Consider the following 72,089-nt stretch of genomic DNA (forward strand, 5'->3'; position numbering starts at 1 on the left):
ACAGTATTTGGAGCTCCGCCGCCCTTTCTACGGCTTTTGGTGAAATTCCAGAAAGACGACGGGTCACGCTTCACATTAGATTCAATTCTATGAATATATTCACGGTAAGCTATATCACGTTGTGCTGCGTATTGTTGCTCGAGTTGACGGAGAAGCTGTTTGCTCTCATCAGATCTGTGTTTAAAATAACGTTTACGAGCTTTTCTTAAGCGATTACGAGCATTGTTTAATCCAGCATTCCACCACGGCTGACGATTGTGTGGCGTTTTACGTTTTATTTTCATTGGTACGTGCTCGACGATCACCTGCGAAATTGCGTCATAGAAACGTAAAACTGCATCATCAGTATCACACTGCGCGAGTAGGATGCTCCAGTTGATACGCAAAAAGGCGTTGTTGATAGCATTGTAGTCACAGTGAGAAAAATCGTAGCACCAAACATCAGCAAGTTCTTCTCTATTGGAATTCCAAACGTCAAATATTAAAATAAACGGTTTATGATGTGCGTCAATTCTTAAGAGCGGTGAAGAAGGTGAAATAATTTCAGAGTAATACACATTGTTTACGAATGCTAAATCGAGTAGTCTGCCGTGCTGGTTAGGAAAGTTGAAAACTTGCATGAGTCCATTGCTCAAGAGTGTGTTGGTCAAAATTGTTTCCTGCTCAGAAGACACATTGTTTGGTAGGTAGCTATTTAATTCCGAGTCGTAGTTCCAAATAAGGTTAGGTAAATTATAATCCCCCAGCAATACTACTAAATCTGTGCCTCTAACGGAATCATTAAGCTTTTGAACGCAGTCACAATGTTCTTGGTAGATAGAAGGGTCAGAGCCCGGCTTGATATACACGCAACATATGTACACACACTGTTTCGGCAACTCTATGCAAACCGTCGACTTTTGAGGTTATTCTTAGTTGCAATTAGTACACCACCACCACGCTGTGAGGTACTAGTTAAGCTATTTCGGTCACATCTAAAGAAGTTGTAGTCAGAAGATAGTTCAGTCGATGAAACGTCATTACGAAGCCAAGTTTCCGTGAAAACTATGACATCGTAGTCCGATGATGTAAGCGCGAGAGAGAGATCATTCGTTTTTGTTCATAGCCCTCGGACATTCTGATAGTAGATAGTAAGTGGAATTGTCCGAATTGAATTGCATGTATCGTTCTGGGTTACGGGTGGAGCTGGTTTATTTTGGCTTATGGATTGTCTTGAGGAGCCGTGTTCGTTATCACAAGGTCGACTGGCGCTGCAGTGGGTTTCCAAAAAATTCGTCTGTTGGTTGACTTATCCTCAAACGCGCGAAACACTATCCCGACTGGCCATGTACCAGGGTTCATAGCTTTATCTTTCAAGGCCTTCGGCATACCCACCTTGAATGAGACGTAGTTAAGCGATCTTGGATCTCTACCGCGAGGAATAAGTTTTCCAACCGTTATGTTGTTGGATCCGAGCCTTTCGGTAACCAAGTCTACCACGCTTGCATCAGGAGCATCAGGCGAAATACCTGATAGATAAAGCCAGAATTTATCATCAGCGTCATTGATCATCTCCGAAACAGTAGAGGAAGAGTGTGTATCCGTGCCGCGGGAAAGTTTGGAAGGTCTATTTGCCGAATCGTCAGTGTTGTCATCCCAGTCTCTTCGTCTTTTGGCGGAATTAAAGAATGCCGGGTTGGGAGAAAGTGTGAGAGGAGTCTTAGGAACCGAATCGATAAGGGTTTTAAAATTGGTACGAATCTCTTCTTTGATATCGTGCAAAATATCGTTGCGTATTTGGTCCTTCAGTTCAGCGATCAGCCGTGAATTCGCTGTTTCTACAGAAACAAGCGCATTACGGAAACGAGCTTTTTCCATAATGTTTTTGCACGTATTGCACATCCAAAAGAGATTAGATTTTTTGACAACAGCAGCAAATAATTCATCATTCAACCCGCAGTATTTAGTGCAAAATAAAGCGGAGCAAAAACCTCCACATCGTAGAGACTTTTGACCACTTTCGATATTGTTTGCGCAACTTTCGCAAATTAGAGTCATGATCGGGCAGAGTAGCGACGTCCTACTGTGTACTGTCAGTCGACGTTCTCTATCCAAATCACAGATGGCGCCACTAATATTAATTAATCGAAAACGTGCAGGCCTAGTACTGAACCTAACCAATTTTCTATCCTTATCTTTCTAAGAAGCTCAAACGTTACCTTAATGTGACTTGCTACTGATGATCGTCTGTTTGGATGTAAACAACGTAGGGTGTGTGCTGCTGCTGATAGTCGACTATCGTGGCGATGGGCGATCTGCGTATGAATGACGATGCTGAGGAATGACGATAAACGGCAAACAATGAGTGCGATGATACAATGCAGATGCGAAGCGTAAATGTGCTGGGGGTTGATCCGGATTTGTTCGGCGTTGAAGTAAGAACAGCAGCAGAGTGACTTATTTATTGTGGTCGATAACAATCGCAGGTACAAATTTTGACATGCAGCAATATCATGTAGAATTTTTTATAACCGGCGGCGACTGATGAGGGCGGCGTAGATTTTGTTGAGAGCTGATTTACCGGGGATGCAAACCAAGCGGGAGCCGGAATGATCGGCGAGGTGGGCAGGCGGAGGAGCTATACGCCTTTCAATCAACCACAACTCTAGCCGATAGAAATTTTTGTTCCGTTTTTGCTCAACCTACCTGGGATCCAGTAGTAAATTATCAGCTTTAATCGGTGTAGATGCTTCCAAATAACGGGATTCAAAGCGTGGACGGAATTTTAGATGATTATAACAATATCAAAAATCACTTGAAATTGAAACGGAGCGACGATGCACGGGTAAACAGAAAAAGCGCAGAGTTGCCAGAAAAAAATCAAACTCAAACTTATACTTTCTGAAGCGTAGCATAATTGAGAACAGGTCGTCCTGCACTACTGGTATTTTTTTGAAACGATGATTCTACAATTGATGAAGGGACGGTAAGGGAGAAGGATTTTTTTCCGGGAATGAAGGGGAAGGGTGGAAAGGAAGGGGGGTAATATGTAGCTATGCTTAACAAGTTGTCGTTGTGACTCCTATCTTTTGTCCAATGCTGGAAGGTGCATGGGTCAAACCAAGCTGTAATCAGAGATTATAACCGGATTTGAACCCACAACACCTGCCAGGGCGTGTCGCTCACTGGTACCCGTGTACCTTTGAACCACAGAGGCGCTGGACAAAAGAAGTCTGCACAACCCCCCTTATTAACCATAGCGACATGGGTTGGTCTATTTTTAGACACAAATTGTGCCTCTTCCTCCACCTATTGTAGAAACCACCGACCGAGAAGTTTTAATCTAACGTGTTTTTACTTTCAGGACGACGACACTATGCAGGCCCTTACGACTTGCAAGGTACTGCGTGTGACGCTGTTCGTCCGAAAGCGTGTTAGTCCGCGTTTCTCAGCGCGGTTCTTCGGAGAAAGGCTCCGTTCCTATAACAACTGACCAAACTCGTGACTTTAGTCATGACCTTGAAATGCGGTCAGGCATATATTAATATTTTTTTTGAAACGATGATTCTACAATTGATGAAGGGACGGTAAGGGAGAAGGATTTTTTTCCGGAAATGAAGCCCCCCCCCTTCCTTTCCACCCTTCCCTTTCATTCCCGGAAAAAAATCCTTCTCCCTTACCGTCCCTTTATCAATTGTAGAATCATCGTTTTAAAAAAATATTAATATATGCCTGACCGCATTTCAAGGTCATGACTAAAGTCACGAGTTTGGTCAATTGTTATAGGAACGGAGCCTTTCTCCGAAGAAACGCGGACTAACACGCTTTCGGACGAACAGCGTCACACGCAGTACCTTGCAAGTCGTAAGGGCCTGCATAGTGTCGTCGTCCTGAAAGTAAAAACACGTTAGATTAAAACTTCTCGGTCGGTGGTTTCTACAATAGGTGGAGGAAGAGGCACAATTTGTGTCTAAAAATAGACCAACCCATGTCGCTATGGTTAATAAGGGGGGTTGTGCAGACTTCTTTTGTCCAGCGCCTCTGTGGTTCAAAGGTACACGGGTACCAGTGAGCGACACGCCCTGGCAGGTGTTGTGGGTTCAAATCCGGTTATAATCTCTGATTACAGCTTGGTTTGACCCATGCACCTTCCAGCATTGGACAAAAGATAGGAGTCACAACGACAACTTGTTAAGCATAGCTACCTATTACCCCCCCCTTCCTTTCCACCCTTCCCCTTCATTCCCGGAAAAAAATCCTTCTCCCTTACCGTCCCTTCATCAATTGTAGAATCATCGTTTCAAAAAAATCAGAGGGGTTGTGTACAAGACACGACCGCATATATAAGTGACGCAGGACTACGTAAGACTCTTTGTAGTGATAGTAGCATGTATTCATGCTTGTAATCATTCGATTCTTCATGTATACATGCTATATGCAACATATATACATGCTACATGCGTTGTATGTAACATTTATCAAACGTAGTAACATTACATACGTTCAATTCTGAAAATATTGTGCGTTTGAAAACAATTTAACAAAATCAAGAACACAAACTATTGCTTTCCTGCTACCTTACTGAAATTAAAGATTGTTTTTATTACCCATTGTTCCCCACGCTGAAGGGATTTTACCAATTCAATCCTATTTTATCAACAGCACATCTTTTCACTACACTTCTATTGAAACGGCAAGCATGCGTACTCATACAGAGTCGTATTGTAACCGAACACTACAGATGTAGCACATTTTTCCAACACAGATATCAAATTCGCCGAGGTTTAATCGTCTCGCAGTAAATAATTTGCAATCTGTTGGGGCAACGAACTTGTGTCATTTTTTCTGGCATACTTCTCTAACACAGACATCAAATTGAACTAGGTTTAATCGCGTTCGTAAGAAATCTGTTGGCGCAAGGGGGCTTTAACACTCTTTCTGGCGTACTTCCCAAGCAATGACATCAAAATGGTCTAGGTTTAACCGCGGTGATAAGAATCTGTTGAAATGAGGAAACTTCGTCACTTGTTTTGGCTTACTTCCCAAGCACAGATATCAAATTGGTATAGGTTTAGATCATCGTAAAGAATCTTCCAACCAATCACGAAGCGAGAATTCTGGTAAAACATAGGTTCATTATTTTCAATTTTTCAATAGTTCAACATCAAGAATCCATACTTTTCTTCATTTGGGTCAATTCTTAGAAGATTTTCCGATCGATTGGTGTAAGAATATTAAAAATCGATCGGAAAACCGCTGAGCTATTAGCGCTCAACACCTTTCATTTTTCGTAACGCTCGCATTTTTCGATTTTTTGGAATGACACCCTATCTCAAAACTTGCCGTAAGACGCAGTCCTACGTCAAAATATTAATATATGCCTGACCGCATTTCAAGGTCATGACTAAAGTCACGAGTTTGGTCAACTGCACTACTGGGCCAACCATGAGTACATCGTTGAGAGATTTTGCTGAAGGTTTCGGCTTTGCACTAGCATCAAACACCACTCTGCATTTAGTGCTGCTGCTAGAAGGACGGATTATCGCGTGATGTGGCATATAATACATGCGCACGTCAGGAGGATCTTTATATTCATCGATCTCGTGGCAATGGCCGAGAGACTCGTATTCTCGGATGAAGTCCTGATATTGCACCTTCAAGTTTGGATCTCGTTGTAGTCGCTTCTCCAAAAAGGAAAATCGCTTGAGAGCGAGTGCACGGTTGTCAGTCAATTGGAAAAAATTCTCTTTAAACGGCAACCGAACAATAAATCTGCCACTCTCATTTCGACGGCAAGTATTCTTAAAATGTTCGCTTGTTTTGACTTACTTCCCAAGCACAGATATCAAATTGGTATAGGTTTAGATCATCGTAAAGAATTTTCCAACCAATCACGAAGCGAGAATTCCGGTAAAATATAGGTTCATTATTTTCAATTTTCCAATAGTTCAACATCAAGAACCCATACTTTTCTTCATTTTAGTCAATTCTTAGAAGATTTTCCAATCGATTGGTGTAAGAATATTGAAAATCGTTCGGGAAACCACTGAGCTATTAGCGCTCAAAACCTTTCATTTTTCGTGACGCACGCATTTTTTGATTTTTTGGAATGACGCCCTATCTCAAAACTTGCCGTAAGACGTAGTCCTACGTCAAAACAAAGTGAGATCCCAATGGAACTTAGTTCCTTCGAAGGGATTCACGTAAAACTGTAAAACAAAACAAAAGAAAAAAAAAAGCATATAGCGTTATAGTGAAGTCGTTTGTGGCACAGATAAGTTACTTAAACTACTATATAATCGAGATGCAGGGAAAAAAACTAACAGAAGCCAGAAAAAACCTACATGTATAAATGGTTGACACGTTAAATAATATACTCATTTACCTTCCTTATTATATACTGTTTTAGCTTGCTTTTCATAAGGACACTACTTCTTATTGTTTTTATTTCATTTGGAAGCAAATTGTACTTTGATGGACCATAATTAGTGATACGTTGTAGACCCAAGTTGGTAGATGCTCTGCTTCTTAATAACTCATTCGAATGTCTAGTATAGGGATAGTTTCGCCTGGTCGAAAATATAATATTACTACGGAAAGTTCGGTCATGTGAGGCATTATGTACAAACATGATAGTTTGAGAGTCGCGCAATCCTAAGATAGGTATAATTTTATGATCTAAGCTTGTATAAAGCGAATACGTCGAGAATAAATGCGGTAAATTGAAAATTATTTTCATACATCTATTTTGCAAGGTTTGAATCTTTTTAAGTTTTGATCTAGCAGCGTGACCCCAGACAATGACTAAATACTGAAATATAGAGTGGATACACGCATAATAAAATTTTAGTAATGATTTATGCGGCACGAAGCAGCGTACTCTTTTCATAAGCCCACATAGCGACGAAATTTTGCTGGATACATGCTTAATATGTGTGCCCCAGGAAAGACAAGAGTCTAAATGCAGTCCTAAATACTTAAAAGACACAACTTTTTCAATACTCAAATTGCCGACGAGCGGATCAGGATGTTGACAGATTTTTTTTCGCGACGAGTGAAAAAGCATGTATTTTGTTTTCGATAGGTTCAACGAGAGTTGATTACCATTAAAAAATTCAATAAGAGTTGATAAATCCGATTCTATGTCTTTTACTATGGACTGAACATTAGCGCGAGGGTAAAACAATGCCGTATCGTCCGCAAACAGTTTAGGTATGCCTTGAAGTTGTAAGTTTCCAATATCATTAATGAAGACCAAAAACAATAGAGGACCTATGTTACTACCTTGCGGAACCCCAATGTCAATCGATCGTAAAGTGCTATGAACACCGTTAATAGCAACAAATTGTTAAAAGCAACCTACCTGCTCTTCATAACGCATCTTCGCCGGTTATTCGTCAACCAACTCATCCAGTAACACTTGCTTCGAAAAGTGATCGAATGATGTGGCTAAAAGTAAAGCAAGATTCAACGAATGAATGCATGCAAGTAACCTATCGAAAGACAACCATTCGTTCAGTGCTTATTTACGAGCTTGACAGATTGCGTGCAATGAACATTATTGTGTGCAATCTTCCTGGCATAACTAATATCGTTCATATTCATGAATATATTCACCGATCTGCAACCTTGCTCACGACCAAAGTTTGCTACGTGGGGACTGACACCTGTCGCATCGTGCTTAGCGCTGTTTATTGCTGCTGATATTGCTGGGAGCTGCTCGTCCCATGCACGATGATCCTCATTCAGCAACGATTGTATGCACGTAATCAATACTCTATTGACTCTCTCCGCATTATTTACCATGGGACAATACTCACTCCACAATAGTATGCTGTTTTCATGTGTTCTATTTTGTGCTTTGCCAGCATGGATTTGAACACCGCCGAGACGAACTGCTTGCCATTGTCGGAGAGTACAATACGTGGACGAGAGAACTTTAAGAATACCTCTTCTTCCAGGAATCTCACCATTTCTACTGCATTCGCTGATCGCATTGGATACGCTAACCCGTACTTTGTCACCCAGTCGACTATAACTAGCAAGACCGTGTTGCCTTTTCGAGACCGAGTGAAGGGACCCACAAAATCGACGGATATTAATTCCCAGGGAATGCGTGCCGGCTTTGGCCCTCCCATGTTGGGCATCATCGTCGAGCTTGGAGCCTTGCTTGCCTTGCATGTGCTGCAATTCCTCACATAGTGCGCAACTTCCTGCATCATCTTCGGCCAATAGTAGTAAGTTTGAAGCTTTCGCCAGGTTTTATGAAAGCCTAGATGTGCAGCAGATTCAGCATCATGGAATTTCTTAATGCATTTCCGTCTTACATCCAATGGAACCTTTTTCCATTTATGTATCGTGGCTCCGACCTCATCTTTACACGTACAGTTTTTGTACAGTTCGTCATTGGCAAGGCGAAAGTCCGGAAAGTTGTCACCCTTCATTTTAACTTGCTCAACGAGCTTTCGATACCAAGGGTCCTTAGAGTTGTCTGGTGTGAAAACGGTTGATGCACCGATGCGCGACAAAGCGTCTGGAACGGTGTTGAAAGCTCCTTTTCAGTATTTAATGTCTAAATCGAACGAATTTAAACGCAAAAGCCATCTGCTCATAAGAGCTGTTGGATTTTTCATTGTTTTCAGATAACTGAGCGCGGCGTGGTCGCAGAAAATTGTAAACTTTGCTCCTTCCACGTAGCCCCTGAACTTCTCTATAGCCCGAATAACTGCCAGACACACTCTCTCTCTCTCTCTGTAACCCAGTATTTTCGTTCAGATGCCGACAATTTCTGAGAAAAGAAACTTATAGGGTGTTCTTCGCTATCAATTTCTTGCGTTAATACCGCCCCGATTGCAACGTCGCTTGCGTCACAAGCAATGCTGAATGGCTTCGCGTAATCAGGCATCGTCAGAACTGGCGTTGACACGAGTTCGGACTTCAATTTCAGAAAAGATTCCTCTGCTGCCACGGACCATCGAAATCTCAGCGTTGTCTTCGTTAATTCTGTCAATCGTGCTGCTAACTTGGAGAAGTCCGCTATGAAACGCCTATACCAGTTGCAGAGACCTAAAAACCTTTGTACGTCCTTTCGCGATGCAGGAGCAGGGAACTTGATATTGCACTCGATTTTCTCCGGATCAACGTTCCATCCTTGTTCGTTAAGCACATACCCTAGGTACTTCATTTCTGCTCGGCAAAATTTCGATTTTTCCGACGAGATAGTCAGATTGGCGTATCTTAGCCGTCTGGCAACCTCCTCGAGCAACACAAGATGTTCCTTGAATGTTTGAGAGCATATGATGATGTCATCGAGGTAGCAAAATATTTGCGGCTCCATATCCATGAATAATTGAGTCATGAGGCGTGCCAGTGCTTGACTTGCAGTACAGTGTCCAAACGGGACAACTTTGAACTGGTAATGGCCGCGTTGGGGTATTGTGAACGCTGTTAGTGGCCGGGAGGACTTGTCGAAAGGGTACTGCCAAAACACGTCTTTCAGGTCTATTGAAGAAATATACGAACAACCACTAAGGTTGTTTACGATAGCTGCAATTTGTGGTATCGGGTACCCTTCGTTGATGCTGATAGAATTCAGATATCGAGCGTTAAGACACACTCGGTATTGGCCCGTTTTCTTTTTGACTGCCACTAACGGATTGTTCCATGGTGAGTACATGGATTCTTCTATGACGTCCAATGCCAACATCCGATCCACTTCCCGATTAACTTCATCCAGCATATACTTGGACATCGCATAATACTGCTATTTTTTGGGCTCTGCATTTTTCATCTCTATTCGGTGAGTGTACTGGTCCGTCTTTCCCAGTTTTCCATCTTCCGCCTTGAAAAATTGCTCAATTACTTTTCCCAGTTGTTGTCTTTGCTCCGGAGAAAGCATTTTCATAGGTTCATTTTCCTGCAGCTCTTGGGTTTCTGTCATTTGTATTGTGCAGCATATCGGTTTCACCCCGAATTTCTCCCAGAAGTTCATGCCTAGAATGATGCAGTCTGGTATGGATGGTGCAAGTAGCAGTGGGAGGGTTTCGTTGCGTCGGTTATATGCAATCGGAAGCCGAACGAAGTGTGTGATGGCATGCTTTGTCCCATCAGCTGTTTTTATACCTCCTTCTACCGAGCCTTTTCTCAGTCCTAACTCCTCTGCGATGTTTACATTCTTTCCGCCTAGTATAGAGCAATTTGCTCCACTATCGAGTAGGGCTATCAACTCCTTTCCTAGCACTCCTATAATGGCGTGCGGCCTGTTGTCACGTCCAGGATTTACAATAATGGTGATTAAGTCTGCCAGTTCTATGATGTCTACAAGGGAGTCAGCTACATGCGGAGATTCTTTTCCCTCTACTGAAGATTCCCCGCGTTCATGTTTTCCAATTCTGAATAACACGCACGGCAATTGCGCAAAGTATATCCTCTTTTACCACATCTGTGACAGAATAGGTACGTTTGTGGCTCCTGCAATCGACATGGCGATGACCTTCTTGATCGCAATTCCAACACACTACAGACATGCGTCTAACTTCCTGAGTTTCTCGTTCTGCTCGTTGCGATATCTCTTGTTCCCGTTGTGTCGAAAGTTGTTGATGGGTCTGCGTCTCTAGTCGCCAAGCGCTCTAGTCGCCGGATACGATTTCACCGTGGTGGAATATGTTTGTTGGAACTTTAGCTGCACCGGTTGTTGCTCGGACTGTATATGCGAATAAGGGGAACGGTATGACTCTGTGTTTGGCTTTCTGTTTTGTGCTGAAGGCGTTGTTCCTCTGATGAGTCTGCGATCCATATATGCCCTGATTTCGTTCACTTGCTCCAACATTTGGTCGACCTTGAGGTTCCAAAATTCTTCGTTTTTCTCTTCTTCCGGATTTGTCTGGAAGTTTGGCGAATGATCTTGATGCCCACTAAACTGCTCTAGTTCTACCGCGTGCACCCTTCCAAATCTTAGAGGTGGTGCTGTGTTTCCTGTTTGCCTTTGCGAAGTATTCGGCACTGGAGTGCCGAGATTCGGTTCTAGTAACGGTTCACGAGGTATGGGAGTCCGTCGTTGCTGTCTATTTAGTAGAAGTTTGGTGTCATCATAATTTGCGCAGACTTCTACTAACTCGTCTAATGTTCGTGGCCTGGCTGCAGCAACCATGGATGCATATACCGCATTCATGTTCTCTTGACGTAGGACTACGTCTTACGGCAAGTTTTGAGATAGGGTGTCATTCCAAAAAATCGAGAAATATATTTATTTATTTATTTGGGATAATTCATCTGACCTTTAATTTGTCTACATGAATAAAACTTAACTTAAATAAAATCCAAACTACGTAGCTTGTGCGCAAACAAGTGCGTTGGTTCACCGAAATTGAACAGTTCCTCCACCTTCGAAAAAGTTCTAATGCATTCAGTAATTGGCTCGGTGTAACCGAATGCGGTCCGGTGAAACTGCGTTTGCAATAATCCCGTTGTGCGTAATGGTCGTCGTGATGCCCGGAAATTGAGCATGGTCAATAGCGTTGGAGAGTCAACTTCGCCGTTAATAATTTTGGCTACAAATAATGCCTGTTGCATTTTGCGTCTACGTTCTAGTGTGTCAAGTTTCAGTAAACGGCATCTATCTGCATAAGGGGGCAAGTTATCTGAGTGGTTCCATGGAAGATGTCGTAAAGCAAGTCGGATAAATCTTCTTTGCACGCGTTCAATCCGTATGTTCCAGGTTAGCTGTTTAGGGAACCACACCAAACTACAATTCTCCAACAGCGGGCGAACTAGGGCGCAATACAGTGACTTTAGACAATGTGGATCCTCAAAATTTCGTCCAATCATAAAAATGAATCCAAGCTGCCGAGATGCTTTAGATATAATTAGCTCACGATGCAGGGTAATCGTCAATTTTGGGTCCAATAAGATGCCAAGATCACTAACTTGGTCCACTTTGCGCAACTCAATACCATCAATAGTGTAACTGAAGCAAATCGGGTTTTTGATGCGGTAAAAACTCATCACCTCGCATTTAGCAATGCTCACAATGAGCCAGTTCAGTTTGCACCATTCACCAAACACATCGAGCAAATCTTGCAGGTGGTGGCAGTCGTCAATATTTTGTATTGGAGCAAACAATTTCAGGTCGTCAGCGTACATTAATTTGCAACCAATACCAAGCGATAAAGTGACGTCGTTAAAGAACAACAAGAAAAGCAAAGGTCCCATGTTGCTACCTTGGGGAACTCCAGACTTATTAGTAAACACCGATGAGATACTGGAGTTTTACATGCAATATTCTACCACTGAGATATGAGTACAGCCATTTCACCATTTGTTGAGAAGCACTAAGCCGAGATAGTTTTCGTAAAAGTATTGTATGGTCAATTTGATCGAATGCCGCTTTTAAATCTGTATAAATAACATCGACTTGTTTCTTGTCTTCCATTTGCGAAATACACATTGATGTAAATTCTAACAGATTAGTACAGACAGATCGACCAGGCATGAAACCGTGCTGAGCCGTTGAGATATAGTTCTTAGTGCGGGACAGTATCACACCACTTACAATTATTTCAAATAATTTAGATGCCGCCGAGAGACTGGTGATTCCACGGTAATTCCTCACATTATGACGATCGCCAGATTTAAATACCGGGAACATAAACGACTGTTTCCAAATATCAGGAAATACGCCTTGCTCGAATGACTTATTGAAAATTGAACATAACGGATAAGCCAACACTGAGATGCAACGACTCAAAACTACGGCTGGAATGCCATCAGGCCCCGCAGAATAGGAGCGCTTTAGGTTTTTGGCGGCTGCTATCACCATATCAGTAGTAATGGTAAACAAACTCAAATCTACCAAATCGGCCGGAACACGCGCAACAGCAATTTCAGCGATACTATCCGAGGCAGTTTCATCAGCAAAGACGGAAGCGAAAAATTCTGCGAACATCTCGCAAGAGTCAGCAATTGAGTTTACTTCAATACCGTCACAGCACATATTTTTAGGGATAGAAGCTTTTTCTTTTGGAGTTGACGAAATGCCAGAATCTTTTCGGTTGCTTTCGAAGATCGCATTGCACACGCAGTACATACGATTTGTACAACAAAGCGTTCAGATGGCGGTAGTTATCACTAGCACGCTTAAAATTATGTCGAGTCAGATTAGTTCTCCAACGGCGATATGCACGTTGGGCACTGTTACGTTTCCGCTTTAGTTTTTGAAGACGAGGTGTGCACCATGCAGGGGTGGCTGGCCGCTTCACAAACGGCAGATTTGAACTCAACCACTGAGAAATAGTACTGCAAAACTGTGTAGCCATCACATTAACATCACCGCAATCGAAAAAGAAGTTCCAGTCAGTGTCCGTCAAGTATTCTATCAAAGCAGAAAAATCGATTTTCCGATAGTTTAATTCACCTCTTTCGACCGCAATAGCATCTGTAACAACACTATTGTTACGAACGGGCAACGATAGTATAAGAGGCGGGTGGTGCGGGTCGACGGGAAGTAGCGGTGTGATACAAGTGTCGACCGTAAGTAAGCAATCGGATGAGCAAAATACAAGGTCCAGCGTGCGCCTAAGATGATTTCGTTGCGTGTTCACTTGGAAGAGATTTAAAAAATTCATTCCATCTATTAGGGCCACACTGGCACCGGGCAAATGGGAAGTGGAGATGTTCTGAATGCCATTAGCAGCTGGCTCCCAATCAATGCGCGGCTGGTTAAAATCGCCGCAAACTATCACAGTGTCACGCTCAGAGCAGGCATCGCACAGCTCACAGAGTCCCGAGCCTTTTCAGGCGGTAGGTAAACACAACAGAGCAGCAGTTTTTTATTACGGATAGTGGCACTTACACATACCTGCTCCAAGCGGTTGCCATTCATCGTGCGTATGATTGAGCTGGGGTAGCGCTGTGCGACGTCAATTAAGACACCACCGAATGTAGACTTGTTGCTGTTGTCTGGGTTGCGGTCGCAACGAAACACGTTGTATGTCGTGCCAAATATTTGTAACGAATTAATGCGGTCGTCTAGTCCTGTCTCGGTTAGGAATATAGCGTCAAAATCGCTCTCAGCAGTCGATAGAAAGAGCTCGTCGATTTTTGTCCTCAGGCCGCGCACATTTTGAACATAGAAGAAACATTCGTCAGGTACCGATCGCTCTAATAAACAATTATACTTGCCTGAGTTTGCAGGCTGGAAGACCCCGTCACCCATACCGAACACAGGACCGGGACGATGACGAAGGCGGGAGTCAGTAGATTGCGCGACTGTGTCGGGGGGATTAGGGGCTTCCATAATGGCTGGTATGGAGTGTCCCGGGTCCAAAACGGCAGCAGCAGTAACATCACTTAGCAGGGGGTGGCAGCATCCGGCGAAACACTCATTCTGCGAGGTGCTGATGGTTTCAATGTTTGACGACTGGAGTTTTTTGGTATATCAATAAATTCTCGAAACAGCAAGCCGGTCGGCCAAGTTGAAGTCCAATGCAATTGTTTTCAAATCAGGGTTGAGCCCAACTTTGTACGATACGGATGTCATACCGCTTGTATCTTTGTCTTTAGGTACAAGCCGTACAGTATCAACCGGATCGGAAATGCTCAGACATCTCAAAACAATTTTTTGAACATCACCATCAGTGAGCGATGGGTTTAAGCCAGATAGGTATAGCCAGAACTTTTTAGGCGGAGCGGGAGGAGCGATAGAAGGAACAGAAAGATCGCTGAGATCTATAGGCTTTGTTCCGCAACACACTTTATCTCGAATGTTTGGCATACGGTCCATCCGACGGCGTTTAACTCTGACAACAGACTCGGTAGGGGTGTCTGCAGATAACGGTGTAGTAGGCAATCGCTTCGGTCTAGCAGAGAAATCATCAATTTTCTTGCTTAAAGCAGCAACGACATCGGACAGCTGCTGCACTTGTGACGGTAAATTGACGAGATCAGGTACCTGTTTTTCTTGGTTATGCATAGTAGCATCAATATAGCTACGGATGCTTCGGCCGTTCAAGTTAGCTCTGCACGCCTCACAAACGAATAAAAGTTTTCCTTGTAAAATACATTCCTTCCACCCGCGTGTGTTTATTCCACAGCAGTTTTGGCTGATGTGGAAATATGTCTCGCAAAAGCCGCAGAAAATCGGTTCGAGATCGTTGATCTCATATTTACATTCTCCGCATTGCTTTTTGCTCATTCTGATTCGTTGCTTGGCGAGGATGATAAGCAAAACAAAACTCTACTCGACGTACTTGACAGGTTGGTTAACGAAGCTGGCTGATGCTTACACTCGAACAATACAGAGATTGATGCAATCGGTGTACAATAGGCAAAGAAATTTTGCACTAAATTCACGAAATGCCAGGCAAACGATGTTTATGGGGATTGGTTTTTGGTATCACAAGCAGGGATGGTTCGATCACTTTGACTCAATTTTGATTCATTTGACAGTAGCATCCTAACCGAGCAAAACTTGAAAAATTGATGTATGGGACATTTGTAGATAATAACTAGATCTACAATTTTGCTGAATAAAGTGTTGCTGTATCTTTTATAGTTACGGTGCTACAATGCTAGTACCTCATTAGTAATCAAATGAACGTTCATTTAGTTACTAAAGAGGTACTAGCATTGTAGTGCCGTAACTACAAAAGTTACAGCAACACTTTATTTAGCAAAATTGTAGATCTAGTTATTATCTACAAATGTCCCATACATCAAATTGACAAATTTTGCTCGGCTGAGACGGTAGTGTCAAATGAATCAAAATTGAGTCAAAGTGATCGAACCATCCCTGATCACAAGCAGTATCAGCGAATGCGCAATAGGTTTCACAGAAATCCGAGTAACGGAAACGAATTTAGACACGAATATTAATTAATATTGAACAGACGTAAACAAAACACGTTATCCAAAACTTAATGAACTTAACGAAAGCGTCACGAAAAATGAAAGGTTTTGAGCGCTAATAGCTCAGTGGTTTTCCGATCGATTTTCAATATTCTTACACCAATCGTTCGGAAAATCTTCTAAGAATTGACTCAAATGAAGAAAAGTATGGATTTTTGATGTTGAACTATTGAAAAATTGAAAATAATGAACCTATGTTTTACCAGAATTCTCGCTTTGTGATTGGTTGGAAGATTCTTTACGATGATCTAAACCTATACCAATTTGATATCTGTGCTTGGGAAGTAAGCCAAAACAAGTGACAAAGTTTCCTCATTTCAACAAGATTTCTTAACACCGCGGTTATACCTAGACCATTTTGATGTCCTTGCTTGGGAAGTATGTCACAAAGAGTGACAAAGCCCCCTCGTACCAACAGATTTCTTACGAATGCGATTAAACATAGTCCAACTTGATGTCTGTGCTAGGGAAGTGTGCCAGAAAAAATGACACAAGTTCGTTGTCCCAACAGATCGCAAATTCCTTACTGCGAGACGATTAAACCTCGGCGAATTTGATATCTGTGTTGGAAAAATGTGCTACAGCTGTAGTGTTCGGTTATAATACGACTCTGTATGAACACGCATGCTTGCCGTTTCATTAGAAGTGTAGTGAAAAGATGTGCTGTTGATTAAATAGGATTGAATTGGCAAAATCCCTTCAACGTGGGGAACCATGGGTAATAAAAACAATCTTTAATTTCAGTAAGATAGCAGAAGATCAATAGTTTGTGTTCTTGATTTTGTTAAATTGTTTTCAAATGTACAATCTTTTTAGAATTCAACGTATGCAATGTTACTACTTTGATAAATGTTGCATACAACGCATGTAGCATGTATATATGTTGCATATAGCATGTATACATGAAGAGTCGAATGATTACAAGCATGAATACATGCTACTATCACTACAAAGACACTTACGTAGTCCTGCGTCACCTATATATGCGGTCGTGTCTTGTACACAACCCCTCTGATTTTTTAACAATAAAGAATTTTTCCGTGTCTAAAATCTTCGGCTGTGCAAAGCGGAAGAGCGAAGCTATTTCTCTGTAATATTTCAGGAAAGGTTCCGTATCTCCCTGGTAACGATAAAATGCTTCAGCTCTGATAAACTGTCCATACTCTGCTGGTAGATATTCTTTTCGTATTTCATCCTTGAATGCATTCCAGGATGTAAGGACACCTTGGGTAATTGCCCTTGCATACCAATCAAGTGCGTCGTCCTGTAGAAGGTGTTTTACCGATGCCAACAAAATATCTTCACTGACTGCTTCTGAGACGGCAAAAGATTCCACTCGATCAAGGAACGTGTTTAAAAATTTTGTGTTTTTTTCACCTCTGAATTTAAAAGGCCAATTGTGAATCGCCTTCTGCATTCGTCTATCGTCTGCTGTCCCCACCCGTTCTCCTCTTTGAGAGTGTACGTGGAGTCGTAGTAAATCACTAATCAAGTCATTGCGGAGCCTCGGTTGTACAAATCCCCGTTATTGTCGTTACTCTGCTCTTGTCTTGCATTGTGGGGGCCGATGTCGAGGCTATGATCCAACGCAGGCCGTGCTCGCAAGGGAGTACCTCGTCCCTGACCTCGTACGTCACTTTCCGAAATCGCTACTTTTGGTAGAGGACGGGATTGCTGCTCAAATCTGTCGACGGTTTCCTGGAAGTTGCTTGCACCACCCACGGCAGCCTCTGCATTATGTGTGGAATCCACTGCTCGAACCTTTGGCGAAGTGGTTTTCTGTGGTGTTCTTCGAATTGCACCTAGTTCTCTGCTCACTGTTTCATTCACTGTATTGACTGGAGTACTACGGACACTCGCGATCAACGCATCGACGATTTGGCCAAGAGAACTGAACGTTTCCGTTAAGCTTTCTGGCGATTGTAGGATTGCTAGACGATTTTTATAATGCATGAGTCGCGAATATGCTATTGACAGATCATATGAATTCGCGGTTGCGCGTGCCGAATCGATCAGTGTTTGTAACTGTTTGATCCCTTCCAGGCATATATTAATGTTGACGGATGGGTCCATCACATGTTCTGAATTGGTATGTACAATATTTTTTGACTTTTCGTCGTCTAGAATCGTGTTGAGACGCGTGACTTTGTTACGATGTGTCATGTTGCTCAGATTTACTACGTGACGTAAAGCTAGTTCATATGCGATTTCCTCGCTCGTTAAATGCGAAAAATCCATGGCTTCAATTGTAAAATTATAGCCAAAGCTCAAATCCACAAAACTTATCAAAAATTATTCTAAATACGAAACTTATGTTATGTGTAGCAAAATGTGTGTGGATAATTTGCGTTGGGCGCCAATGTAACGTTGCGTATCACTCTACGGTGTATAGGTATAAATGACCGCCGACTAGCTCTTATCAGAAGCGAAGCGCAAACCCAAAACGCAAAACTCATAGATTTCAAACCTCATCGTGTGTTTATTCTATTCTCGTTCATTACAAGTAAATGAAAACTGGCCTGCTCTCTTGCCCTAACGTTCCTCCTAATCAATCTGCACGTACATTTTGACAATTGATTTACTCACGGACCCGTTTAGCATCATCATTCCCACGCAGCAAGCACTCGACGGTTGTCTGCAGACGACGACGTTGACTTCGTTGAATCGTTCGCATGCCACCACGCAGCACTACGCAGCTGGCTCAGAACGCACCCTATCGTCGCTCCTATGCGACGGATGCTCGTGCACTCGTTGACTTATGCAAACGCGAATGAATATCGCTTGCTATTCGTCTATGCCAGATCACTCGCAATGGACAGCGTCTCGACGTCTGCGGCTTGTCGTGCTTGAATTCTCGCTGTCACCGTTGCACATTCCCGAAGTTCCCGAAGCTACTGAGACACGATCTCCGTCGCGAAGGTTGCCACTGCAAAACTGCAAAACAATGAAAAGAATCCCTATGGCGAACGCACGTCATTATCGCACGTATGTGTTGACTCCGTATAATGCTTTACCTCCTAGGAATAGGAAGGCTTCGTTGTCTTTGTGCGTGTTATGTGACTTTCGGCTCTCTGCCGTTTCTTGGCCCTTGGTTGTGGATGCTAGCGTCGACTCGTCTGAGGTAAAATCTCACAAAGAGTGAGGCTCCGGACTTGCACCTGCTGACAAAATCAAAGTCTCGTATGAAGGTCCACGCTTTTAGTTGGTTTGGCTTTCAAAATTACCTCTATCTCACGAAATCGTAGTTCAAGGTGCGCCGATGGTGGGTTATGTCGTTAGATCCAGACGGTCGCTACCTTAATGAAAGAATGGTCATACATCTGTATTGCATCGATTATTTGCCAAACTTACGACGTTATCCAGTTGCACGGTTCGTTAATCGAGATGTTCGGGTGCGACTGTGGGCTAATCCGTTGACCAAGATGCCACGTGTCAATTTGCAATGACGAAACCAAAACTGAACGTTGCACTACGAGGTGCTGAGATCTGTGTAGCTACGTGTCAATTTTTCCAGCTATAATTCGGGTTTTCACTAAGCGATGACACTATCGCTTTTTCCACGAGACTTTTTACTGCTATTATAGCGGTATTAGCTGCGCAAAGATTTTTGCGGCCGTCTTCCACGAAGTTTCGTTTATTCTGCTCAAACGGAAACGATGTAAGGTAGTGTGCGTGTGACATGCGATGAGTGCGATGAGTGCGACGATATCTCTTTTAGGCTAATTTCTGCTTCGGTTTTATTTTCAAGCGAGTTTAGTACTACCCTTGTGGTATTTTTTACATGAGCGTTACACTTTTATTGAGAATAATAGGGGTTTAATCTATTTAATTAGTTTAGGTTTGAAATTTACAAAGGCTAATTATACTAACGTAACAACATTCATCTTATGTTCCTGACGACGAAAGCCAAGGTATCGTTCTACGTGCTAGTGCACCTGAGTCCGCTCAAGCTTCGACGCGTCGAATGCAAGTTCCACGATGCGCGCCTTGTACCTGCAAGACCAACTCGCTGCAACTCTACTGCGGAATGAACGGAGACTTCGCTCAACGACCGTACCCAATCTTCCTACTTATTCGGAGCTGAGTACGACGGCTTCCGTTGTAATCGCGGCCCTCATAATAGTCGAAAAAAGACCGGCGGAGGTACGCTTATTGCCGTTCGCCATAATTTGAAAGCTCACGCTATCAACGATGCTGCATGGAGCATTCTCGAACAACTCTGGTTATCTGTGTAGCTGACTGATCGCAAATTATTTGTTTGCGTAATTTATCTGCCCCCGGACCGAATACGTGACAAACAGCTAATCGATATAAATGTAGAAATTGACGATCATTGCTAGGGCAAAACCGAGCGACGAGATTATTATCATTGGCGATTTTAATCTACCAAACTTACTCTGGCGTCCCTCTCGTGATGGTTTTTTGTTCCCTGATCCGGATCACTTGATCTTCCACGGCTGCGCACTGGATCTTCTCGACGAATACAACACTGCAAATCTGCAGCAAATTAATAACAACGCTAACGAGAATGGGCGCTGCCTCGATGTTTGTTTTGTCTGCACTAGCGTTACCGCTCCCCAGCTGGGATACGCTCCAATGCCACTCGTTAAGCTAGTTCCTCACCACCCGGCCCTCATTCTTACCATTGCAAACCGTGACAGTGTTGTGTATTCGAAGCCAACAGTTCGCATTCGTTATAATTTTCGGCGAGCCGACTATGAGGGTTTATTAAATGCGTTACACGACTTCGATTGGGCAGATGCTCTAAATGCAAGTGACATCGACCCGACTGTTAATGTGTTCACGTCAATCATTAATGGCTTGATTGAGCGCTTCGTCCCTAAGACTCAAAGGCGTTCACGGAAAAATCTTCCCTGGCAGTCAGCGGAACTTCGACGACTGAAAACGATAAAAAATGCTGCTTTCAGGAGGTTTTCTGCAAGCCACCTATTTTTTTTAATCATCCCTCCACACACCCCCGTTACCAAAAAGCTCACACAGAGAGCCCCCTGGTATCGGACACTTACAGACCTCAGCTAGTAGGAAAAAACTGGACAGCGAACAAACTAAACACAAATTTATAGCTGAGGTATTAACAAAAATGGTATAAATACTAATTTATTACACAATGAGCACCCAGTGGAATTTATGATTCCTTTTAAGGGGCTCAAAAATGCATTGCCGCTACGTGACCATTATCGACGGATTTACTACGATTACAAAAGGCTCAGGCGACGCTGCTACTGAATTATAGACGACAAATGGAGAGAAGGCTGAAGTCAGACCCTAAACGGTTTTAGAATTTTGTCAACGAACAGCGAAAGCAGTCAGGTTTGCCTTCTACTATGGAGCTAGCTGGCGAAACGGCCAATAATGCTGCTGACATATGCAGCTTATTTACAACGAAATTTGCCAGTGTATTCTGCAACGAAGTACTCACTACAGGGGAAGTATTGGAAGCCGCGAGCAACGTTCCTTGTTTTGACCACTCGTTTGCCTCGATCAACATCGACGATAACATGATTCTGGCCGCTTCCGCTAAGCTAAAACATTTCTACTCTCCAGGGCCGGATGGGATCCCGGCTACGCTGCTTAAGAGGTGCATTTCTGATTTACTTCAACCTCTCACTCTCCTGTTTCGTTTATCCCTTTCTACTGGTAGATTTCCTGTAACATGGAAGCAGGCGTTTTTGTTTCCGGTTCATAAAAAAGGCGATCGGTCGAAAATCGATAACTATCGAGGAATTTCAGCGCTGTGTGCTACGTCGAAATTATTCGATTTAGTCATCATCAAACAATTTTTTTCGCACTGTCAACAAGTGATGGCAGATTAGCAACACGGATTTCTGCCAAAAGGGTCCTGCGCTACGAATTTACTTTGCTTCACGAGCTATGTAACGAACACGTTTATTGAACGAACTCAAACCGATGCGATTTACAGACCTCTCTGCTGCTTTTGATAAGGTTAATCATTGCATCGCTGTCGCTAAATTGGACCGTTATGGTTTTAGCGGTGATCTATTGAACTGGTTAGAATCGTATTTAACGGGACGAACGCTGAGTGTGAAAATCGATGACGAGATTTCCGATCCGTTCCTCGCTACCTCCGGGATTGCACATATATATACAGTGGACCCCCGTTCGTTTGAACGATTCCTCATGCAAACTAACGGGGTTAGTTTTTAATTTGAACAACTGGTAACCCTAAATATGCTGGAACTTGTGTGAACTGGCTGCCCTGCTCTTTGTTATTGTTTTGGTGGTTTGATTCAGTTGGCAGTTGCAAGCAGCGAATATTCATTCTCCGATCAGATTTCTACCATAATCGTTGGGAAAACGCAATGTGAAACAGATTAAACACGCTAGATCAGCACAAATAAATCGTGTTTATGTGCATTGTCTGCATAAGCAAATGATGTCATATTGAGTATGACGTTTGAACCATTTTTAATTTGCACGTCGTGCAAACCAACGGGGTTCAAATTAAAAAGTGTTCAGATTAAAAACGGTCAAACGAACGGGGGTCCACGGTATATAGTTCGGCGGATACAAAAATTGGGAGCCAATTAAACGTCAAAAGCGGAGCCAATTGTTTTTCAAAGTCCGAAATGCAGGAGTAACCTTAAGAAACACATTTTATTTTCACAGAACTACTCATTTTCAACACCCACTAGCTATGATTTTGCGTAAAAACCTGCACATTTCTCCATAATTGTAAATTTATTTTCAAAAATCAGGGATGCCAATTTGCCTGGTTTTCTATCCGCCGAACTATATATATAAATAGTAACTATACAGCAAACGATAAAGAATTTTCTAAACTACATTTTACTCTAATCAGACTACATAGAGCCAGAGTTATGAAATGATTTCGAACGATTGCACAATAGTCGGAAAATTGCGATTTTTGGCCAAAATTATTGTTGCGCCCCTCAGTCAAGAATGCTGCGTCAATACGGCCACTCCTACTGACTGTTAGAGGGCTTGTCTAAACGTCAAGGAGACAAGTATTACATACCAATATATTGTACTAATCTGAATTATTACGCAGTGTAAAACGAGGCTGTTGAAAAATGTTATTTAATATAGTTTAGAATTCGCCCGAAATTGATATATGGGTCATTCCACGGGAAATTTACAGTCAAAATTTTTTTTCTCTTCGGAATATTTTTTTTTACGTTCTTTGTTCAAAAAAAATCGACACGTATTTTTGTATTTCGATGTTACTGTTGGAATTTGCAAGATATGATTTTTTAAAGTATTGTAATCCGAAAAAATCACTATTTTTTAAATACTGATTGTAAACATAGTTTGTAATACCAAAAAATGACTTTCTACCAGATGTGTTCACTATTCTACAAGCTTTCAAAATTGGTATACCATACCTCCTCTCGATTGTTTTTCAATAGTTAAATAGTGCATTTTTATAAACAATTGCAATTTTTTCAAAGTTGGAACTTTTTTTTCTCGATTTTTTTTACTTTAAAATATTTGTTAATATTTCTCGAAGAAGCATGCAAAATTTGGAAATGGAGAAATGAAAACTCTGGAAGTTATGAGTTTTTATGTCTCAGCGCGTATGTTAATGTGAAGCGAGCGGTGATGCTCAATAGATGTTCTAACCCACGAGCAGCTTCATGACGAGGCCGCCTTTGATGCTATTAAGTGTAACGTGTCGTTGAAGCACACGCGTTCGTCCGCTCGTTTGCATTAACGTGCGCGCTTCGATATAAAAATTCATAGCTTCTAGAGTTTTCATTTCTCCATTTCCAAATTTTGCATGCTTCTTCGAGAAAGATTAACAAATATTTTAAAGTAAAAAAAATCGAGAAAAAAAAGTTCCAACTTTGAAAAAATTGCAATTGTTTATAAAAATGCACTATTTAACTATTGAAAAACAATCGAGAGGAGGTATTGTATACCAATTTTGAAAGCTTGTGGAATAGTGAACACATCTGGTAGAAAGTCATTTTTTGATATTACAAACTATGTTTACAATCAGTATTAAAAAAATAGTGATTTTTTCGGATTACAATACTTTAAAAAATCATATCTTGCGAATTCCAACAGTAACTTCGAAATACAAAAATACGTGTCGATTTTTTTTGAACAAAGAACGTAAAAAAAATATTCCGAAGAGAAAAAAAATTTTGACCGTAAATTTCCCATGGAATGACCCATATACACTTATAATATTCTATCGTGTTAAAAAAGTAGTGTCTAAGTTAACATTGTTCCGGGAAAGTACGATTATAAGTACAAATTGACATCATTTAATGCACACTCTAATGAGGTAGCCTAAAATAGTAAGCCACGAAAAAGAATCAAAAAATTATCATATTTTAGCAAGAGAAAGTTGGACACGAAACCGGACAGATTAAAACGGATTGATAAAGCTAAACATTAAACCTAGGAGTCACTAAACAAAGAGATAAAATTGGTAACGGATTTTATATTTTAGGGAAATTATAACTTTCGTCGCATATCGCTAATAATAAATACACCGATTGTTGAATATCCGGAAAACTGTTGTTATTTGTTATCAGTTACGATAACAAATTATAATTTCCGTTTATCTTGTCCGGCATTATGTCGTCGAAGCGCGGAGCTCGCAAAGCATCAATCAAGACTCTGGAAGATACTTCCCAGATGGCAGCCGAACCGGGTTGCGGGGAATGCGGCGAGTCGGAATACACCCGCATGATGAATGTGACATATGGTACCATTTTGAGTGCGTAAACGTTTCGGATAGCATCGAGCATCTAGATTGGAAGTGTAAGAATTGCGGTGGTGAAAACCATGACGATTCACAGAAACAAATTCAGCAGCAAGTATTGCAACCGCAGCAAGGAGAATTGCAACAGCAGCAGCAAGAACTGCAGCAGCAACAATGTGATGAACAACGTCAACCAGCTTCTCATTCCACACCCGTAGCGATAGCGAAGCCAGATGAACTTTTCATGATGAACCGCAAACTTATGGAGCAGCTAAACGCGATGAAATTGACCCTTGCAACCGAAAGAAGCCAGCACCAACATGAAATACAGCAAATACAGAATCAAAACCTAATAAATCCATCCTCACGTCAATCGGTAATTCCCACGAAGGCGCCTCGATATACCAGAACTATTAAAAAACCTGCACAACAGTCACAAATAGTTTACCACAAATCGAATGGGGACAACAAAAGCCTCTCATCAAAACACTCAATGCAATCGGCAAAACTACGAGAACACAAATTAAAAGCTTTAGCCGCCAAGCAGTTGTTGGAACGAAAGCAGTTGGAGGAACGGTTAGAACTGGAACGAGCACTGCTCGAAGAAAACGTAAGTGATCCCGAGGAGGAAGAAACAGGTCCAGATAATGTGACAAAAATTAAAGAATGGCTGAAGAAAACGGATGATGTTGGTAAGGAATTTATCGAGCCTACCGTTTTGAATGAAACGCCGTTACCAAAGTATCAATCGTCGAGCCCAATAGAAACGCCCTTAAGGGGAAATCGAAAATGGCTCAAACATGGCTGGATAAATGGCTACCGTTCGATGCATGTATTGTTTTGTGCCTTAAAAATGCATATGTATTGGCAGAGCACGTAATCAGTGCTCTCAGTGCTGCTAAAATTTTCTAAATCTTGTCATTCCATTTATCGACCCGGTATATCAACAAACGCTCAGTGAAACATAATTGCAAATGTAAAATAAATTCAACGGATCATATAGATCATTACGTGTTCATACTTCATATAACGTATAATCTGGAATTGGTTAATAGATATTTGGTTGCGCACATATTTCGTTGCACTAGCGCTTTCCGAGAAAACAGCACCACAATCTCAAAGTTTCACCACATCAATGAGCTTTTGAAGAGCTTTCTGCTTTTGCCGCATCGATAAGCTTAGAGAAAGTAAACAAGCTAACAGCTGACCAGCAATCAAAAACTCGCCTTCAATGCAAACGGATTAATTAGCCATCCTATTGAATGCATAGGACCACTACGATTGCTGCTGCAAATCTTAGATGAATCGGAATGTCTTGATAAAGAAAATAAACCATATTTCGTGATGTTCGTAGTCGGTGCGGTTGGCTGCGGGTCAGCTGTGTTTATGTTTGCAAGCTTTGCCATTTGACATATATTACCAATACTAATGCAACATTCAAATAAACGTTTAGGTTTTTAACGAACACATGAAATGTACAGTACAGTGTTTGTCGCTCTAACACAATAACGTTAGCCACTTTCGGTGTCTCTTTAACTAGATCGCATCTGGCGCCAAACCGTGAAAGATTTACCTAGATTTGGAGGAGATCCTGAAGACCGGTCACGTTTTTTAGCAGCCTATGAACGAACAACTAGAATATGTGCTTTTGGTCATGATAAGCTTTTGGATAGATTGGAAAGGAGCCTTTATGATCGCGCGCTTGATGCTGTAAAAAACTTACTCCCACATCCCGAGAATGTTCTGACGATTATGTCACGACTTAAAACATTATTTGGCAATCCTGAGGTAATTATCGAAACTATGATCAAAAGAATTCTTATGATGCAAGCTCCGAAGGCTGACAAAATAGAAAGCATCATTGACTTCGGTGTAGCCGTACAAAATCTTTGCGCAACAATAGAAGCGTGTAAGATGGAAGAATGTCTGTATAACGTTGCTTTATTGCACGAATTAACCGACCTGCTACCACCCGCGATCAAGATGAATTGGGCATTGCATCGCCAATCAAAGAAGGGAGTTACTTTAAAACATTTTAGCGAATGGATTGGAAATTTGGTAGACGCGTTGAGTAAGGTCACTGGACCGAGGGTGGATAACAATTGCTTGAAGATCGGCGCAACAGAGACGAAGCATATTTGCACACACACTGAAGAAGCAATGCCGGGCAGCGAGGGTAAAAGCTGCTTTATCTGTGGAGGAACAGTTGCCGGCTGTGCAGCGTTTCTGTGAATGAACACACAAGCTCAATGGACTTTGATAAAAAATATAAAATATGCAGAAAATGCCTCAAAAAACATTTTAGTGCATGCGAAATAAATGAACCAAGTAAAAAAGTAATGTACATTCCTCCACCACCCACTGCTGCATGATAAACCTCGCCACCGACCCGGTAGAAATGTATCCAACCATAACGCAACCTCCAGTCATTAAGGAGAACATACATCAAACGTAAATCAACATTGCAACACGCATCACTGTTGTCTTGGAACCGTGCTGTTGAAATACGTCGAGGTGATCGTTTACAGTCGAGAAAAGGCTGTTTGTTGATGAGGGATCTACCTGCTCTCTGATGGAACACAGTTTTTGGGAAGAGCTTCAAGTTGCTGGTGAACCATATCCGCTTTGCATTAGTTAGACAGGTGGTCAGAATAGATACGAAAAGGATTCAGTAAAATGTTCTATTTGAATATCCGGAACACACGTGCGTACAGCACAAAAAAAGTCGTATTACTAACATACATACAGTGAAAAGTCTGCAACTGCCACAGCAGTCACTCGTTATCGAGGATTTGTCTCAACACTACTCTCACCTGGTCGATCTCCCGATGGATTCGTTTAGAAATATTAGACCGCGTATTCTCATTGGGATGGACAACGTTCACTTAGTACGGTTACTGGATTGCAGGGAAGGAGCGGACGACCAACCGGTCGCTACTAAAACTCCATTAGAGTGGATCGTTTACGGGCCCTGCTCTATTGAAGAGCGTATAGAAGATCAAACTAAGCATAATTTTCACATTTGTGAATGTGAAACCCTCCACTCTGCTGTGAAGAACTATTTTTCGTTTGATAGTATGTATACCGAAGCTCCCAGTCGACCGTTAATATCTAAAGCAGATGAACGAGCATTGGACACATTCCAAGCGCATCTATCCCATGAGAGCATTTTGAAAGTAGTAATATTAAAAATATTTGTATGTAGTATGTTCAAACACACTATAAAGCTTACAAAAATCCTGAATTGTCATATTGTTTATTAACAATTCATGCTAAAATGCACCTTGCAAGTGGGAGGTTAACAATATAGATTTTTTCATCATTTAGGCAAGGCTGCAATTAATTCTCTGTCAATAGTTTTAAGCCAAAATAATTTAAAACTGTATATCGTCAAAACATGTTCATTACTAGGGTAACATTTTGTTCATACAGAGTTTTTTGAAAAATGAAAGCATTTTTCAGATAAGCGGCCTTTAAAAACAGGTACTTTTATAATGGTGTACCGTAACGAAAATTTTGCATTTATTTTCATATACCAGAGAATTTAAATCCGAATTTTTTGAAACTATGGATTTTCTTTAATCATATATGTACAATCAAAATCGCGCTGTGCTTAACTTTTGATAAGCATTTCTATGTAAAATAAAATAGGTGCTTCAAAATGATACCAGTCGTCGTATGTTCGAATCTCGACTGGATGGTGCTGCCAAAGTCAGTAGGATCGTTGTACAAGCCCCGTAGAGTGATTTATCTATTTTGGGCAGACGTTGCGCGTACGTTATTTTGGACATTTACGGCAAAATCAAATAGAAGTAACCAAAATAAAGTACGCGTAAAGCCTATCCAAAATAGACAAATCAACTTAATTGTTTTGTACTCTAATAACTAGCTGCAGAGTCTCTCGACAAAGGGTGGCTCCAGGCAAAGGGTGAACATGTGCATTCCATAACCTCTGTTTACTAACTTCTACCCCTACGTCAACGTGTTGCCGGCTGGGGTACGCAACCTCGGTTACTGTAGGCTAACAGTGAAGGGGACAGAGTGGCTTCCTCCCACCTTAAGGTGGCAGCCACGTCAGTGAGATAGGGACCTGAGGCTAACAACCCACTGTACCCGAAAACAAAAAAAAAGTTAATGAAAAAGAAAGAAAGTCTCTCGATAAAGAAGAAGGGTTAAGTCTTAAAGACATTTATACTTAACGCCGTTTTCGACTTACTTCAATACTTTATCATTAAAATACTTGAATAGACTAAAAATTTGGAATTCCGTTTCTGAAAGTTGTTTAGTCAGCTTTTTTAGCACACTAGCAAGACAGCCTAGCCCAGAGAACATTTCTTAGCTTGCAAGATGCATAGTAAGTGTCGTACTTCGAACGGCATCATTTTCAGCTACTTTTTTTAGCGTTTCTTTTTTGAAAGTTTTCATGACCCTTTTCAACTGTTTTATTTTTTTATATTTTATATAACTGTTTTATGACTGTAGAATAATTTGCAAGTTCAACAAAGTTATTTTAAAGAATAGGCAAAATTAGTCTTTTATAGCAACTTATGTTACAGTTATAGTTCGCAACATGAGTTGTTAATGTTGCATGAAATAGTAGAGTTGCTTAAAAACTTTTAAATTTATGCGTTATGATACGTTAACTGATACCGTCAAACGGGGTAACTTGCAACAGCGGGGTAACATGCAACAACGCTATATCGATCCAATTTATTGTACTTTTAGATCTCTTACTTCAATTTTTAATCTATATCAGTCACTGAAACTTGTTGTTCACAGATTTAAGAAGCCTTGGATAATGTTATGGTGATTTTTGCTGTTTCGGTGATTTGTAAAAAATCGCACAAGATGATGTCAAATTTATCGTCAATTTTTCGTTTGTAAAACGTTTGTGTCGCCCACAAGCACTTCAAATAAAAGAAGCATATATACATTTTTTATAGTAAAATGAATAATAAGAAAACAAAATAATTGATTTATGATGACTAATTTTGTTTATCCTGCTTGTTACCACATTATTCGTAAAACAAGCACTTAAACGGGGTAACTTGCAACAGCTGGTGGATATAAAAAGCTGTGTTCCGTTAACTTCACGAGGCAAGTTGTCATTTAATTTTGCATCAAGCAATACTTAAGTACAACGAAGAGTGTAAGATACTTTCGGTAAGTCGGAAATATACCAGTTTTTCTCTGGATATACCGAAAATGGCTATAGAAGAGGCTAAAAAGAAAATATCCTCACTGAGAGAAATCAACCAGCAATATGACAGTGTCTAATTACGATCACTCGTATCGTAATGAACATTCATACATTACGTAACCAAGATATCGATGATTTTCAACTCCCCCACTCCACTTCATGACGTGATTTTGCATAGTGGATATACGACGTGTAATGAGTTACGCAACTCCCGCTCCCCTAAGTGCGTTACGTAATATGTGAATGGCCCTTAATGAAGGCTGTTCTATCGGATCCAGACAAGGAATATCAACTGCGTGAATAATATAAAAAGTTTAATTCGTAATTTTCCGTTACGGGGCTCATAAATTATTTTCACCAACGTGACATAGGACGTTAATGCGTATATTCATAGCAAAAGCATTAAAAATCGCAAGTCGGATTATCATTTGCATATTCAAGCCAAAAGAAACTCATACAAATCATTAAATTCGTTCAATTTCCAAAAACTATTGCTTGTTGCAAGTTACCCCGTTTAAGGGGTTACTAGTAACAAACTAGTTAAAAAATTCTACAACTGCCAATATTGATCGCATATTTTTTCTCAATATGTGAAATTGTTCTATCCTAGACCTAATAACTTTGTATTAATTAAATGTCCTCAAATGTACTACAGATAAGTTCTTACTTGCACTAATAGTCGAGAACTGTTGCAAGTTACCCCGTTTGACGGTACGTCTGAAGTAAAACAAAATACCTAATTTTCGAATATTTGCTATTTAATACCATTTTGGCGTGCAGCGCAAATAAAGCATACCTTTCGCATCAAGACGAACCTTATTTGCCGTTTTAAATTTTTTCAAATAAAATTTTTGAATTCTGTTATTTTGGCCAAAATCATGCAAAATCTTACATAGGGGGAGGGGGCGATTAGTCAACAATGGGGAAATCTCGTTACATAATTAATGCACAGCCCCTACATTTTTTGACGACTAAATAAATAAATTACTAATGTGTCCAAACCCTAAGATTAGGCAAGCATTTCATTATAATACTTCAGTATAGTTCTCACATGGGTATTTCTCTTTACCTGGAAGTAAACTTTACCTTACATGTACTTCGTTACGTATGTCTTATTACCAGACTATAACACACCAAATCAGTACACTATTGTTACAAAATATAGTGAATATGGACCAGATATAAAAAATATGACGGCCTGAACAGAAATCTAGAGAAAATAAACCATATAATGCAGTTTACTTTTTTCGTTACGCGACACCATCTGCAGAATACCGTTTGCCCAACAGCGCATGGTGTCCCGTAACGAAATGATTTTTATTATATCTTAAAAACTAAACCAAAAACCTGAATATACTTTTACATTTTGAGTTACAGGCTGCCTTCAGCTAAAAATTTTCGGAACACGTCGACTTTGAAAAACTTGAAAGAGAGCAGAGTTTTGCAAATGTTTGAATCATGTTCAGAATACGCATTTTCTGCGATGGTGTCCCGTAACGAAAAGTATTCCGCCACTATTCAATGATGCTTATTATAATAAATATTTCGCCCTCGTATTGAGAAAGTACTACTAAATAGCATCTCAAAACACCTGTTTTGAAAGATATTCGTCAGACTGTTGGTAAAATATGAACAAATTTGCTTCGAAAACACGGTTGCTCATGGTGTCTCGTCACGCTGGAATGTGTCATTGGAGATATTAAAAAGGAATACCAAGCTTAAAGGGCAAAGACATGAGACAAGCTTGTTATGAAAGTTTGACGGTATCCAGTTACCGGACAGTCATCCGATGGCACTTAAACGTTTCCAGTGTCCACAAAGACGCATGCAACGAGAACCGGAGATAGCGATAGCTATGCAAGAAAAAATGCAAGACTACATGAAAAAAGGATATGTTCGTGAATCAACTGAACAAGAGCTAAACGTTCAACCACGGGTGTGGTATTTACCAATGTTTCCGGTGATTAACGCAAATGAACCCGGTAAACTTCGAATCGTTTGGGATGCAGCGGCAGTTGCACGAGGAACATCTCTAAATTCTCTCCTATTGAAGGGTCCCGACCAAGTAGCATCTTTGGTTTCAGTATTACGGCGTTTTCGCGAGTTCCGGATCGCGATAGCCGCAGACATACGAGAAATGTTTCTGCAAGTACTTATGAATGCAGTCGACCAACATTGCCAACGATTCTTCTGGCGTAATGGATCAGCTGAATCTAGTATCTCTGTCTATGTCGTACAGGTTATGACGTTTGGGTCAACCTGTTCTCCCAGCTGCGCACAATTCATTAAGAACATTAATGCACGGCGATTCGAAAGTCGATACCCTCGTGCAGCAGAAATGATCGTAGAAGCTCATTACATAGATGATCTTTTGAGCAGTGTGGAAACAGAAACCGAAGCATTAGAAAAAATTCGGCAAATAAAATTCAACCATGAGCAAGCAGGTTTTGATATACGTGGATAGTTGTCCAATTCAAATCACGTATGTAAGCAGCTTAAAGAGCTACAGATTTTGGATAAAAATCTCAACATAGATTCTGCGTTAGCTAATGAAAAGGTTTTGGGGATGTTGTGGAACACTTCCACCGACACCTTTACATTTCGACTTTCAGTTAAGCACGATCAAGAGCTCCTTAAAGCTAAAAGAGTGCCCACGAAAAGAGAAGTTTTGAAAACACTGATGACCATATTCGACTCGTTAGGGTTGCCTGGAAACCTTCTTATGCGTCTTAAGATTCTTCTTCAAGAAGATTCTTTCTTCGAACCGCAAGTAAGCTACTGCCGCGAATCCTTCAATGCTGGCATCAACGAATACATGCAATTGAATGTTATTTGTTTTCACGTTGTTGGAGGTGATGGTACGGTAGCACCTTGGCACGGACACGTTTTCTACCTGTGGAAGTTCATTAAGCCAAATTTTCCATTTGTTGAATAGCACTTCGCTGATTGGCTCGTCCCACTTTGTATGTATGGCGAAGCCTTTAGGTCATTTATTGAGAAATTGGGACTCGCCATTAACACCGCCACCGGCGTGGTGTTGGTGTCGAAGAGGAACTGAATATATTTTGGTATGCTCGTGACATGTGACAACGATGTAAATCGCAAAATAAAACGACTAATTGGTCGGTATTAAGTCAGACCAAACCAAGTGACAAAACTCTGATTTCGAGAAAAACGCGATCAAAGTGTGCAGCTCTGTATGGTTTATATGCTACCAATCGTTAGAAATCATCACATAACTATGACTGTTTGCAATATTTATGTAGTCTGATTGGAGTAAAATGTTGTTTAGAAATTTCTTGATCGTTTGCGTTCATTAACTCATTTTTTTTAAATTTTGCGACTTAGTCCGGTCTGATTTAACACCGATCAATTGTAGCTGCGAATTGGCCTTTACGCAGGCATTACATTTTGTAGCTGAAGTCCCGTAGCTTGCAAATTCGCATAAACTGACGCTCTAGAGAACACTAATCCTCTCGGTGGCCCTTTACGGACATGAATCATGGACGCTAAAAGAAGCTGATCGACGAATGCTTGGGGTTTTAGCGTAAAATTTTGCAAAATCCAAAATGGCGTGTAGCGCAGACGCGCGAACCACGAGCTATATTAAGAATGTAAATATGCTGTTATAATAAGATAGTACAGTGTGGCAGTCTGCGCTGGGTTGGTTACGTGTCTAGAATGCCCGGCGAAAGAGTAGCCAAAATTATTTAAAGCAGAGAAATCAAGAAGAGGCCGTAGGCTTTGGAGTAGACATCGCACTGATAGATGTGCGCTATCGAGGATGATGCACGTTCAGCTGGTGTTCGAGGGGTTTGAAGAAAGGTAGCCCAGGATTTCGTACTGGAGGACCATAATTCATTCGGAGCAGGATCGATAACGGACCGTCGCCACTGAAGTAAACTAAAAGCCGACAGTTCGAAATTTGTAAGTAGCCAAATAACTGCGGATGAAATACTAATTTTACTTTTAAATACTCAGAATTGAAGCTGGTAATATTTTCGGAGCTTGGACCCCAACAGCTCAACTTAAATGATTTCATGAATCACGGGGCCCCCGCAATTAAACATTCGTGAGTCGTAAAAGTTCAATTGAAAGAGAAACTTTGGTTTAAAGTTCGGGGCCCCAACAGTCCCATTTGAAGCAGGAGCAGGAGCAAACCGACTCGGATCAGCCATGCAGGGACAACTTCATCGAGCCCACAAAGCGCAGCACAAATTTTTGCCAACTTTTTCAGGTCAATATACCCGGAAGAGAGTAGTAATGAGAGTTGTCCCAACCAGGAAAATCCGACGATGGAATCTATAACGTTCTCCGAAGAGGAAATCGCGCGTGGCTTGTATGCACTTGATGCAACCAAAGCACCTGGGCCGGATGAAATTCCAAACAAGCTATTAAAAAACTGCTGTGATTCGTTGGCTAATCCGTTGACCAGAATTTTCAATGCTTCTCTAGGGATTGGATACTTTCCTAACTCGTGGAAAATCTCACGGCTAAAACCAATTCATAAAAAGGGGTCCAAAATAAAAACAGAAAATTATAGAGGAGTAGCTATATTATCCGCAATCCCGAAGCTGTTTGAAGCGCTAGTTTATAACAAGTTATATTCAGCAGTTGAAAATTGGATATCATCAGCACAGCATGGATTCTTCAAGCGCCGGTCAGTGGTAACAAACTTGTGTGAGTTCACAACGCGAGTCATAGAATGGATGAAAATGGGGTATCAAGTTGATTGTGTGTACACAGATATGACGAAAGCCTTCGACGTTGTTGGAATTCTAGAGGTGTTGCGTGCCGCGGCACGTGCCGGTATTGGTGGCTCCTTGATAACATGGATTCATGGATATTTGACCGGAAGAAAGCAATACGCTACTGTAGATGGTGCAAACTCAGAACTTTACAATGTAACATCAGGAGTTCCGCAAGGCAGTCATTTGGGACCACTTCTGTTCATCCTACTGATGAATGAACTGCCTACCGCAATTGACAATGCCCTCGTATTAATTTACGCTGATGATGTGAAGCTCTTTTATCCAGTGAAAAAGCAGGAAGATTGCTTAAAGCTTCAAAGAGATGTGCAAACTTTTGGGCGTTTCTGTTCAGCATGCAAGTTGCAAATCAACAACGAAAAATGTGCTACCATAACGTTTACACGCTGCTCAAATCCGTTAATATTCGACTACAGCTTGGATGGAAAAATAATCAAACGAGTGAGCAGGATTAAGGACTTAGGAGTCAACCTAGATGCAGGGTTGACTTTCAACGATCACGTGAATACGCTGGTTTCCGAGTGTCTTGCACTATTTGCTGTAGTAAGACGTTTCGCAGCAGAACTGGATGACCCGTATACGATCAAATCTATATATGTGAGCCTGGTACGATCAAAATTAGAATTCGCAAGTGTGGTGTGGAGGCCAATGTATGCAACCTACATGAGCAAATTGGAAGCGGTACAGAAAAAATTCGTTAAATTTGCCGTGAGAAATTTGGGATGGAGAGGAAATCTTCCGGAATATAAAGATTTGTGCTATCTGCTGGATATGGATACTCTGGAAAATAGATACCAGATTGTGGACGTTAGCTTTTTTCTCAATTTGCAGAGAGGACGATACGACAGCGATTATTTGAAATCCAGGATAACTGCTAACCAGAGTACAGTAGTTCTGAGGAGACCAAGGCCATTCACACTAGAACACCGTCGAGCTAACTACGCGCGTAATGAACCAGCCTATCGCTTTATGCAGCTAATGAACAATTTTAGAAATGTACTAAATTTAAATATGTCGACTGATACTATTAAGGAAAAACTTAGGCTATTTCTGAGAGGTCAATTACATGTACACTAAAACCTCTGCATTTTATATTATTTTGTATTTGTTATTATATTTTATATTTGATTTATATTAGATGACGGGCAAAGCCCATATATCTTGACAATAAATAAATAAATGAAGCTGAATTTTAAATCATCAAATCGGTTGATTTCATGAATCATGGGGCCCCAGCAATCGAACATTCGTGAGTCATAGAAAAAGTTTAATTGAAAGAGAAATATTGGTTTAAAGTTCAGGGCCCCAATAATCCCATTTGAAGCTGAATTTTAAATCATCAAATCGGTTAATTTCATGAATCATGGGGCCTCAGCAATCGAACATTCGTGAGTCATAGAAAAAGTTTAATTGAAAGAGAAATTTTGAGTTAAAGTTCGGGGCCCCAACAGTCCCATTTGAAGCTGAATTTTAAATCATCAAATCGGTTGGTTTCATGAATCATGGGGCCCCAGCAATCGAACATTCGTGAGTCATAGAAAAAGTTTAATTGAAAGAGAAATTCTGGTTTAAAGTTCAGGGCCCCAAAAATCCCATTTGAAGCTGAATTTTAAATCATCAAATCGGTTGATTACATGAATCATGGGGCCTCAGCAATCGAACATTCGTGAGTCATAGAAAAAGTTTAATTGAAAGAGAAATTTTGATTTAATGTTCGGGGCCCCAACAGTCCCATTTGAAGCTGAATTTCCAATCATCAAATCGGTTGATTTCATGAATCATGGGGCCCCAGCAATTGAACATTCGTGAGTCACTGAAAGAGTTTAACTGAAATAAAAATTCTGGAAAATCTCATTTTGTGTAACGACAAAATTTTTACTGGGGCCCACCGGGCATTTGCCCGGTTGCCCGGTGGGCCAGTCCGCCCCTGGGCTGGTTATAAGAATGATACTTGCTCGAGGTGCGAATAAAGCCTCTTGTCCAAGGACAAAGTATAACTAGTCTCCGCACTTCCCGGCTCTAGAGCTAGATTGGTTGAAAAGTAGTAAGAAGCGTAGAGGGAAAAAGGGGTGAAAACACACCGCAAAAGCACGGATAATAAACAGTTCGCTCACTCTATAGCGATACTGCAATAACAACGAAGTGCGGAACAACACCTGGATAAAATCACAATAGATCAAAATGCTGGTCATAGTGATAATAAAAAAAAACCTACAATAGTAAGCCACATTTATATTATATAAAGAAATGATTTAAACTTATAAAAACTCATATTTAGGGTGATTTGGGGAAAAATGATCAAATGTTTCCGATATAAATATTTGCTTGACAAAAAAAAATTCTTTCTCGCGGGGATTTTCCCATTTTCTCATTGAAACGCTCTTCAGGTACTAAATAAATTTAGTAACAAAGATAATCAAATTTGTTGAAAGAGTACATAAAATTTTAAAGACTTGCTAAAATATGACAATTTTAAATTTTTTTTTCGGAAAACGTCAAATTATAGCAAACTTTTAATTCATGTTTTGATACAACATACTTCGACCTTTCAGACGCACTGTGAGAAACTGCGGTAAAAAGAGGCGATAAGAGTTGTTTTTTTGATTAAAGTTCATGAGAATTTCATTTTTATTATAAGTAGTCTATGGCGCACCTCATTGAGTTTAAATTTGTTTTCATTTCATTTTTTAATAGGCTCAGATATCAGTTTCAAAATGATATATAACAATAATATTTACATCCGCGATTACTATTTATTTTTTTAAAATGACTTATTTTTCAAACTTTTGACAAGAGCAACTTTGACGGCTTATTTCTACATGATATTTTTTTTCTATCAAAATTTTATTCGCGAATCATAAAAATATAGACAACTTACTACAAAACCGCGTTTAAGCATGTGCTGAAATGTGAAATTTTACATTCGGCAATTTTGGGCGCTACTTTATATGTAGCCCTTCTGGTAGGTGGATTGGTAGGTATAAATGATACAGAGCAGCAAATTTTGAACACGATTTTCTCGAAATCACGATTTTCTCTCAGCATTTTGTCACTTGGTCCGGTCTGGCGTAATAAAATAAATAAAAATAGTCAAAGTGCATGCAATCGTATGGTCTGCCTAATTAAATGTTCGAATTGTTTTTTTGTATCTATTTAAATTTAAATGGGCATATAGTTATTAACGCCTCTTTTTTCTTTTTATATAGAGCCTTACGATCAAAATTTACCAAAGAAAAAAGAAAAGACGGAACGAATCCTTCAAAACACTAAACTAAAACCGGAGAATGCTCGTGATTCACAATTGACTTTTAACGCAAGCTCATATATCTATAATTTAGGACAAGGACAAATTATGCCAAAAAGTCAAAATACGAAACTCAGGTGTGTTGGAGAGCTTCATTTAGCCATTTCGTTGGAAAAAGCCATTTTGGAAATAAAAGTAAGATATTATTCACTTTATTTAGCTTCACAAAATTAAAGTAACTCAATCAGCAATTAACATAAACAATTTCGTATATGAACAGTCATAAACTACTGGTAAAGGTACACCGAGAAGAAAAATACCATTTCAGGTTGTTTCAAAGCAAACTGAAAACAAAACAAATGAACTTGTATCTGTATCAAAAAATATCAATATGAAAAGAAAATAAACTGTTTTTAATTAGAATTGGCATTGATATAACAATAAATATTTTATTTCCATTATACATTTCAAGCAAAACAACCATAAATATCGTTAACACAAGATTTTTTTTCTCTATGTGAATTTAACGACACAGCACACAGTATTCGCTATATAAGCACAAATCGATCACTTGAACTATCATAGAACTGTTTTATGGAAAGTTTGTGAAAACTTGTACAAAGCACCATATGGCAGTACTTCCATTTGATTTTGCTGCAAATCTGGCTTTAGTTTTCAGAAGGTCGCACAATGCATTATGCGACCTTCTGAGAACTAAAACCAGAAATGTCCAGATTATGTGCAGCTGCTGATGGGGTCAAAATACGTTGGTTACCCTATTGTCTGTTTTTGCACTCTTTGACAAATACTATTCTGCTTCACAAATCGAACCAACTTATCCATGTGGCAGCACCGTTTCGCGCATATAACATACACTTTAAAATGAGTCTACCTGTAAATCGGTCAGATTTAGCTAAAACTTCATTGAAACTACTCAAAATGCCCTTGAAGTGTACAAACTCAAGTTTTGGGTAAAAAATTCAACCAAGTTTGGCTACTTGCTACCGTTAATTGAATAATTCAGTTATCGGTAGCAAGTAGCCAAAATTGGTTGATTTTTTTACCCAAAATTTGAGTTTGTACACTTTAAGGGCATTTTGAGTTGTTTAACCAAGTTGTAGCTACATCCAACCAATTTACAGGTAAACTTTTTTAAGAGTGTATAGCACGATGAATAACCTGAATAACTTATCCTCATGTTTGTATCTTGACATGCAGTGTAGTCAGAAATTATTAACAATAGGCTTTCCGATATAGGCATGAGGGCACCGGAGAGTATTTCAATCATGCTTCTTAATTCAGCCGGCATTCCTTTTCTTTGCTACACTTTCCCAAATAAAAACTTTGCTACTATATAACAACTAGGTTGACCCGTCGTGGCTAGCCACGATACCAAAACCTTTGAAAATGTAATATGGTTTACAGTTCAGTAGCACGTAAAATTTATTACTGAAACAGCTCTCAAATTGGCAACCTTCTATTATCAACCGTTATGTGTGCAACAGGGTACCCGGGTACCTTTTCAGTTTTAAAATAGTTATAACTCATTCAGTTTAAAACATACGTCATTGAAATTTTGCGACATCGTAAAACTCGTTGATCTTAAGTAATTGAGGTATTTTTGGTGCATATCCATAAAGGGGATTAGCCATGAGAGGCACTTGAATTTTTTTATTACGTAGGAGGGCGACAAGGGTACCCGGGTACCCGTGATTTGCTATGTTCATAACTTTGGCTATCTTGAACCGATTTGGATGAAACCAGTGGAATTTGATTCGTACATTTATCTAGTTTTGATTAGATAAAGCATTTGGCCATCAAATGACATGTAGTTCCCGGGAATTGGTAATTCCGGAGCAACGTCCGGTAAAACGTGGGACGCCGTTTGTTTTGAAAGAATATCAGCTTTCGGCAAAGCTATTAGCTTTGAACTTGACATTGTGGACTCTTTTTTCATCTAATTATATAAATTGGTGACTTTAGATTGCATTGGCCATTCCAGAATTGGGTTACTGTACGGTTACAGATGGCCAGTTGGGTGCCTAATCCAATATTAGAATTGGTTTAGCGGATCTATTAGACGTTTTGAACCGATATGGCCAGTTTAGTACTGATTAATAATTTCGGAACTGGTTCCAAATGTATAACGGATGGTTCTACGTTTTAAACTGTTCTGAAAATGCATTATCTTGAATTCTGCGGTATCATCTGTGACCCCGTAGAAACCATTTTCGAAATAACCAATCAAAATATCTCGAAATGTAAAAAATATCACCTACCGAACTAATTCCAAGAACTTTGATACTCATATTGCCTGGTTTTACCTCCAATCCTAGAGTGGCCACCCATGACCCCACAGGAACCTACTCAGGAATGGCCAACCTGATTCATCTCATTATATGAAATAGTTCATTGTATGAATTTTTGGATTTTTTATATCCGCATGACTAACTTTCCTGCAATACAATCAGTTCTCTACCTCACAGCGGACACTCTGCCGGAATTCCGGATTTTCGGGCCCCGTATGTCTTTTAATGGCCAAATGGCCAAGTAATTCAAAACTAGATTAATTAACGAATCAAATGACACCTATTTCATAAAAATCGGTTTAAAATTGTTGATGTTATAACAATATCAATTTTGGGTACCCGGGTACCCTTGTCGCCCTGCTAAAGGTGTTTTTTTTTTTGTCGCACACATAACGGTTAAAACATTTACTATAAAAAGGAAGCAAATGGGGCTTAGATAAAAGAGCAAAAATCTGTCAATCGCGAGAAACGTGCTGCTCGAGGGAGTACATTTTGAAAAACTACTCAATTTTAGAACCGTGTCTCGATTCGGTCTAGTCAAAATTATGATTGTAGAAAATATCGATTGTATTATACAGGGCAGACGCTTGCAGTCCAATCCGCTATCACTCGTTGGACCACAAATGCAAAAACAACCTTCGTTTTAGTAAACCGGACAAACTCTTGGATTAGTTATTTGCTTGAAATCCAGTCAATGCAATACAAAATCTTTTGATATTGTAGATTTCGACGGGTTTTTTGCGACCTAGTTCTTAAAAATTAGAATAAAACTATTCTAAAATTATAAAATCATAAAATTATTATAATATTATAAAAGTATTCTATATATGTACTTGAAATAAAATACTTTACAGTAAATGTCTAAAGCTACTTCTACTAAATACTTAAAGTTAGAACCTAAATTTGCGGACTTCAATATTTATGTTACTTTATATTGAGATATTTCAGGTCGCTGTCAGTTTAGCAATAAAATCATGGAACAACACGTTCCACATAAACCACATTTTGGTGAATTCTTGCTTGTTTATCATCAAAGTTTGAATGTGATCCTTGATAAAACACCAGACTGTGTTTAAGAAAACACGCTACATCACCTCTGTGTGATTCAAATATCATCCCACACCCAATTCAGGAAGAGTTTTAGCTGAGGCTTCTCGTCAGAAACTCCGAAAGAAGCAAATGTAGGTATAAAGATGCTCAACAGGATACACGTTTTCGCGCTTCAATTGAGTATGTGCTACTTTGGCAGTTTCTGATAATCAATTATAGCTTGAATTAATCATAGGCTGTCCTTATCATCACGTGCTAAATCGCACGTTTACTCTTTCAATCTCAAATGATTGACGTATGCTTCAAAAATTTGTTTTAAAATCAAATGTTTTTATGCAAGCACAGGGCTTGTTGAACTCAGTATCGCATTATGTGGCAACCCATCAAATTGCCTATTGCATCCACCCACCCACTGGTTGAAATCATTGTTACCTTCACAACGCGTGGCGGAGACTCCGGTTAAATGCGCAAGCAAGTTTTGCGCAAGCAAATTGCATGCAAGGTAAAAACGAAATACGCAGGAAAAATCAATTTAGCGACTTGCACGCAAGAAAATCGAGAAAATTCGAGGGCGGAATACCGAAAATAAATTATCTGGTACATTACGAATAAATCAAAACATCATTTTTTTCTTCACAATCGGAGTTGCAGGGTAATTCATATAGTCATGGCACTAGATGAAAAACTCTCGCTTTTCCCAGAACTGCCGGGTTCTGGGAAAATTCTGAGTACGAGCGAATGTTCACCTACTAGTGGGCTAACATTCAGGAAAATTTCATGTTTGGTAAATTCCTTAAACCGGAGCAATCTACGTACAAGTGACCTAAGTCGTGCATATATCGCTAGTTCTGAGGAAAACTCTTGCAAGAAAAACAGGCAAGATGTGTCAGATTTATCTGGTGTAAAAAACTTGAGTGGATTAATTCTTATAAAAACTCGCAATAGTCTGGATCGTGTTTACATATGACGAAGAGGGTCCGTAACCCTAGTTTGAATCAGAGCTTAGATATCGATGTTTTTACTCCGAGTAATTTGCTAATGTGCTGCTGATGCTCTTCGTCATATTCAAAGCGGATAATAAAACCAAGAGGACTTTCATTTTTGAAAAAAAAAAATGTGAAAATATGTAGTGGTTTTTTCTTTCAGTGTATTGTTTTTCTGAAAATACATCATTTAATTTACTATAACTTTTCCTTTGACATCATTTTCATAAAATAAGTAGTTTTCGAGATACCATTTTTCGAAACAAATAATCTCATTTCTAAATACGCCCTTTTTAAAAGTTACTCTTGACGAAATAATATGTTTCATGAAAAATTAATCCGTGCGTGGTTTTGCATTAGCAGAATTTCGAAATCAAAAATAGTCGAGACGAACCGTTTTATTAGTTGAGCTGGGATTGCTCTACAACAATATTATAAAAAAATTTGATACAATAACAAAACTTGTAATAATTCCGTTTGCCTCATTATTTTGTCTGATCAAAAATATAACAAATTCTGTTATTTTTATCTAATTGAGATATTTTTTTGTTATCTTTTTGTTATAATCATTTACTCGGGAAACCCTTGAGGTGATGGTGGCTACCCCCATACATACATACATACATGAGAAAAAATATCAACTAAATGAATCTGTAGAATGAAATAGGGGTGTTGCAAGTTACCCAGTAAACGGGGTTGCAACACCTTTCTGATTTTGCGTTTCTTATGATTTTAAATTTGATTCCAAACCGCGAATGACTACTTTTAGCTATTTTGAGTGTATTTGTAGCAAATCAAGAGATACTGGAGGCATGTTTTATTTCCCAATTTCGTCTATCGCTTTTTTAAAGATATTCGGTGAAAATGCAGCATGTCGGCGAGCTCCAAATTGATGTTTTAAGGCACGTGGAATTTTTCACAATTTTAATTTCCTGGAGATGGCAGTAGACAAAATAACATTGTACAGATACAAACTTACTTTGTACATTGTCTGTTACGATAATTTTCTATTTTACAAGTGCTGCAAACCGCGCCATATTGGAAGTAACAACACGAATTCATCGTTTCTTGTCCATGTTAAAATATAAACAAACCTCAAAGTTGCTATTTGTTAGCTTATATGATGCACTAATTGTGTATAGGAACCAAACGATAAAAAATGATTTCATGTCAATGAACTGACGCAACTTTGCACATCCATTTTTCCTACTCTGAAATTAAAATTACTTTCCAATCGTATAAAAACTTTCAAAACAATGTTATAATGGATTAAACTTAACTAAACAATATGTAAACGTCCCTTCTTTAAAACGGCATTGGTTACAAATGGTTATGTTAACAAACAAATGCGTTAGAGCTGTCAAAAGCGCAATGCGCAGAAGTGTTGCAAGTAACCCCGGTGTTGCAAGTATCCCCGGATGACGTTACTAGGTATACATTTGAACGTTTCGCAGAAACTAATTATGTAATTCTCTGTTTCATTAAAACGGGGATTCAAAGTCCGTCCTTTATTTCAGATTCCATTTTTCCATGCTCTACGTAACTAAACCAATCGTACAGCACAGTTTAATTTGTGGCAACACAAAGTTTGCTGGGTCAGCTAGTTATAGATAATTATTAATTATAGATGTTCATATACTGAGAAATTTAAAAAAAATATTGTTGCAGTAAAAAGGTTAGGTCACACCGTTAGGTGGATTAATTCAGGTTGATATCTCTGCTTAACACAATAAACAGCCAATTAAATGCATCTTTATTAAATTAATAATACGGTTTTCTTGAAGGTAATTGCGGCTCGAAAATTGATTCCAGTTGGTTCCGACACAACGCCAGACACATATGTGAAATGCTATCTTAAAGACGGTGATCGCTTGCGGCATAAGAAAAAAACAAAGGTAGTGAAATACGCCATGGAACCGCAGTACAATCAAGTGATAAAATATACGGTAATATAAAATTTATTAAATTTCTAAAATTATGCTTTCAGAGTTAATTTGGCATTCAGCGTAAAAAACATTGTCCACTCAGCTAGCTTCAAGGTACGTGCCTACGTAAGTTTAGCTTCGAGGTATGACTCTAGTCTAACAAGCTTCGAATCTCGACCGGGTGGTGCTTCTGGAGTCAGTAGAATAGTTGCACTAGCATCAAAATTGTCCTGTTTTCTGATAACCGGCAGCGAAGTCTGCGTCAATAAAGAAAAGTCTCAAAAACATTTATACCCAGGGCTTTGTTTTGCTTTCGTAAAAATAACATGATGCTAAAAGTTTTTTCTGGTTTTTCTAATTAGTCTCAAGCAAACAAGTTATAAAAAGAAGCACTGCACTGTGTATAAGGTATAGGTATAGCAATCATTCGGAAAACCGAATTTCGAAAGGAGGCCCGGTGAGCCGAGTGTCTGGACCATTCGACTCAGTTTCGAAAACTGTGCTTTTTCTCTCTCTGTGTGTGTGTGTGTGTGTGTGTGTGTGTGTGTGTGTGTGTGTGTGTGTGTGTGTGTGTGTGTGTGTGTGTGTGTGTGTGTGTGTGTGTGTGTGTGTGTGTGTGTGTGTGTGTGTGTGTGTGTGTGTGTGTGTGTGTGTGTGTGTGTGTGTGTGTGTGTGTGTGTGTGTGTGTGTGTGTGTGTGTGTGTGTGTGTGTGTGTGTGTGTGTGTGTGTGTGTGTGTGTGTGTGTGTGTGTGTGTGTGTGTGTGTGTGTGTGTGTGTGTGTGTGTGTGTGTGTGTGTGTGTGTTTTTTTTTTTTTTTTTTTTTTTTTTTTAACGAGTAGGGAAATCTGCTATCAGACACCTGAAAAGACAGCTCAGGGAGTGGGGTTTGGTATCCCGTGAAGATCGTGGAGATCCAGACCCACTAAAACCCTACTCGAGTCTCCAGCCTCAATCCCCCCTGGAACCACCTTATCGGTATTACTTCAGGGAGGGGCTATTGTGCTTAACGCACGCTCTTAGATAACTACTGGACTATGGTAGTTAGGCTGTTTATTCGCCGTTGATCGGCTTTCCAACGATTTTGTAGCTCAAGTACGATCTGGGTAGCAGCCGCATTGACCGCACCCCAGACGTCCGAGCTAGAACACATCCTTTGGACTAAGTTATCCGGAGTAGTGTCCTGTCCGCTAACTGCCATCATGTTGCTTCTCACGCCCTCGAAACGAGGGCATATGAAGAAAGCATGTTCTGCAGTTTCCTCAACGTCCGCGCATTCAGGACACTCGGGGGACTCCGCATGCCCAAATTTGTGCAGATACTGTCTAAAACAACCATGCCCTGACAGAATCTGTGTCAGGTGGAAGTTGACTTCGCCATGACGCCTGTTGACCCATCCGGATAGTTCCGGGATAAGTCTATGTGTCCACCGGCCTTTTGTGGAATCAGACCATGCCCGCTGCCATGTGATCATCGAGGCCGATCTTGTGGTACTCCGTATGCCTCTAGTTCCACGTTGGTTGAAGCACTCTACGTCCTCGCTGATGATGATACCAATAGGCATCATACCCGCTAAGACGCAGATTGCGTCATGTGAAACTGTGCGGTACGCACTCGCCACTCTTAAGCACATGAGACGATAGGTGCTTTCCAGCTTGGCTAGATAGCTTTTGGTACCTAACGCCGATGACCACACCGGCCCGCCATACCTGAGTATGGACTGCACCACATTGGCTAAAAGCCTTCGCTTGCTGCCATATACCGCAGAGCTATTAGACATCATACGAGACAATGCCGAAATAGCTGTGGAAGCCTTCTTGCAGGCATAGTCGACGTGGCTCCCGAACTTGAGCTTGTCGTCGACCATGACTCCAAGGAGTTTTAAGAACCGCGTTGACGAAATAGTGCAGTCCCCGACACTGATATTTGCTTGCTGCACCGACTTGCGGTTGTTAACCACGATAACCTCCGTTTTTTGATGCGCTAGGTCCAGTTTCCTGGATCGCATCCAATCTTCAACAATGCTTATAGAGTGAGCAGCCGTCAACTCAACCTCTCTGATAGATTCACCGTAGACTTCCAAGGTGATATCGTCCGCAAAGCCGACAATCGCCACCCCTACCGGAAACTTTAGCTTCAACACCTCGTCATACATGACGTTCCACAACACCGGGCCCAGTATGGAACCTTGCGGAACCCCTGAGGTGATTGGAACGCATTTCTGACCATCCTCCGTGTTGTAGCATAGCACACGATTCTGGAAATAATTTTCCAGAATTCTGTACAGCGACACCGGCACTTGGACGTTCCGAAGCGAGCTGGCTATGGAGTCCCAGCTAGCGCTATTAAACGCATTTTTCACGTCGAGCGTGACAACTGCGCAATAACGAATACCTGTCCTCTTGGGCTGGATTGCCACCTCGGCTGTCTTAGTGACAGACAAGATGGCATCCACCGTAGATTTGCCTTTTCGGAAGCCGAATTGGTTCCTTGACAGACCGTTTGTACCCTCCGTGTACTGTACGAGTCTGTTAAGGATAACCCTCTCCAGCACCTTGCCGGCAGTATCGAGTAGACAGATCGGCCTATATGACGAGGGGACACCCGGAGGTTTTCCCGGCTTCGGCAATAGGACCAGGTTCTGTCGCTTCCATCTGTCCGGGAAGTGGCCAGCTTCCAGGCATCTATTCATTACTGCCCCGAATAATTCGGGAGCCTCTAAAATAGCCGCTTTAATGGCCATATTCGGGATACCGTCTGGCCCCGGTGCCTTGCTCACCTTTAGGGATTTAGCGATATCAATGAGTTCCTCGTTCGTAACCGTCACTTCCTCCCCGACCTCCAAACCGCCGTCGCCCACGTTACTTTGGATGTTCGGCTGGGAGGCCGACCATCCTACGCTATGGTCTGAGATACTGGAACGTCGGCCGTGGGACGACTCAGCGGCCTGGGGCCAGGGCCTTGGCTCGTGGCGCGGAAAGAGGCCCTCGATGATCCGCTCCAGCATCTCTGGCGATTGCTCAGCGGGCGCCATCACACCCTTGGTCTTTGCCATTACGACTCTGTAGGCATCACCCCACGGGTTCGCATTGGCACTAGCACATAACCTTTCAAAGCAGTCTTGTTTACTAGCTTTTATCCCGCTCTTAAGCGCTGCGCGTGCAGCAACGAGTGCTACTCGACATTCAGCCCTGCTTTCATCCGAACGAGCTCTTTGCATAATTCTCCTCGCACGAAAGCACGCTCCGCGGAGTTCCGCAATTTCATCTGTCCACCAGTAAGCCGGTGACCTGCCATACCTAGGACGACCTTTCCTAGGCATGGTAGCGTCACATGCTCGCGACAGTACCTCAACCAAATGATCAGCGTTCGGATCGGGCATACCGCGATCACCGCACTCTCTCCGGATCGCTTCCACAAATACTTCGGGATCGAAGTATGATGTCTTCCATCCACGGGTGGTTGGAGTGTTGGCCCTACTCGCCGCCTGCCGCCTCGTTATCTGACCGACACCATAGCGGACCGCCTGGTGGTCACTGTGAGTGTAGCCATTATCTACCCGCCAGTCTCCTATCAGACCAGGACTGCCGAAAGTCACGTCGATGATAGACTCCGCACCGTTCCTACTGAAGGTACTTGTGTTGCCGACGTTGGCCAGATCTACGTTAAGCTTTGCCAGAGCTTCAAGCAGAATCCGACCCCTATGGTTCGTGCGACGACTTCCCCACTCTACCGCCCAAGCGTTAAAGTCGCCCGCCACAACCACCGGCCTTAAACCAGTCAGCACAACTGATACTCGGTCTACCATCCGCGTAAACTGCTCGATAGACCAACTCGGGGGAGCATAACAACTGCAGTAGAACACTCCACCCACTTTGGCAACCGCAAATCCCTCGTCTGCAGTTGACACAACCTCCTGAACCGGGAACCTGCTTGTTGTCCATATAGCCGCCGTCGCAGACCTATCCGAGACCCAGTTGCCGTTTCCGGCAGGGACGCGATATGGATCCGAGACTATGGCAATGTCCATTGCTGACTCAGAAACTGCTTGGTGTAACAGCTGCTGAGCTGTGCTGCAGTGGTTCAGGTTGAGTTGTGTCACTTGCACTATGAACGTGGCTTAGTCGCCGGCGCACCGGCCGGGCACCTTGGACCTCCCGTTACGTGCTTTGCGTCCCGTTTACCGGTGCAGATCAGGCACTTAGGAGGCTCCGCGCAGTCCTTTGCTTTATGGCCAGCACTGCCACATCTCCTGCACAACTGGCTCCTATCTGGCCCCTTGCAGTTCCAGGCTTTATGTCCGTGCTCGAAACACCGGAAGCAAGCTTCCGACTGCTTGGACACGCTCAGTGGGCATACCGACCACCCCACTTTTAGCCTAGCAGCTTTCAGGGCTTTGTTTCCGTCAATCAGCGGAAGTCGTATGGTGGCTACCTGGGTCCCGGCCGGACCCTTGCGTAGGCGAACCGCCTCGGTTGCCACCACCACTCCACTTTGCTCTTTGAGAGCTTGTACGACCTCACGCACTTCGGTGATCTCGTCCAGGTTCTTAAGCTGGAGAGTCACTTCTGGTGTGAGAGCACGTACCTTCACTCCGTCCCCGAGCACTCCTTCCGCTATTGGCTTGTATGCGGAACTCTTCTTTGTGGCGTCCTTCTTTAACTCGAGGATCATATCGCCCGTGCGTGAGCGGCGGATGCTCCGTACGTCCGCGCCCAGATCCTTGAGTAGGGCGTCTCCTCTCATGGCCTTCAGAACCTCCGAGTATTTCGACCCGTCGGTTTTCAGGATAAGAGCGTCGCCCTTCTTCGCTCGCTTTCTTGCCGGTTTAGGTGGAGCAGTTTTTTTACTGGAGCCTCCTCCGCCTTTTCTCTTGGCCCTAACCTCGGTCCACGGGCCACCTGTCTTGGAGCTTCCCGCTGGTTCATCGGTTAGCTCTGCCAGCCCGCTAGCCTGAGGGCTTTTACCGATCAGGCGTTTTTTCGGTCCGCCAGGGGTGCTATCCCCCGGGGACTGTCTCGGGCGCTTGGCGGATGCCTTACCGCTGCTGGTAGCGCCTTCCGTAGCCTCCTGGGCCGCGTTACGACACTCCGTCAACGGGCAAGCGTCCGTTTGTACTGCCTTCGACGCCTTCACGGTCACCTTCTTAGCCTCTCCTGCACGCGCCACGAGGTCGTTGTGCGTTTTGGTCGCTGCATTCAAGGTTCTCCGAAGCATGAGCAAGCTCTGCTTCAGGTCCTTGGAGAAATTTCCGCGACCTGACGTGAACTCGATTATTACCTCGAGCTGCTGTGACGCTGCTACCACTTTAGGTACAGCATCTCTATTTTTCTCCATCGCCCTGATAAGCGCTGGGCCGTTCATCGCTGTGTCCGGCGTGGTAGGCATACCGCTGCCTGCCGCTGTGTGTGTGTGTGTGTGTGTGCGTGTGTATGTGTATGTGTATATATGTATGTATGTATGTATGTATGTATGTATGTATGTATGTATGTATGTATGTATGTATGTATGTATGTATGTATGTATGTATGTATGTATGTATGTATGTATGTATGTATGTATGTATGTATGTATGTATGTATGTATGTATGTATGTATGTATGTATGTATGTATGTATGTATGTATGTATGTAACGCTTTTTTCAATCCCACTTTTCTCAGAGTTGGCTGGACGGATTTCGATGATCTTAGATTCAAATGAAAGGTCTTGTTGTTCCATTGTTCGCTATTGAATTTCATATTGATCGGACTTTCAGTTTAAAAGTTATGTATAAAAGTACAAAAAAAAAGAAACCTCATTTTCTCAGAGGTCCCTCAATCGATTTGAACAAAATGAAAGGAGACCCTTTTTAAGCTATAACCTCCAAATTTTATGATAATTGGACTTGTGGTTTAGAAGTTACATAAAGAAATGTGCAAAAAAAGTATTTAAAACTTATTTTTCGAACATATTAGCAATAATGCAATGACAAATTTACTACAATTTATTATTATTTGAAAATTGCGACTCAGGTATGTCAAACGAAACCAAGTTATTGAAAATCGAACAATTCATTCAAAAGTTAGGCCATTACAAATATTTAAAAAAGTTTTTGTCCCTCCGGTGTTGGGCCACTGAAGGGGGGGGGGGGCGAAAAAAAAACAAAGAGAATTTTTTAATCGAGCAAAAAAAATATGGATTTTAGGCATTTTTATTTTAAGTTTAAACGTGAAGACCAAATCTATTCTTGCTTTTAATATATACATTGTTAATTTCCATGCAAAAGTCTACGACATAACGACAAAAACGAAAGAAAATTTTTTTGGCCGATTTTCGGAAATTCCGCTGTTTAAATTTCCAGTTCTATTTCATGCTAGAAGCGTTAACTCAAGCGTTAACACTCATTTTTCAAGTTTTTCAGGCTGTAGAGCCCACATACAATTGATTTTATAAAAAAAATTTAGCTCATATCCTACAAATTATTTTTTTGCCAACCGATTTTCCAAGCCAATTTCCAAGGGGGGGAGGGGGGTGACAAAAACTTTTGAAATGATTTGCAATGGCCTTATTCAAACTTAAACACTTAAGGGGGCATAGTACTTTTTACACCATATTTTTTGTCTTATTTCAATTTTTTTTTCTCGATAACGCGAAAAGCGAATCGATTCGGGGTTTTCGCATTCTAAATATTGCATTTTATACTAATATTTACAATTTTGTTTTCATATGTGAACCCCTGTCCCTCTCCCCTACGGCTCTTTGGACTTGATCATTTAAAAAAGCATGATTTGCGGTACCATGGATTGGCGCTTGGAGGCTTATTCGAAATGAAAAATTCCAAAGGAAATGAAAGTATATCAAATTACCTTGTCTTTGGCCCATCCTTTTTTTAAAATTCGGATGCACAACAAAATGACATTCAAACATAAAAGTCAGTCAGTTTAGTCGAAAAATTGACTTTAAACGTTTCTAAAAAATACATAAATTGGAATAACGAAAAAGGATGGGTCAAAGACAAGATAATTTTATAAGCTTTCAAACAAAAAAAGAAGCAAGTGAACTGCTTGAGCCGTTCTTGAGATATTTACTTTGAAGACCTGGTTTCGAGAAAAACGGCGTTGAAGTTTTTATTCGCTGTGTAATCGCTCCAGACATGCGCGGTACAAATAGCTGTAACTTTGTCATTTGTTGGAATTCATCGAAGCGGTTTCAAACACATATGCTCAAAATGTTAATCTTTTGATAAAATCAATAAAAAAATCGATTTTTTAAAATTGAAAAAGTACTATGCCCCCTTAAGCGTCATGTATTGAACCGTTCAAAACGTGTAAAAACAGAATATTTCAATCAAGGATCGATTGTATTTAAGGTATGTGTATGTGTGTATGTTTGTATGTATGTATATATGTATGTATGTATGTATGTATGTATGTATGTATGTATGTATGTATGTATGTATGTATGTATGTATGTATGTATGTGTGTATGTATGTATGTATGTATGTATGTATGTATGTATGCATGTATGTATGTATGTATGTATGTATGTATGTATGTATGTATGTATGTATGTATGTATGTATGTATGTATGTATGTATGTATGTATGTATGTATGTATGTATGTATGTATGTATATATGTTTTTTTTTTTTTTTAACGAGTAAGGAAATCTGCTATCAGACACCTGAGAAGACAGCTCAGGGAGTGGGGTTTGGTATCCCGTGAAGATCGTGAAGATCCAGACCCACTAAAACCCTACTCAAGTCTCCAGCCTCAATCCCCCCTGGAACCACCTTATCGGTATTACTTCAGGGAGGGGCTATTGTGCTTAACGCACGCTCTTAGATAACTACTGGACTATGGTAGTTAGGCTGTTTATTCGCCGTTGATCGGCTTTCCAGCGGTTTTGTAGCTCAAGTACGATCTGGGTAGCAGCCGCATTGACCGCACCCCAGACGTCCGAGCTAGAACACATCCTTTGGACTAAGTTATCCGGAGTAGTGTCCTGTCCGCTAACTGCCATCATGTTGCTTCTCACGCCCTCGAAACGAGGGCATATGAAGAAAGCATGTTCTGCAGTTTCCTCAACGTCCGCGCATTCGGGACACTCGGGGGACTCCGCATGCCCAAATTTGTGCAGATACTGTCTAAAACAACCATGCCCTGACAGAATCTGTGTCAGGTGGAAGTTGACTTCGCCATGACGCCTGTTGACCCATCCGGATAGTTCCGGGATAAGTCTATGTGTCCACCGGCCTTTTGTGGAATCAGACCATGCCCGCTGCCATGTGATCATCGAGGCCGATCTTGTGGTACTCCGTATGCCTCTAGTTCCACGTTGGTTGAAGCACTCTACGTCCTCGCTGATGATGATACCAATAGGCATCATACCCGCTAAGACGCAGATTGCGTCATGTGAAACTGTGCGGTACGCACTCGCCACTCTTAAGCACATGAGACGATAGGTGCTTTCCAGCTTGGCTAGATAGCTTTTGGTACCTAACGCCGATGACCACACCGGCCCGCCATACCTGAGTATGGACTGGACCACGTTGGCTAAAAGCCTTCGCTTGCTGCCATATACCGCAGAGCTATTAGACATCATACGAGACAATGCCGAAATAGCTGTAGAAGCCTTCTTGCAGGCATAGTCGACGTGGCTCCTGAACTTGAGCTTGTCGTCGACCATGACTCCAAGGAGTTTTAAGAACCGCGTTGACGAAATAGTGCAGTCTCCGACACTGATATTTGCTTGCTGCACCGACTTGCGGTTGTTAACCACGATAACCTCCGTTTTATGATGCGCTAGGTCCAGTTTCCTGGATCGCATCCAATCTTCAACAATGCTTATAGAGTGGGCAGCCGTCAACTCAACCTCTCTGATAGATTCACCGTAGACTTCCAAGGTGATATCGTCCGCAAAGCCGACAATCGCCACCCCTACCGGAAACTTTAGCTTCAACACCTCGTCATACATGACGTTCCACAACACCGGGCCCAGTATGGAACCTTGTGGAACCCCTGAGGTGATTGGAACGCATTTCTGACCCTCCTCCGTGTTGTAGCATAGCACACGGTTCTGAAAATAATTTTCCAGAATTCTGTACAGCGACACCGGCACTTGGACGTTCCGAAGCGAGCTGGCTATGGAGTCCCAGCTAGCGCTATTAAACGCATTTCTCACGTCGAGCGTGACAACTGCGCAATAACGGATACCTGTCCTCTTGGGCTGGATTGCCACCTCGGCTGTCTTAGTGACAGACAAGATGGCATCCACCGTAGATTTGCCTTTTCGGAAGCCGAATTGGTTCCTTGACAGACCGTTTGTACCCTCCGTGTACTGTACGAGTCTGTTAAGGATAACCCTCTCCAGCACCTTGCCGGCAGTATCGAGTAGACAGATCGGCCTATATGACGAGGGGACACCCGGAGGTTTTCCCGGCTTCGGCAATAGGACCAGGTTCTGTCGCTTCCATCTGTCCGGGAAGTGATCAGCTTCCAGGCATCTATTCATTACTGCCCCGAATAATTCGGGAGCCTCTAAAATAGCCGCTTTAATGGCCATATTCGGGATACCGTCTGGCCCCGGTGCCTTGCTCACCTTTAGGGATTTAGCGATATCAATGAGTTCCTCGTTCGTAACCGTCACTTCCTCCCCGACCTCCAAACCGCCGTCGCCCACGTTACTTTGGATGTTCAGCTGGGAGGCCGACCATCCTACGCTATGGTCTGAGATACTGGAACGTCGGCCGTGGGACGACTCAGCGGCCTGGGGCCAGGGCCTTGGCTCGTGGCGCGGAAAGAGGCCCTCGATGATCCGCTCCAGCATCTCTAGCGATTGCTCAGCGGGCGCCATCACACCCTTGGTCTTTGCCATTACGACTCTGTAGGCATCACCCCACGGGTTCGTATTGGCACTAGCACATAACCTTTCAAAGCAGTCTCGTTTACTAGCTTTTATCCCGCTCTTAAGCGCTGCGCGTGCAGCAACAAGTGCTACTCGACATTCAGCCCTGGTTTCATCCGAACGAGCTCTTTGCATAATTCTCCTCGCACGAAAGCACGCTCCGCGGAGTTCCGCAATTTCATCTGTCCACCAGTAAGCCGGTGACCTGCCATACCTAGGACGACCTTTCCTAGGCATGGTAGCGTCACATGCTCGCGACAGTACCTCAACCAAATGATCAGCGTTCGGATCGGGCATACCGCGATCACCGCACTCTCTCCGGATCGCTTCCACAAATACTTCGGGATCGAAGTATGATGTCTTCCATCCACGGGTGGTGGGAGTGTTGGCCCTACTCGCCGCCTGCCACCTCGTTATCTGACCGACACCATAGCGGACCGCCTGGTGGTCACTGTGAGTGTAGCCATTATCTACCCGCCAGTCTCCTATCAGACCAGGACTGCCGAAAGTCACGTCGATGATAGACTCCGCACCGTTCCTACTGAAGGTACTTGTGTTGCCGACGTTGGCCAGATCTACGTTGAGCTTTGCCAGAGCTTCAAGCAGAATCCGACCCCTATGGTTCGTGCGACGACTTCCCCACTCTACCGCCCAAGCGTTAAAGTCGCCCGCCACAACCACCGGCCTTAAACCAGTCAGCACAACTGATACTCGGTCTACCATCCGCGTAAACTGCTCGATAGACCAACTCGGCGGAGCATAACAACTGCAGTAGAACACTCCACCCACTTTGGCAACCGCAAATCCCTCGTCTGCAGTTGACACAACCTCCTGAACCGGGAACCTGCTTGTTGTCCATATAGCCGCCGTCGCAGACCTATCCGAGACCCAGTTGCCGTTTCCGGCAGGGACGCGATATGGATCCGAGACTATGGCAATGTCCATTGCTGACTCAGAAACTGCTTGGTGTAACAGCTGCTGAGCTGTGCTGCAGTGGTTCAGGTTGAGTTGTGTCACTTGCATTATGAACGTGGCTTAGTCGCCGGCCGGGCACCTTGGACCTCCCGTTACGTGCTTTGCGTCCCGTTTACCGGTACAGATCAGGCACTTAGGAGGCTCCGCGCAGTCCTTTGCTTTATGGCCAGCACTGCCACATCTCCTGCACAACTGGCTCCTATCTGGCCCCTTGCAGTTCCAGGCTTTATGTCCGTGCTCGAAACACCGGAAGCAAGCTTCCGACTGCTTGGACACGCTCAGTGGGCATACCGACCACCCCACTTTTAGCCTAGCAGCTTTCAGGGCTTTGTTTCCGTCAATCAGCGGAAGTCGTATGGTGGCTACCTGGGTCCCGGCCGGACCCTTGCGTAGGCGAACCGCCTCGGTTGCCACCACCACTCCACTTTGCTCTTTGAGAGCTTGTACGACCTCACGCACTTCGGTGATCTCGTCCAGGTTCTTAAGCTGGAGAGTCACTTCTGGTGTGAGAGCACGTACCTTCACTCCGTCCCCGAGCACTCCTTCCGCTATGGGCTTGTATGCGGAACTCTTCTTTGTGGCGTCCTTCTTTAACTCGAGGATCATATCGCCAGTGCGTGAGCGGCGGATGCTCCGTACGTCCGCGCCCAGATCCTTGAGTAGGGCGTCTCCTCTCATGGCCTTCAGAACCTCCGAGTATTTCGACCCGTCGGTTTTCAGGATAAGAGCGTCGCCCTTCTTCGCTCGCTTTCTTGCTGGTTTAGGTGGAGCAGTTTTTTTACTGGAGCCTCCTCCGCCTTTTCTCTTGGCCCTAACCTCGGTCCACGGGCCACCTGTCTTGGAGCTTCCGGCTGGTTCATCGGTTAGCTCTGCCAACCCGCTAGCCTGAGGGCTTTTACCGATCAGGCGTTTTTTTCGATCCGCCAGGGGTGCTATCCCCCGGGGACTGTCTCGGGCGCTTGGCGGATGCCTTACCGCTGCTGGTAGCGCTTTACGTAGCCTCCTGGGCCGCGTTACGACACTCCGTCAACGGGCAAGCGTCCGTTTGTACTGCCTTCAACGCCTTCACGGTCACCTTCTTAGCCTCTCCTGCACGCGCCACGAGGTCGTTGTGCGATTTGGTCGCTGCATTCAAGGTTCTCCGAAGCATGAGCAAGCTCTGCTTCAGGTCCTTGGAGAAATTGCCGCGACCTGACGTAAACTCGATTATTACCTCGAGCTGCTGTGACGCTGCTACCACTTTAGGTACAGCGTCTCTATTTTTCTCCATCGCCCTGATAAGCGCTGGGCCGTTCATCGCTGTGTCCGGCGTGGTAGGCATACCACTGCCTTTGCCACCCACACTAGCGCTCCTAGTTGCATCCTTCTCCACCCTTGGTGGAGAACGCTGGATGCCTCCTCTAGCGAACGGGTTTTCCACCGTATCCACACTTGTTGTATTTTTGATTTTGTCTTCCATAAGAATCCCACGAGTTGAGGGGAAAGAAAAGTCCGCCACATCAGAGCCCCTCATGATGCGGTAAGGGCTGATTACTGTGGAGGGCGCTCTGGTACTCCACAGGCTCCGTTTGAGGCTGAGGATTTATAGAACCCCCCCACCATTCATCCCTCGGCACGGGTCGCATGACACCTTGGATTAGGGGTTTATCCATTCATGTTTTTACTTTTAGCCATGGATAATAGCTATTAAAACCATCCTCCTTTGGGGGCTTTGGACCCTCTGCTCAGGTTCTCGGTATTTTCAGGTTCATCGAACATGCTTCTACCGAGATCCGTTATTTGCAGGCGGAGAGTTTACACTCAGCCTTCGCATGAGTGCCCCCTTCTCTGTCCGCATACGACCCTAGTTTCCACCGGTTGTCCGATTTCCACTAAGGAGCGTATCCCGGATGGTACCACGAGGAGGTAGAGATAGGAGTTGCTAAATAAGAGGCTGTGGAACTTCGTGATAGTTCTGGAGCGCATTATTCAACCATTTACCATCCGTATGTATGTATGTATGTATGTATGTATGTATGTATGTTTGTATGTATGTATGTATGTTTGTATGTATATATGCATGAATTCAGGTATGTATGTTTCTGTGTATGTGTATGTGATGTATGTATGATGTATGTGTGTACAATTTATTTGCAATTTGCATTGAAATACAGGAAAAATGATGAAACATAATCGTCAATTTTCAATGCAATTTATTTCATGTAAATTTTTCAAAATTGTAATATAATTTAATTTTATACTTTTGCATTCGCAATCGGACATCTATACGAAGAAAGCAGTTTGTTTAACCCATTGTTACTCGCCCTGGTGTAGAGCTCGTTGGTAGCTATCATGAATTTTTTTTTTAATTTTTTGAACAAAAAGTGTCTGTAGGCGTCTCTCCCCTAGTTTGTACAACGCCTACGGAACGTTAGCTTTATCTCTGTATTTCTCAGGGCAAGGGCCTTGTTTTCAGCAAGGTTGATCCGCAGACCAATATTTCATAAGTTTTTCGCCAAGTAGCGCAAGTATTCTTGTGAATTCTGTTCTGTTTTAGCATGCTTATAAATCTAAGTTCGTGCGAGTAACTAAAGGTTAAGCATATATAGTGACGTCTAGATTTAAAAATTGTAATAAAAGTTAATTTTCCCACATGAATTTATACAAAATTCAAACAAATTTAGTGCAGGAAATAGGACCCCTCATGCCATCAAAAAAGACTAGCGCTGGGAAAATTAACCTTGTGAATTATTGAATTGTGAGTTGTGATAAATAAAAATATAGCCAATTTAATTATAAATGATCCTGAGAAATTAAGAAGAGATTATTATTACAGTAGAAAGGTCAGGTCAAGCCGCTGAGTGGATTAATTCAGGTTTTTAAGTTTAATTAGACCTTGTCGCTCGCAGAACGAAAGTTAAACATATAACAATTCGGCATGGTTTGCAGAAAAAACACCACGGTGGGTTCTACAGTTAGCCGCAATGGACGCTAAAGAATTCGGTACTGCAAGACCACAGCGCGCATTGGTAGGCGATGGAAGTGTGAGAGACGCTCTTCAACCAACTTTGTTTACCAATTTTTCACCCTCCACTCGCACTTGAGCTTGCGAATGAAATAGGACACCGCCTCTAGTTTCTGATAATAAATAACAGAAGTTGGCGCAAGTGTTTCATCATGCGCCATGCGAGAGAGTATGCTTGAAACTATCAAAGTTTCCCTGTTGAATACAACAGCTGTCGTTACTTCGTAACGCGTATTGTACATTTCAGAAACAGCTGAATTTTGCGCGACAATAAATTTATTGAACACAGCAACCTTACTCTCTCATGCATCTCAGTTTCTTTTGTATTTATCGCTAATCGCAATATAACGTTTGACACCTGAACTAATAAATAGTTGGAAAACGTTGTTTTTATTTATTGCGCTTATGCTGCGAAATTTAATTTTTTAGAATTGAAATGTCGCAAACATTTTTAGCTCCTGGCTCTCGTACGATTTCAAATCACTTTTCAGGGCTCTCGGATGACCGGTAGTAAGATGCTATGGAGAGGTATAGGAAATGTTTGTTTTTTTATCAAAATTAAGCAGAAGTCATGAAAATTAAGTATAACAGAGTAACTGTACCACAAATAAAATATGATTAGTGATTGTTTTTCAGGTAGGTAAACACAAATAAGTGAGAAATTTTGATTTAACTACCACTAGAAAAGCGCCATCTCTTGAAAAGCAACAGTTCGTATGGTGTCCTATTGCGCAGGAAAAATAACAGATAAGGAACTCAGATGCGGAGTATAATTTGCCGGTTGGCAGAATAGATGAAAGCGATTCTCGCATGGAAAACTCGCCTAGGGAAATTTCCCCTTTTCGGTAGCTTATGTACCTGCTGTACAGAGAAAATATCAAATCAAAGCCTTGGGCTTAAACGTCCTTTCTAAGTCTTGACCCTTCTTTATCGAGAGACTTCACAGCCGACTGTTGGAGTACAGCACAGTTTTATCAATGTGTCGCATTTCTTACATATTGTTATCATGAACCAGAGTACAGCACAGTTACGGGGCTAGTGCTTTGATATTTTATTGCAATTTTGCCAATCTTAACGATTTAACAGTAGATAATAAAACCAAAACTATTACTTGGGATTAGGAATTTGCAGTAAGATTTAGAAATATCTTGGTTTGTCAAAAAGACAGCTCTATGTTGCATAATTGCGAAGCAAATCTTCAGCATTATACATCTAACCTCTTTTTGAATGGCCTAGCAACGCGGGGGTCCTCTAGTTTATGAACATTTCCATTGCAATCTGAAATAAAGTAAAGCCTAGGTTCTACATTCCGTTTCTTAAAACTTGACGTTCTGTATTTATTCGACTGACTTCTCAACCAGCTGTTAGAGTACAGGACAATTGCGGGGTTAGTCCGATGATTCTGTTGAGTCTAACAGCTGAGTCCTTACTTCGAGGCCACCTACTTAAAACAAAAAAGTTATGCTATATATAGCGATCTGATGTGATTCTCAACCTTCATCTATTTGATGAGCATGACTTAATTAGTCAAAAGCAAACATTTTAGAAATGCAGTCCCCTTACTATTTTTTGCTAGGCGCATTAGTAGAATAAGTGAATTTGTATAACTTTGCATGCATTAAATTGACGACTCCTGCTATGCCGAAGTTTAACGAAGTTTTCTCAAAAACGTTTACAAGCGGTAATATTAATTATAAGCACACAGTGTTGTCTACGTTTAACTGAATTCGTAATCATTTCTTGTTTAGTTGGAGCTTCAGCAAATCCTCTAAAGTATAGTTTTAAAAAAATACATCGCTTCTCGGCATGTAGGCTAAGATCAAAGTGTAAATAGTCTAATAAAACACATTTTTGATTGATGTGACTCAAGAAGCTAAATAAATAAGGCCATTGCAAATTATTTTCGAAGTTTTTGTCTCCCCGCCCTTCAAAATTGGCTTGGAAAATCGAGGGGCAAAAAAATAATTTGCAAGATACGAGTTAATTTTTTTAATAAAATCAATTGTCTGTGGGCTCTACAGTCTGAAAAACTCGAAAAATGAGTGTACGAGTTGCGTGAACGCTTCTAGCACGAAACAGAAATGGAAATTCAACAAATTTCCGAAAATCGGCCTAAAAAATTTTCTCTCGTTTTTATCTTTTTTGCGTAGATTTTTGCATGGAAAATAATAACATATATATTAAAAGCAACAATAGAGTTGGTTTTCAGGTTTAAACTTTAAGTACAAATGCTTAAAACCTATGTTTTTTTTGCTCGATTAAAAAAATCTCTTTGTTTTTTTTCGCCCCCCCCCCCTTCAGTGGCCCAACACCGGAAGGACAAAAACTTGTATATTTGTAATGGCCTATTTAAATCCAAATAACAGTTAACAGTAGTTCAATTACGATACACGAGAATAAAAATAAAATGTAAAATTACTAGTTCATAGAATTGTAGTTTTCCACTTTACCTACATGCTTAACTTTTTTTTAACGAGTAGGGAAATCTGCTATCAGACACCTGAGAAGACAACTCAGGGAGTGGGGTTTGGTATCCCGACCCCCCTACTGGGGCGTGAGGATCCAGACCCACTAAAACCCTACTCGAGTCTCCAGCCTCAATCATCCCTGGCACCACCTTATCGGTATTACTTCAAGGAGGGGCTATTGTGCTTAACGCACACTCTTAGATAACTACTGGACTATGGTAGTTAGGCTGTTTATTCGCCGTTGATCGGCTTTCCAGCGGTTTTGTAGCTCAAGTACGATCTGGGTAGCAGCCGCGTTGACCGCTCCCCAGACGTCCGAGCTAGAACACATCCTTTGGACTAAGTTATCCGGAGTAGTGTCCTGTCCGCTCACTGCCATCATGTTGCTTCTCACGCCCGCGAAGCGAGAACATATGAAGAAAGCATGTTCTGCAGTTTCCTCAACGTCCACGCATTCGGGACACGCGGGGGCTCCGCATGCCCAAACTTGTGCAGATACTGTCTAAAACAACCATGCCCTGACAGAATTTGTGTCAGGTGGAAGTTGACTTCGCCGTGGCGCCTGTTGACCCACCCGGAAAGTTCCGGGAAAAGTCGATGTGTCCACCGACCTTTTGTGGAATTAGACCATGTCCGCTGCCATGTGGTCATCGAGGCCGATCTTGTGGTAATCCGTATGCCTCTAGTTCCACGTTGGTTGAAGCACTCTACGTCCTCGCTGATGATGATACCAATAGGCATCATACCCGCTAAGACGCAGATTGCGTCATGTGAAACTGTGCGATACGCACTCGCCACTCTTAAGCACATGAGACGATAGGTGCTTTCCAGCTTGGCTAGATAACTTTTGGTACCTAACGCCGATGACCACACCGACCCGCCATACCTTAGTATGGACTGGACCACGTTAGCTAATAGCCTTCGCTTGCTGCCATATACCGCAGAGCTATTAGACAGCATACGAGACAATGCCGAAATAGCTGTGGAAGCCTTCTTGCAGGCATAGTCGACGTGGCTCCCGAACTTGAGCTTGTCGTCGACAAGCTCCACATGCCTAACTTTGGAATTGATTGATAGCAAGTTGTTCGTCAGAAGTTTTAAAGAAAGCATAGATTCGTTAACTCTATCTACTATGGAAAAAATCTGGAAAACGATCAACATATAATTCTTCTCCAGTAATTTGGAAAGGATTTGGAGGAATTGGAATATTGACGGTAAAAGGCATGACTCTGTTGATCACCAGAAAACCAAAGAGCATGAATGGCGTCTGTTTCGTCGATTAGCATATAGGGTAGAAGATCTATATTTCGCCAGTTTGATGAATCCAAAGCTTTTTTGCATATTTTTGGTCGACTTACAAGAAAGTATTTGATGAATTGGTAATATCGAGGGCATGTACTACCAAAAATAATTAATACCTTTGGCTTGTTATTAATTTATCATGTACTAGCTGAGCTGACAAACTTTGTTTTGCCACAAACTAAACTAAGTTGTACATAAATCCAAAATCTCGGATTACCTTAATCACAATCTCGAGTTTTACAAGTTTCTGAGGAGTTCACTGGTGTTTTAATATACAATTTTTCCTCACAGTTAAGTTGAAAACAACTCCCTCATTGCTTATCCTGATAAAATAAAGCGGATAGCATTTAAATATTCGCCATCATTACAAACCATTTCGCCGAATACCATTTTGCGGAACACCAATTCTCGGTTGACCATAACGCGGAATAGTTTCGCAGAATACCATTTCGCGAAAACCCCTACGCAGGATGTACCATTTCACGGAAAATCTTTTCGTAGAAGGTACCATTTCGCAGGGGTGACCCAACTAAAGGAAAGTAACACAGGTCAGTAGATCTAGGAAAATGAATAAACCTAGATAGCGGTGATCTCTACGGGGGCCTGAGCCCCCCCCCCCCCCACCCGCAGTGGCCGGCGCTTCCGACGGCAGGTCGCCGACAACACTCGCGGCCTGTGTCCGTCTCGCTCCGAATTATCTAATGTTACTATTGATAGTTTCTGGTGGTCTGGTTATTGACCAATGTTTTATGAAAGAGTCTCGAGTTCGATTAGTTTTGGAGTTACGCAAAAATTTCTGTTTTATTTGTAAGAAAGTCCTTATCCCCCTACCACAGGGGTCATGGGTCTCAAACAATCATAAAAAAAATTCCTGCCTCCAAAACCCCCCACGTGCCAAATTTGGTTATATTTCCTTGATTGGTTCTCCAGTTATGAGGATATTTGTATTTCATTTGTATAGGAGCTCCACCCCCACTATTGAGGGGGGAGGGGTCAGAATTCCCCTCGTAAAGAGGAGAGGGGTCTCAATTCACCATAGCAAAAAATTGCCTACAAAAACACCCACATGCTAAATTTGGTTCCATTTGCTTGTTTAGTTCTGGAGTTATGAGGAAATTTGTATTTCATTTGTATGGGAGCCCCCTCCTAAAAAGGTAAGGGGTACCAATTCATCATAGAAAAAGTTCTTGCCTCCAAAAACACATGCCAAATATGGTTCCGTTTGATTGATTAGTTCTCGAGTTATGAGGAAATTTGTATTTCATTTGTATGGGAGCCCCCCCCCCCTCCTAAAAAGGAAGAGGGGTCCTAATTCATCATAGAAAAAATTCATGCCACCAAAAACACCACCATACCAAATACGGTTCCATTTGATTAATTAGTTCTTGAGTTATGAGGAAATTTGCATTTCATTTGTATAGGCGCCCCCCCCCCCCCTCCTGAAGCGATGAGAGGTTTCAATTCACCATAGAAAACATTCCTGTCTCCAAAAATACCCACATGTCATATTTTGTTCTATTTGCTTGATTAGTTCTCGAGATATAAGGAAATTTGCATTTCATTTGTATGGAAGCCCATTTGTATGGTATGGAAGTATGGAAGGAGGTGGGCCTCCTACAAAGGTAAGGGGTCTCAATTCATCATAGAAAAAAATCATGCCTCCAAAAACACCCACATGCCAAATATGGTTCCATTTGTTTAATTAGTTATTAAGTCGAGTTATGAGGAAATTTGTATTTTATTTGTATGGGAGACCCCCTCCTAAAGTGGGGAGGGGTTTCAATTCACCATAGAAAATATTCTTGTCTCCAAAAATACCCACATGTAAAATTTTGTTCAATTTGCTTGATTAATTCTCGAGTTATGCAGAAAGTTGTATTTTTTTTTTTTTTTTTGAAACGATGGTTCTACAATTGATGAAGGGACGGTAGGGGAAAGAAATGAAAATTTTTGGTGAAGGGGGGGGGGGAGAGCGGAAAGGAAGGGGGGGGGGGTATTGGTAGCTATGCTTGACCCCCCCTTCCTTTCCGCTCTTCCCCCCGCCCCCTTCACCAAAAATTTTCATTTCTTTCCCCTACCGTCCCTTCATCAATTGTAGAACCATCGTTTCAAAAAAATATTAATATATGTATGACCTCATTCCAAGGTCAAGACTAAAATCTTGAGATTAGTCTACAGAAAGTTGTGTTTCATTTGTATGGGAGCCCCCCCTCTTAGTGGGAGGACCACTCTAACCACCATAAGTACCTTCCCTGGCCCCAAAAACCCCTATATGCAAATTTTCACGCCGAATCTTTTGCTATCGAGAGAACCTTCCGTAGCCCCAAAAACCCCTACATTTTCACGCCGATCGGTTCAGTAGTTTTCGATCCTAAAGGGAACATAGGGACAGACAGACAGACAGAAATCCTTTTTTATAGGTATAGATTACTTACAATTTGAAAATACCATCTCATACTACGTGTATATTTTTTTACAAAATCAAAATGAGAGGCAAAAATACTATTGGGGAAAAATGTAATCAAACTTTTTCATTATTCGATTATTCTTGACTAATATGATTCTATGTACAATATTTTAACTAATTTTATACCGATTTCACTTTAAACTTTGGATAATTTTGAAAAATTCATCAAAATTAAAGTGGCGAAATATGGTATCCATTTTTTGTCATGGATCCAAATTTCGCCACTTGAAAAAAATCATAAAAATATGTGGAAAGAATGGAACAATAGTACTTAAACGGTTTCTTGTTTTTGAGAAATCGCTAATGTCTGGGCATAGAGGCCTGTCCGGCCATACAGGACTTCCCCCTAATACAATTTGACAAAAAATATTAGGAGAAAGTTATGCTGTAGATTCAAGGTTTACATCATTTTTAGCATTTCAAAATTCACTAAAAAGGTCGGATCTTTCAATATTTTTTCACCAAATTTGGGGGATTTTCCGAAAATCTTTTCTATTTTTATATTAGGGTAGTTGATCCAATAGTTGTGGTAGTACCCATAGTTGCGCTACTATTCATTATTAATGCATATTTTCGTCACCGTCGCATTTTATATAAAACAATTACATTCAGTATATAAAACAGGCTTTTAGAAGTATTGGTAGTTAGACTACACCATTTAAAATTAAAGCATTATTTGCTAAAATGCCAATTTTCCAAAATCTAACGCGCAGTTGGAGCGCACAACTATAGGCGCTCATCTATAGTTTTGCTACGATGTTTTTTCACTTAGCAACCTAGCAATGTATATGGAATAACACAATTAAAGAAACATCAAACTTAATTAAGGAAACATTAGCGCAATTGTTGGTACAATATAATTGAATCGGAAAATTCATTTTTTCTTTATAAAGCTTCTCGTACAACGAAAGCAATTGTCTTGCCTTGTGACAAATACATTGTATTTGATAAATTTATATCCCACAAGTATTAATTGAAGCATATCTATACCTATAAAGAAGGATTTCTGTCTGTCTGTCTGTCTGTCTGTCTGTCTGTCTGTCTGTCCTGTGTTCCTTATAGAATCAAAAACTACTGAACCAATCGGCGTGAAAATTTGCATGTAGAGGTTTTTGGGGCCAGGAAAGGTTTTAGTGATGGTTAGAGACCCCTCCCCCCACTAAGAGGGGGGGCTCCCATACAAATGAAACACAAATTTCTGCATAACTCGAGAACTAATCAAGCAAATAGAACCAAATTTGGCATGTGGGTGTTTTCGGTGACAAGAATTTATTCTATGGTAAATTGAGACCCCTCCCTCTTTATAAGGGGAATTGTAACTCCTCTCCCCATTAAGAGGGGGGGCTTCCATACAAATTTCCTCATAACTCGAGAACTAATCAAGCAAATGGAACCAACTTTGGCATGTGAAGGTTTTCGAGGGCAAGAAAATTTTCTACGGTGAATTAGGACCCCTCCCCACTCTAAGAGGGGGGGCTCCTGTACAAATGAAATACAAATTTCCTCCTAACTCGAGAACTAATCAAGCAAATAGAACAACATTTGGCATGTGGATGTTTTTTTTGGTGACAAGAATTTATTCTATGGTGAATTGAGACCCCTCCCCTCTTTATAAGAGGAATTATAACTCCTCTCCCCTTAAAGAGGGGGGACTTCCATACAAATTTCCTCATAACTCGAGAACTAATCAAGCAAATGCAACCAAATTTGGCATGTGAAGGTTTTCGAGAGCAAGAAAATTTTCTATGGTGAATTAGGACCCCTCCCCACTTTAAGAGGAGGGGCTCCTGTACAAATGAAATACAAATTTCCTCATAACTCGAGAACTAATTAAGCGAATTGAACCAAATTTGGCATGTGTGTGTTTTTGGAGACAATTTTTTTTTCAATGATGAATTGGGACCCCTCCCCACTTTAGGAGGGGGGGTCCTATACAAACGAAATACAAATTTCCTCATAACTCGAGAACTAATCCAGCAAATGGAACCAAATTTGGCGTGTAGGTGTTTTTGGAGGCAAGAATTTTTTCTGTGATGAATTAGGACCTCTTCCCACATTATGAGGGGGGTTCCAATACAAATGAAATACAAATTTCCCCGTAACTCGAGAACTAATCAAGCAAATAGAACCAAATTCGGCATGTGGAGGTTTTTGGAGGCAAAAATATTTTCTACGGTGAATTAGGATCCTTCCACACTTCAAGAGGGGGGGCTTCTACACAAATGAAATACAAATTTCCTCATAATTCGAGAACTAATCAAGCAAATGGAACCATATTTGGCATGTGAGAGTTTTAGATGGCAGAATTTTTTTTCTGTGGTGTAATACGATCCCTTTCCCTTTTAAGAGGGTGGGCTCCCATACAAATGAAATACAAATTTCCTTATAATTATATAAGGAAATTTGTATTTCATTTGTATGGGAGCCCACCCTCTTAAAAGGGAAAGGGGTCGTAATACACCACAGAAAAAAAATTCTGCCATCTAAAACTCTCACATGCCAAATTTGGTTTCATTTGCTTGATTAGTTCTAAAGTTATGAGCAAATTTGTATTTCGTTTGAATGGGAGCCCCCCCCCCTCCTAAAAAGGTAAGAAGTCCTAATTCATCATGGGAAAAATGATTGCCTCCAAAAACACCCATCAAGCAAATGGGACCAAATTTAGCATGTAGGAGATTTTTGAGTCTTGAATTTATTTTATGATAGTTAGAGACCTCTCACCCCTGTGGTAGGGGGATATGGACTCTCATACAAATAAAACAGAAATTTTTGCGAAACTCAAAAACTAATCCAACTCGAGAAATTCGAGACTCTTCCATAAAACATTAATCAATAACAAGACTACAAAAACTATCTATAGTAACACTAGATCATTCAGGACGAGCCGGTCGCGAGTGTTGCCGGTGACCCGCCGTCGGTCGCCGTTGCAAAACTCGAGAAGTGACAAAGATCATCCGAGATTCATGATTTATGTACAACACAGGTTAATTTGTGGCAATACGAAGTTTGTCGGGTCAGCTAGTACTTCAATAAACAAGCAAAATTAAGTTATATTGGGCTTAGTGGCGCAACTAATGGATCATCTACCCTATCTATAGATAATGACCATATGTCTTATGGCCCTGGAGTTATTCCGGAGTTCCCTGGGGTACCGTGACATAACTTTTTTGGATAATGTTGCCAAATATTTAATTTTTTTTAAATCTATTGATTTTTGTAAATATATCATCGACTGTGGACATATCAGTTATTATGCCGCAGTTACAAGCCATGCTGCGCACCATCCGGATCCGGGGGACACTGTGAATCCGGAACCGGTTCCTATAAAGGGAACTTTCAGCATCCGTAATATATGTCGTGTTGCATATCAAAAAACATCAGCACTCGACAAAATAGCGGTTGGCAGTCATCTCATGTCTCTCAGAAGCCATATGGTCGATTCCAGGTCCCGGACAAGTTCCTTCGAAATCCGTTCCGTGCTTGAATCAAAACAGATACCCTCCCCGGAACCGATCATATGGCCTCTGAGACACATGAGATGACCTTCTTCTTCTTCAGCAGCATAGAGCCGGGGTGGCTCGTGCTGTTTCAAGCACTCGTCTCCATTCAACTCGGTTTTGGGCCACTCGTCGCCAATTTCCTAGTCGTCTCAGAAGTCGCAAATCGCTTTCGACCTGGTCGAGCCATCGTGCACGTTGGGCCCCCCTGTTCCTGGTGCCGGTGGGGTTGTTGAAGAGGACCGTTTTCGTCGCACTGTCGTCCGGCATCCTTACGACGTGTCCGGCCCACCGTAGCCTGCTAACTTTCGCTAGATGTACGATGGGAGTCTCCCCAAGCAGTGCCTGTAGCTCGTGATTCATACGCCTCCGCCACTCTCCGCTTTCAGTTTGTACTCCGCCAAATATCGTCCGCAGCACTTTCCGCTCAAACACGGCAAGGGCGTGTATGTCCTCCGTAAGCAGCGTCACGGCTTCAAGTCCATAAAGAACTACCGGTCTAATAATGGTTTTGTACATTGTTAGCTTCGTGCGGCGGCGTATGCTTCCTGATCGTAGCGTTTTACGAAGGGCAAAGTAGGCCCGATTTCCCGCTTGGATGCGCCGCTGGATCTCCTTACTAGTGTTGTTGTCCGCGGTCACCAGCGATCCCAAATACACGAACTCTTCTACCACTTCTAGTTCGTCGCCGTCAACGGTTACCGTCCGTGGGAGGCGCGCATTTGTTTCCTTTGAGCCTCTTCCTTTCATGTATTTGGTCTTCGACGCATTTATTTTTAGCCCAATTCTCCTAGACTCCGCTTTCAGTCTGGCGTAGATTGCCTCCGCCGTCGCAAAGTTCCTGGCTATGATATCGAAGTCATCTGCAAAGCCTAAAAGTTGGCTACTCTTGGTAAAAATCGTGCCTCTCGTTTCAATGCCCGCTCGTCGGATCACCCCCTCAAGAGCGATGTTGAACAGCATGCAGGATAGACCGTCACCTTGTCTCAACCCTCGTCGCGTCTCGAAGGGACTCGAGAGTGTCCCAGAGATGCATACGAAACACATCACTCGATCCAATGTAGCTCTGATCAGTCGCGTCAGTTTGTCCGGAAAACCGTATTCGTGCATTATCTGCCATAGCTTGTCTCGATCGACTGTATCGTATGCTGCTTTGAAATCGATAAAGATGTGATGCGTGGGCACGTTGTACTCCCGACATTTCTGCAAGATCTGTCGGATAGTAAACATTTGGTCCGTAGTTGCGCGAGCCCCCATGAAACCCGCCTGATAATTCCCTACGAAACCTTGTGCTATAGGTGACAGCCGGCGTAACAGGATCTGGGAGAGTACCTTGTAGGCGGCGTTTACCAGCGTAATACCACGATAGTTGCAGCAGTCTAGCCGATCACCCTTTTTGTAGATGGGACAAACCACTCCTTCCATCCATTCCTCCGGTAGCTTTTCCTCCTCCCAAATCCTCGAAATAACCCAGTGTAGAGCCTTTGCTAGCGTTTCCCCGCCATGTTTATAAAGCTCTGCCGGTAGGCGGTCCTTCCAAGCGGCTTTATTGGTCTTCAGCAACCTGATTTCTCGTTTGACTTCTTGGAGATCAGGTGCTAGGACATCACTATCTTCCATGGGCGCTCCTAGGTTAATTTCCGTTCCGCCTCCTTCTGCGACTTCGCCATTGAGGTGTTCATCGAAGAACTGCTTCCACCTGTCGACCACCTCGCGCTCGTTTGTAATTAGATTCCCTCCCTCGTCCCTACACATGTCAGGTTTCGGTGTGTAGCCCTTCCGAGTTTGGTTCACCTTCTCATAAAACTTGCGCGTGTCATTAGCTCGGAATAGTTGTTCTAATTCTTCACGATCTCTGCCCTCCTTTTGGCGCTTTTTTCTCCTCAGGATCGTGGTCAACTGGTTCCTAGCTCGTCGGTACTTGGCCAGGTTCTCTCTAGTGGCAATACTTAGATAATTTTTCCAAGCGTTTTTTTTCTCCTCCACCGCTTGTTGGCATTCCCCATCAAACCAATCATTTTGTGTACTCCGAGGTTCAATACCTAGTGCCGCGGTAGCGGCCTTTCCGATGGCCGAGCGTATTCTGCCCCAACCGTCTTCGAGGTTTGAAGCACCTAACTCCTCGGAAGAAGGCAGTGCCTCATTCAGTACTCGCGCGTAGTTCTCGGCAGCTTGTGGGTTATCTAGCTGCCTGATGTTCAGCCGAGGAGGGCGGCTTTGACGTGTCCGGTATACGGTGGACAGCTTTGAGCGCACATGTACTGCTACTAGGTAATGGTCAGAATCAATATCCGCACCCCGACGGGAGCGTACGTTCGTGATGTTAGAGAAGAACCGGCCCTCTATGAGAACGTGGTCAATTTGGTTCATTGTACGTTGGTCAGGTGATCTCCAGGTGGCTTTGTGGATATCCTTGCGCGGGAAAAAGGTACTTCGGATCACCAGGCCTCGGGAAGCTGCGAAGTTTATACATCGTTGGCCGTTATCGTTTGTGTCGGTGTGCAGGCTATGGGGTCCTACCACCGGTCTATACATTTCTTCCCTACCGACCTGGGCGTTCATATCCCCGATGACGATCTTGATGTCCCGTGACGAGCAGCTGTCGTACGTAGCCTCCAGCCTCGCGTAGAACGCTTCTTTCTCATCGTCGGGTCTACCTTCGTGCGGGCAGTGCACGTTAATGATGCTATAATTGAAGAAACGGCCCTTTATCCTCAATACACACATTCTCTCGTTGATCGCCTTCCAATCTATCACGCGATCCTGCATTCCGCCCAGCACTACAAAGCCCGTTCCCAGTTCGTTGGTAGCGCCACCGCTCTGGTAAAACTGGGCCTTTCCGCCACGGATCTTCCATACCTTCTCTCCTTTGCGACAGATTTCCTGCAGAGCTACGATGCCGAGTTTGCGGGGTTCCAGCTGTTCAATCAGCACCCGCTCGCAACCTGCGAAATTTAGCGATCTGCAGTTCCAAGTCCCGAGTCTCCATTCGTCGTCCTTATTTCGTCGCCTAGGTCGATGCCGAATATTCCGCTCCGAATATGCTTGAATGTTGTTAGTTAAGTTTAGTTTAGGTGTGTAGCCGTACTGGGGCAACACTACCGAGTCTCGCGATGGGGCTGCCATCTCATAGTGCCGAGACGCACTATACCTCCTTCCCGGTTAGTATACGACCTTAGTTTCCACCGGGGTTGGTTACCCGATCTCCGCTAAGGTTGCTCGTATTCCGGCTGGTACCACGAGGAGGTCGGGATCGGAGTTGCTGGATAAGAGGCTAACGACCACTATGGGGTCTATATTCCGCATTATCTAGCCGTTTACCAACCATGAACCAAACATGAGATGACCGCCAACCGTTATTTTGTCGAATACTGATGTTTTTTGATATGCGACACAACATACTTTACTGGCGCAGAAATGTCCCTTTATGGGAACCGGTTTCGGATCCATATTGTCCCCCCGGATCCAGATGACGCGCACCACGGCTCGTAACTGCGGCAAAGTATCTGATATGTCCAAATTTTAAATATTTGGCAACTTTATCTAAAAAAGCCATAACTCCGGAATAACACCGGGGCCATAAGAAATATGGCCATTATTTAGTTTTCGAACACTTAAGCTATGCTGAAACTTTCTTCAAAGAAAAATGTTCAAAAACATTTTTATTCTGCCCCCATAAAATTTAATTTAATTATTTTCGAGTGAAAATTTTAAAAATTAGGATAAAATGTTAATTCACATTTAAAACATTAAAAATCTACAGTTCGGTTTTGATTCAAACTTCGCACACTTTCATGGCCGACATTCAAAGCTGCAATATTTCACTCTCAGACATCGAACACTTGTATTATTTTGATAAGTATTAATGTTTTAAATGTAATTCAACTTCAATAAGTGAAATTTTATCCTTTTTCTAAACACTGTCTTTTTAAATCCAGCTAACAGTATGATTTCAATTTTTCACACAATAATTAGTTTCAACCTGTACTTCTGCAGGCAATTACTAATATTTTCGAACTCCATGCACCACATCTAAAGCATATTGACTTTGCACAGCTTTACAATGCAGACAATTCATTTTTCCGAAGGAAAACCCGGAAAAATCTAATATTATTCGTGGCTGTTCGAAGTTTGAATCACTCCTCAAAACGTGATTCAAACTTCGAACATTTTAATTTATCTAATATCTTTGAAATAATGCATGAAATATTGTATTTTAACTATGCCTTAGTCCAAATATATCTTGCACTTACCTAATAATTGCGAAGTAGAAAGGTAACCATTCTAAAATTGGTAAAATAATGCAAACCAGTTCGCTCTTGACACTCGTAGCATTCGGACGTTTTTTCGGCTTGAATACTCGAGCGAGAAGGAGAGCTTTTTTCACGTTACTCATTGTCGCACTTATTATAA

The sequence above is a fragment of the Sabethes cyaneus genome, chromosome 3 (assembly GCF_943734655.1).
Source record: "Sabethes cyaneus chromosome 3, idSabCyanKW18_F2, whole genome shotgun sequence".
NCBI lineage: Eukaryota > Metazoa > Arthropoda > Insecta > Diptera > Culicidae > Sabethes > Sabethes cyaneus.